Source organism: Hesperophylax consimilis, chromosome 9 (genome assembly GCF_061612785.1).
Source record: "Hesperophylax consimilis isolate HC1 chromosome 9, BYU_Hcon_1.0, whole genome shotgun sequence".
NCBI classification, from domain to species: Eukaryota; Metazoa; Arthropoda; class Insecta; order Trichoptera; family Limnephilidae; genus Hesperophylax; species Hesperophylax consimilis.
Genome location: NC_142844.1, coordinates 36,692,812 through 36,764,900, shown reverse-complemented (window position 1 = coordinate 36,764,900; position 72,089 = coordinate 36,692,812). Strand labels below are relative to the sequence as shown.

Genomic DNA, 72,089 nt, shown 5'->3' with positions numbered 1-72,089 from the left:
TAAAATTATTGATAATTCGGTTAAAAACGGGATTGCAATTTCCTGATAAGTTTTTAGTAAATTTGTAATATATCAGAACACGTGTTCATACACCTGCATTTGCCTTGATAATGAAGAAATGTTAAATATTAGAATTTTTATAAATACGTGTTCCGACATTGTGATATAACGCACATTCGTATTTTACTGAAAATTTTTTAGGAAACCCATCAATTCATTTGTTAAGGGCCTGAAATCTTGTTTTTAACCGGTGATTACGAATAATTTGAAGAGATTATTAATAAATTAGCAATGTTCCCATTCCTAGTTGAGTCCGTTACCTTGTTTTATTCTTCTGTGTCTTGTACTGTTTCATGCTTCGCTTAAATTTATTAGTATTATCTACTTCTTCAACGATTAATAAAAACGTTTGATTAACAATCAATAGCGCGTTTGTGGCAAAAAACTAGTCGGCGTTATGCCTAGGAATTCAACGTACCATACCGAAAAGCATCGCAGCAAACATTTCCTCCTCATGTGAAACCGGCTGCTGAAGGTACCTAGCTTCAGGAATCTTGGCCAAACAAAGCACTGAATAGTGGTTACAGGAAGGAAATTGTTTTTCCAACAATATACATTTCCGAAAGTCGTTAAGAAGGAGCTTCCGCCATTCTCCTTCAAATATTGTGTATAGCGTTTATTTCAAATAATTTATGGATACAGATTTTATGGCCCTTGGAACCTGCGAAATATTATTGGGTTCTTATTTTCAGTAACAGCAAAATGTTTCCAGCATTGAGAAATACAAAAAAAAATCGATCGGTGTAATTACAGTCAAAATGTACTAACTCTGTATGAACGGTGACCGGATAAATCATCACAATGATAATTCATCACATCTTTAAAAAGTTATATAAAGTAATGTTAAGTGTTGAAACAAAAACTTTATTGACTGGGTGTAGGTTAGGTTAGGTTAGGTTAGGTTAAGTTTAAAAAAATTTCATCGTTTCTAATGACTTTATATCACATTTTAAAAGTGTGCTGAATTGTCACTGTGTTGAGTTATCATGGAACCGTATGAACTTTGAAGGTTTTTCACAGTGGCGGCTCGTGACTTTTGGTGTTCTAGAGTGCTAATATTACAAAAATGGCATTATTGATGTTGTTGTAGCTGAAAACTTTATGTATATATTTTTTTTAAATTCCAATTTTTATGATGATTTTCAGAAATTTCCAGTTATTTTTTTAGATTTCCTGAAAATCTTCATACAAAAAATCGAATTTTCTAAGAAAATAATTAATCGTTTTCAGCTACAAAAACATCAATAATGCAATTTTTTGTAATATTAGCACTCTGGAACACCCAAAAGTCACGAGCCGCCACTGGATGTACATCTGTTAGGAACGCTGGTCCAGTTTCTTCACCACCTAGGATTTTTCATGCAGAGTCTCCATCTTCGATCTTCGTGTCACCTATTCCTGTACTTCATTTAACTTCACTTTATTTTTGTAGTATTTATATTTTTTGTAATACCTGCATCAACTGTAAAGCGCCCCTGAGCTATACAAATCGTCCAATAAATTAATTAATACGACTGACGATTAGACTGGCTGATTGCTAAAATTCACACCCAGATATGAAAATAAAAATGACCAATTTTAATTGCCTGGTTTTATGAAATTTGCATTCTAAATTAACTTAGCTGTCTCAAGGCTCTGTAGGAAATGTTAAAAAAGAATAAGAAAACGCTCTGAATGGTAGATTTGTAAATACAAACGTTAAGGGGAGTACGCTAATATAAAAAAACGATAATAATTGAGCGAAAATTTAGAAAATATTTAATAAAAAACAACTCGTTTAAATTGAAGCTAAAAAGCGTTCTAATAGGTACTATGCATATTGTAATTTAAAAACCAAACACCGTTTAATAGTAATTAATTATTATTGTTGATAATAATAGTTTTCCTTTACCCACGCAACTTGTGTTTATTTCAAAGATATCGTATTAAAACAATTTCATACTCTGCATGTCAAAACATTTTGATCAGATAAACACGGGTATCTCCCCTGTATTTACATTAATGCGCGTTATACGGAATTAAAATATTTGGCCCTAAAGATAAGCCTAATATCAATAGAATTTTGTTTTTTTAGATTTAAATAATCAGAAACTTCCGGCAGAGTGCGTTTATTTATGAAATGCTTGTTTCGTTTAATCGTATTAATTATTAATTTTCGCCTAAAACACGGGCTTAACTAGCGATAATTATAAGGCCCTAACCATCGTCCATGGAGAATAATAGGGTATGTTCCAAATTACCTCTATTAAGGATGTTTAGTTGGAGGTAGCCTTGTTTTATGAAGCATGAGTAAATGGAACATTAATAGTTCTTTCACTTGAAGCCTGATAAAAAAAATATTTAAGGTATCTGAGGACTACCTCCGTGGTAGATCACTAAGCTCCTTGGTTCAATTGCAGAGTCATTTATTTCACATATGTAATTCTTGCTGAGCAGAATTAAAAAAAAAAATCTTGGCATTTTCAAATTGAACCAAAACAATGTTGATTTTTTCACATTAAATCCACTCACAAGCCCCCGAGGAAAAAATCCTTTAAGTCCAATGTCATCTTTGGGGATGCTGTGTGTAGGATATTTTAGTAAGGGATGGATAGGAAGTTCTGGGGAGTTAAAAGGTTTAAGGGATCGGTAGGAATCTGGAGGTCAATCTGGTGTCCAGTAGTACTAGGACTTCCTAGGCTCCTAGTTATCAAAAACAATAAAAAATATTAATAATCAGTTGAAATAGTTTTTTACTGAAAAGGTAATATCAAATATTTATTCTAATTCACTTTATTACTGGATTACCTGAGCATCCGTTTAGTTTTTGCCTATTTTGATCCTTAAATAGATTAGTACTTTGGATTCAATTAAAAATACATTGAATCATGAAACTTTACATTTCTCTTCTTCACAACAACATTACGTTATTATAAGGTTACATTAAAAAATGCATTATAACTTGCTTCGTGTTGTATTTAAATATTTTTTTTTTTTATTTTACCCACTCGTGGGCAGGGCCTTGATGGGTTCCCTTCACATACATTTGTTTTATATTTTATAAATAAATTTTAATTATAAACGAAGCAGTTACAATCAGAAGAAGAAACAAGTGCATTACAGATAGACATTGTCGTTAAATGAAATTTAAATGATTACGATTGATTTATTAAAATCATCTTAAAAATGTGGTGGCAATTAATTTCCTGATAAAAATAAGTTCATTCAGATTATATCGGAACACGTGTTCACACAGCTGCACTTTTATTGATATATTCGACAATATTAGAATTTTTATGAACACGTGTTCCGACATCCTCATAGTTTGAAATCAAAGGAAATCTGTCGATTCATTACTTTTCAGATTTGTAATAAATTAATGGTACTTAATATCAGTAAGTTTTTTCCGTGTAAATTTACTAATAAAATGATTATTTGTTACATATATTAAATTAAAAAAAATATGGAAGCATCTGCATACAACCCGCCTTGTGGCAGTACGGCGTGACTACTTTTTTCTTCTTATTATAAAAAAAATATATAAAATTCTCGTAATCCGAGTTGCAATTTTTTTGGGGAAATGGATAATTTGAACAAATACGCAGTACGGAGTATACATGAATGAACATGTCATAATTATACAATCAGGAGATAACGCATAACGTCTGCAAGTAAACAATAATTACTTACATATTGCGTTTCAGAAAACATGTTTCCGTGAAATACATAATAATAATATCTTCATCTATAAAATTTCAAATACTAAATAATTCTTATAAAAACAGAAGTGAAAGATAACATATATTATTAATTTTAAAACAAAATCTCACACTCATTGAAACTTGGAAAAATATAATAATATTTAAATCTCATTTAGAAAGATGAATACACATAAAGCAAACTAATTAAACATCGGGCCGTTTGGTCAGACAGAAATACAAAATGTTTTCGGCTACAACAACATCAATAATGCCATTTTATTTCATATTAGCAATCTAGTACACCTACAAGTCACGAGCCGCCACCGATCGGAACAGATGTTCATGAAAATCCGAATATTTTTGCATTAATTTAGTACTAGATTCACGCGCAATGACGGGTTAATAGTTCCGAAATTTAATAATAAATACGGACAGAGAACGTTTGAATACAACATACCGAATATATTTAATTTATTACCTGACACTATAAAGCAATGTAAGTCTATGAATAAGGTTAAATATATGGTGAAAAATTGGCTATCGGAAAAAAATATTTACTTTAATATGTGTGAAAAATTGTTTGAAAAAATTTTGATGCTGTAGATATAAGATGTAAATTATAACTTATAAAAATGTATATGTAACTAAACTTTAAGCACCTGTTCACAAGCCAATTCAATTGGCTTAGCAGGACTTGTTTGTTGATATGTATTAATTATTTATTCAAAAAAAAATAATAAAAAAAAAATAAAAAAATGTATCGTCCTGATAGTATATATATGTATGACCTGATAGTATATATAGGAAAATCCTAAATGAAGCCTGTTAATTTATCCTGAGGGAAATCGATTTCTTTCCGGGTATGTGTGAGATGATGTATGAATGTGAACGAAGCAAGGAGTGTGTGCCAAAACCGGGTTGTTTGGCAGTCCATATTCTTTGCCTACCCCTGATGAAAGGACCTCACGGAAACTGCAAGATGGTTAATTTGTTAGTCGAAAGCAGCAGTTTCCTGTGGATATTTAGATACTTAAGTGAAGCCATGGCCAATAGAATTGTCAAACTTGTATATCAAATGTAAATTCAGTAAAAGATCACGTTTACCTTAAAACCATGCCTTTTAAAATAAACTAATGGAGGTGGTATATTTAATTTGATGAAAGATTTTCTCGTCTCGAATGACCAAAGTGAAGCGTAAAGACGGTAAAATCTTGCACTTTCGAAATGAAGACGCAGCATAGGTTTCACCCTGCGACCTAATCACCTGAGGTCGGGCAGATACACAGGTCTCAGGTCAGAACAGTTGATCCAGTAATGTATCGGTTCTCACGAGCCGCCAGCCGTTTTATCCAAAGTCCTTACCACAACTCACTGTTGGGGTTATTGTGCCCCGAGGAGATGCGTAACTCAAATGTATGGCCAATGAAATACAGAAACAACTATTTATATTTATGTTCGCGGATTAGTTTTACCTTAACGAAGATCACCGTGACAAATGTATCTTATCTATAAACACTCGTGAATTTTCTATAAGTGAATCGCTTGTCAATGACTCATTTGTATTATCAGGATATAGAACATTAATTTCAAAGGCGCGATGTTTACACATGTAAGAGAGTAGGAATAATTCATATTTAGAGTGGTTGGGAATTTCAATAACTCTTTTAAGAAAGAACAGATATCGAAATTTTACTTATAGATGGGCAGGAGATTTGCCTAACTAACTATCACGCCGCTTCCCGCAGGGCTAGGCAGAGAGGAGGGACCACCAAATAGCTCGGTCTTGGCACAAACTTCTTAACTCATTCACGTTCATACATCGTCTCATACATAGTCTTTTATTATTCTGAGTCCTGACATGGCCCAACTCAAGTATCTGATTTACTTGATCGTGCCATGTCTTTCTCGGGCGTCTCCAACTTCTTCTACCATTCACATTTGCGTCATATATTCTCATTACACTCCTTTTTTCGGTCTGGGGGTCCCTTTCTTAATCTTACTCATTTCGCTTACATCAGCCTTGCATCATTTGCGGATCTCCACATTCATCACACATGGTTTGACTATACATACGCCTCAGGGATCTTATTTCTTCAGCATTCAGTCTACCCTCATCCTTTCTCTGCCAGTACCATGCCTCACTGCCATACAACAGGGTGGACCAAAGATATTAGAAGAACGAGATGTGCTATGCGCAGTTCGTACTGAGTGGAATTGTTTTGCCGAGTGTCGCCGGTTTTGTTCACCAATACTACTGCACACCTTCGCTTGCGCTAAGGTATCCGCACTAATACATAGAACAGATTTCTGTGCGTACACGTCCCAATACCGTTCAAAGTACCCTAATTAGGTAGTACTCCGGCTACGGTCCGGCGGCCAACATAGCATATCTCGTTCTTCTAATATCTTTGGGGTGGACTTTGGTGAGAGTATTTCTGAGTCTACGAGAAGATATATTGAATGAGATGAGTTCTAGTAATAAAGGTGAGTCAATAAAATTGTTGATATTTTTTAAGAATTTTGTTTTTAGTTACATATGCAATTTTTTCCGTATTAACAAACCCGACCAGATAAATGTTCAGAAACCAACAAGAAAACACTGACATGACATTAGTATTTGCCCCACGTAATCATCTCAGTTTCTGGACTGACTCACTCAATAGGTGCCAGTTTAAATAATTATTTATTTCATATCTTATCGGTAATCAAATCAATGCGTTTTTATAATTAAATACATATTTCATACTTATTATCTAATCAACGTGACACCTTGTTGTGAAATATTTTCAGAATAGTAGAAAATTGTCACGTTACACATAATGTAAATGCCAAGAACTAATAATTTTTCTTCCTATACGGAGAAAAATTAATATTGCCAATTTATTAAGAATCTCTTCTAGGAACTCTTCTTTCTTCGACGGAACACGTGTCCATAAAATCCTGAAGCGGCCTGCAATGCCGTTTTTAACCGGATTACCAATAATTTGAAGAGATTCTTAATAAATTAACAATGCTCATTTTTCTCCGTGCTCGTGCATCAGGTTTTGGCAGATCGGTACAGCTCCTTGAAATGAATCAATCAAAACTGATTATCATTAAAAATGAAATTGACTGAATTGAAAATAAGCAGCGAAATGAAATTTTATTAAAATATTATAATCCGACAACTCCGTAGCGAAGTGGTAAGATATCTATTGAAATTTGAACTCAAAAATGTTGTGCAATATATATTACATATGTCTACGTCATTCCGGAGAAATTTAACGTGATATCCGAGATATACATATAAATTCTCTAAGTGGAAAATTATTCTCATAAGCACGGAGCTTCCTCACATGTTCGCTTTACATAGTTAAATATGCGGTGGGGGTACAAGGAACAATAAGCGGTTTGTTTCTCGGATAATCACGGAAGCTTCCGTCTAATGCCGCAGTGGCGCCATACTGCTAATACAAGCTTTCATTTTACCGTAGGTAGGGATCGCATTGCACATTACATACACTTATATCACTATCACATAAAAATAAATTGTTAACATTTTGTAATAAATTAAATACTATCAATCCCAACAAAAGTAAAATGGAATCGACTTACCCGCTTTGGGATTTACGACTCTAAACCGAAATATTAAAATTCTAATAATGTAGCATCAACTCGTATGACGGTTGTGGTAAAAGCAAAAACTGTGGAAACCAGGCGTCCATACATGCTGTGGATGCTCCGCATCCCTTGTAAGTAAAAATACTTGTGAGTAAAAAGATTTAGATTTATAGCCGTAAACAGCAATACTGCAATTTAAATATTTTAATATTTTTACACCGACCTTAATGTTATTTTGTTTACAAAAACGGCGCTTTAAAAAATCATACAAATATTATTATTAAAAGACATCGTCCATATTATTGTCCCGTTTCTGATTATGCACAACACACACACTATACACACAGCGCTGGCGAGTCTAAATACACATACGTTCTCAAATACTGTGAAACGCGTAAAATACACTGCGGTGTGGAAGCGATCTGTAAACCGTATCCAAGAATGCTACAACGTACGTTCTTTCTGCGCGTGCGCACTAAGGCCCGCAAGCCAATATCTTCGTCAAATTTATGACAGCATCCAACGTGCAAACACCGTCTTTAATGCTCATAATTTTTATCCTTCTGCTAGATATGGGACGATTTTGCTTATGTCGGCTTTCAGTGAAGGAAATCATTATCACTTGCCAAAGTCTGCCAATGTCGGTATAAATGGTACGTAGTATTAATATAACTTCACAGCCCATTTAGTTTGTTTTATTTTCACTTGTCGTACTTTTAATGCCAATTAGGAAATACTTAAAGTGCAATAGTTGTTATTCAATCCCCTGAGCAGTTAGCACAGGTCACACAACGCGCCCCTGGGGAATGCCGAGCGCCGTAAGCCATAAAGCACGCTAATAGCTGAGCCCGATTTACACCTGCTTTTTTGCATAATTGTGGATGGTAGCTTCTTTATTTTATGAGGTAATTGTTCAACGTGTCGTTACTTCATTATCATATTGAATAATATATCAAAGATGAACATAGTATTGTTATAATAATAATTTTCAAATATCTAATTGGTTGATTGTATATGGAAATAATCCGTAATAAACTGTTATTCTCTTTGGACACAATAATTCGTATTCAATTAAAATAGCAAATTTAAAAGAACTTTGTTCAAACTAAATTGAAGGTGTGTTATTGGGTATTATTACGACACAAACAATATTTTACAGTTACTGTGGTGGTAGTAAAATATTTTCAAATATGTTCAGGCAATTCGTAACTCGGGAATGTTTCTTTCTTTAAAAACAAAAAAAATTACATGAAGGTGCATCATGAAATTTTAATTTTGTTCCAATCGGAAAGAAAATTGACTGAATCAAAAATGTATCTATATTTTCTTCTATTTTATTTATATGTGCCCCTGCGATAGACTCAAAAGCCACACGAATGAGGTATTACGAACGTAACATTTCTTCATCGAATGAATTCTGTTTATAAATCATTAATCCATTTCCTTGATTTTTTATCACGCGACATTTGCACAACGACGATATCTGATATGGCAGGAGAGATAACTGTTGATGAGAATCAATATAATGCATATTCTGCAGCAGCCATGGAAGGACATGAGACTCTGTGCGCCAGTGTGCATATGTGCAATGCAATGCATATTGCATTGCATTGCAGGTTGAGTGTGTGGGTTGGTTGGATAACCGTGGGAAAATACAACAAAAAGCAAAACGAGGAAACAAGAGCGTTTCCTCGAAGCGGTCATAAAGTCGTTGGCATATTTTAATAAATGGTTACGACAGCTTTAATTACTCTTATATCTTATATCTAATTTACCCGAGTGTTGGGATGACAAATGGTCTTCAAGTAATGGAAAATCTAACCTAATCGTTTAACATTAACTTGATTTGACTTTTTTAGTAATGTATAAATTGGAGAGAACCTAGAAAAAGTTATAAGTTTTAACATTTATAGATCATAAATTTGTTTAACATTTATAGATACGACCATGCAAGAGATATATTTGATTGATGTTAAAAGCCGGTGGGACTATGGCAACCCTCATCCGAGATTGTTGTGTAGTGCAATGGAGCATATTATTAATAATAAAATACTAAAATAATTGCAGTATTTCCACTCTGTAACGCCAACGAAGCACTATAACTGAAGTCCTAGCTGAGTTTTTAATCCTCACCGATTTTTTATGAACATGGATAAGTAAATGGATTATTCAAATTATTGCTATGAATTTACGTACTGGTATGGTATTGTTTATTTCACAATGGATTGCAATCTTCGTAGCAATGTTTGTCAGTGAAAAAATGGCTAATTTATAACTTTGACATATTTAAAATCACAGGGAATATCGTATTCATATTTTTTCGCCGTACTGAGTATCTCATTATTTGAATTATATGTCGACTCAAACGCTCATTCTTATACAGTTACCAATAAATACCTGGCTGCGGGAACCAGTTTCACTGGGACCAGTTAACGCCTGCGATGAAATAACTACGAATATGTGCATCATTTGTCTTTAGGGAAAATGCTTCCATTGCTAGCTACTTTCTAACGAGTATTTCATATTGTTAGTAGGCGTTTTAAGCTAATGACGACAAACTTATAAGCATAAAAGTATTTTTATTTATATTTTATTTGTATTTTAGCTTAGTTTGTATCACTACTTCAAAAGTTACACTGTAGATCTGAGCAACTACGCTTTGATAATCCGAAGTTAGAGCTAACTACATTAGTTATTCTTCTTCTTTGCGACATCACACAACCCCAAGGAAATTTATTCTGTGGTCAGATAACTGTGGAGGATAGACACGGTAGTGATATTCTATAAATTAGGTTGATCTTAAAAAAATATCATTTGGCTAAAATATAAGGATGTGATTTCGTCACATTACATAGATGGTTAAGAAATGTATCAAACTTTGACACATGCACTTGATTTGTTAAGATGGCAAAAAGCTTACTCAGTATTGGAATGGTTTACCTGGATAAAAAATCGTTGTTACGTGTTGGAAAATTGGAAAGTTTATACTTATATCAGGAAAAAATATTAATTTATTTTATTAATTCAGTGGGTTAAATACAAATGTTAAACTTGTGTATATTTGAATAAATTATTTAGATCTTTTGTGTACCTTTAAATAAACACAGTCTTAATTATCTTATCAGGAACGCCTAGTTGTATTATCGCTTTTAATTTCTTAATTTTTCTCAAATTTTTAATTTCTTTCTCAATTTATTTTTATTATATTTGCCATTAATGTATTACATACAAAATTTGCTGGTCATATTATTCAACAAGATAGTGTTAATATTATGTAATTGTGTTACTATTATTATTACACGCGCTAATAGGCTTTTACACACTACAAAGTTTAATAGTAGAGTGTCACAGTTATTATAAATTCTACAAAATTAAAACAATAAAGGAAACATAATACAACGAAAAAATATTAAATGTTAAATGTTACAACAAAAGCATATAATAAAATGTAATTAATTAAGTAATTAAGCATATAATGTATGTAATTGTGTCACTCTTATGTAATTGTGTTACTGTGATGTAATTGTGTAACTATTATGTTATTGTGTTACTGTGATGTAATTGTGTTATTATTATATAATTGTGTTACTATTATGTAATTGTGTTACTACTATGTAATTGTGTTACTAGTATGTAATTGTGTAATTATTATGTAATTGTTTTACTATTATGTTATTGTGTTACTGTGATGTAATTATGTTATTATTATGTAATTGTGTTAATTTTATGTATTTTCTAATGTTACTGTTATGTAATTGTAATTGTGTACATGTATGATGGTTTGAAACCTGTTAATTTAAGTTTAGTTAACTGTCCTCAAACAGGAAACCTTCCTAGTTGGACAGTTAAAAGCTTCCATATAATGTAATGTATCTTTTCAAAATAAATAAATTTATTAATCAGGTGTGTAATATTGAATGAGTGATTTTCTTAAATAAAATTAAGAATTTATATGAAAATAATATTATGTTTTCGATTACTCGTCGTCCAAGGATAAAGACTCTGGTTTTTTTTGTTAATGTTATTTGCGATTAGCAAAAAGCAAAAAAAATCAATTAATTATGGGTTGTTTCCCTGCCTCCTCCTTTGACGTAGCTTACGAAGCCATTCTTCGGAATGTGTGAAATTAATAAAATAGTCAGTGTTCCATATCCCCCACAATTATTAGACACGCGGTTTATTCCAAGTCGATATTCTCCTTTTTATAATTTCCCAGTAATGTCGCTAGAGGAATTTATACATTTATTTTATGCAAATCCTTCCAGATAAAAACACCGCGTATCCTGCAGCGATCGGAGGGGGTAGATATTGACGTCATTACTAGGATAATATTTGTACAGTTTGTTGAGGATATATTGCACTGCCTATCCTGCGGGGTTTCAGTTACAACTTCTGCCAAGTTTCAGCTAATTGGAATATTTAATGTAAACAGTTTTTTTTATTGAACTCGGCATCGAGTTTTTCATCGGAAAGGAACTGAAAGGAAAACCATTCTCATACAAATACAGTTGTATATTATTTCACCTGCTCACACATCATTATTATTATAAACATGCTTCTAAATTTATAAATAAATAAATGTATTTTTGAAAATATCAATGGTTTTCCTCGTTATGTTATTTGTAACAACTAGAGTCAATATTTTTTTATTATAATAACCAAATGGAAATACCCTATCATATTTATATGTTCCTGGTAATTCTTGTCGGCATATTCACTTTTTACGATTATTAATATTATTTTGTATGTTTTTATGTTTAATTGCGACATCAATTAACACTGCGGAAATTAACGAAAATTGCCCTATGAAATTTCTGTGCTACTGGTATTTTGTTCCTATCGAAGGTTCACGTTGTGAAGTTTATTTTATTTATAAAATACCTAGCGAGAACTCGTGAAAAATCGCAGGATTTCATTGTTGAAAAGACAATAAAAATCATTTTCTGTTAATATTAACCTATTATAAATAAGTACCTACTTTGCGGTTAATTTGAATATTTCACACAATCAGTTCCAATTACGAAAATAACACTTATATTAAAAGCAAATCCGAGTTATAGAGTTCATTAAACTGGACATAATATTGATGAAAGTTACTTTAATGAAAAATTCTTAAGAAAGGAAGTCTTATGAAAATCACTACACTATTTTGTAAATTAATTTCACAGAATCGAATCGTAGGTGGACATTTTAATCTAAAGCAACATAGATAAATTTTATTTTGGAAATAAACAATTTGTTTCGGTGAATCACAAATTGGTTCTTGTTTGACAAACAACCTAAACCTCAGGTTTAAACCTGTAATGATGAATTGCAAGCTACATCTAAAATGAGATAATATGATGTCAAACCACAAAGTGATTGCTTTCTGTGAATACATATAATAAATCATAATTTATATCGCTAATTACATGAATATTATAAATTATATAAAAACATACCAACTACAAATCAAGACTTATATGGATGGAAAACGTAGGTGGGTATTCATATGTTAAATCAATGTATTAAATTTAGTAACTGCTCACAGATAGCTACATTGATTTCAGCTCGTTGAGAATTTCCTGCTAAGAGTAAAAAACTTGGAATTAAATGCATGGAATCATTAAATATACATGATCCATTATCCATCCAGAACAAACTGTGTTTGCCAAACTTTTTTACTTCACGGCACTCTGGTAAATTTGATTTGTTCCGCAAATGCATTAAATAAATAAATATACTTTATTCATTATTATGATTAAGGAAATCATAATGTAGTTAAGCATTTTTTTTAATTTCAACATAGGTGATTATAATTGTATTCGTGAGAAGGATATCTCGTTAATGGATTTCAAATCCACGAGCACTGAAAAACCTAATACGCAAAGATACGATAATCCGACCGGTAACCGAGATTTAATTGCTCTTGTGACCAATTGAGGATATTAACTCCAAAGCTATATCCAAAATGCTGACAACTCTATATCAGAAAATGAGGCTTTGTGCATATTGTTTATCAAACATACATTGATCGTATTGAAAATATCCAATCCAAATTTATTAAACACCTATCGTATCGCTTTAGCGATCATCGGTTTGACCCTACTGCTTTATATGAACGCAGAAAAATTTCTGATGCCCTATTTTTATACAAAATCGTGAACAGTCTTATTCATCATATCTGCTGGAAAAGATTGCATTTCGTTGCTCTGCACACAACACCAGATCGAGTGTCTGTAAAACTCACAATGCCTTACGAGATGTAGACATTTTCAAGTGTAATTTGAAAACATATAAAATGCAACTTACTAAACTGATAACTATTTTTTTTATTTTGTGAAATAATCCTATCATCTTAGTTTATTTTATTGTTTTTATTATAATCATTCAAAAACTGTATTACTACTAACTGTCTTTAATTGTTTTTATAACATTTTGTAATTCCTTATAATGTTTATTCTTTATATTTCTTTGTCACTTATAATAATATAATAATATTGTATAGGTGCAAATATTGAATCAACACTAGAATTAATGGAACATAACGAGGTCTAATATTGTAAATAATTGCTGTTTATGCTAAATATATACTGTTTGTTTCCTAAATAAAATTAAATAAATTTTAAAAAAAGGTCGTTTTTACGCGTAGGTATACAAAAGTGTCCGGACACCACGTCACTAAAACAAAGTCGAACTATCCAACTCTAGCCTCGTATCGGCACAGGGCTTCGATTCTCGACAAAGTCATTCCACTCGAACAACGAGTGGTTCGACCCATTCGTTGTTCGAGTGGAACAAATTTTGACGTTTGACGTATGTACCTTCGGCGAGACTCAGGAATAAGAATGTCGAGCAATGTATGTACATTCGACGGCGATTGCGAGTGGCCTGGATCGGAGAATGTTACTTATTTATGGCGTGCTCACTCACTCACACTCACTACGCTGCGTACTGCATACTACCAGCCAATGTATCCCTGTGTCGCATCGACCACTATATACAAACACAAAGTATTTATAACAAGTATTTATTTAAATACTCTAAAAATACACAAATTGGAAGACAGGCGTAAAATAAACGACTTATCTTTTTTTATTCAAAATTCTAAACTCTAAATTTGACTTTTGCAAGCTTCTGAAACTCATAAACTTACGAATACCTACAATAACAACACGATAAAATACACTATTCCACTGCAACACACATCAGCGCAATTACATTGCGAACTTCACCTAAGTATTGGGAAACCAATACTTAGGTGATGTCGATATATTTAATATTAACTTTGCGAATTTCGTGGATCACGTAAAAGACTTATTTCAACACTATTCCTAAATGGATGTTGTATTTTTGTAAACCTGTTAAATCGTTGTATTTTTTAATTTATGTTCTTGTTAATTTTGTTTCTTGCATATATTATTTTTTATGTAATTTTATTTTTATTATTTCAATTTCATGTTTCAAAATTGTTCGTCCTCAAAATTGTACCACCTACATGTAAAAACCCTCTGGGCGTTAAATAAATAAAAAAACGTACATGATGAATTTATCTAAAATTAAAGACATTTTAAATGAATAGGAATTATTTAAAATTAATAGTTTTAAGGTTTCTTCTTTCGCGGCACACCGTTTGGCAAACACTGCCATAGAACATACGCGGGCGTTGGTAGGTAGGTAGGTAGGTACTGTAGGTAGATACCTGTTATAAAGAAATACACGTATCTGCGATTGGACATATTATTATTATCGCTTGAATTCTAGTGAAACTATTTATTATAAAGAATAGTTTTCCATATTTTTAAATAACTAGAATGAAAATGTCGAGGCACTTTGCTAAAAACTTTATATTAAAATATTCCTGTTTCGGTAAGGGAAGGAAAACTTTTGGACATCGGGCATTATTAGAGCCAAGGTTTGGTTAATAAGCGAAATTCAAATCATAACAACATTATTTTTATTTTGGTTGTATTAAATCTTACCTTTATTATAGTGAAGAATCAAGTCCACGTTGAAGCTGTTCAGTTCATTCAGACTTTACTTTACTTTACAAATTTACAAAATAAACACCTATTTTCCTCACAGCCTATATCAAATTTGGGGATGCTGTGTGTAGGGTATTTTATGGGGTAGTAAGAGTATGTTATTAAAGAGAGGTGGGTAGGAATCCGGGATTCAGTTTGTCCAGGACTGACAGAGGTATGAATTCATATCTCCCGCTGCAGTATAAGGTTATGGTTCGAGAAAGTCCTGCTGGAGAGGTGAAAAGGTCTCCCATAACCGGTCTCAGTTGGTGGGCAGATGTATCCGCCGCCAAAACTTGAACAAACCTCACCTCCTCCCTGATGAACCCGGGAACCACTGCTAAGTCACCAAACGTAGAGAACCTCTTGGTGATTTAGCCTATATGCGTCTAAGTACATTTAATTTGAAAGTTTTGTATCTAATTGAGAGGGCTAGTAAGTATTAAGGCGTTCGCAGAGCAAAATATGTACACCCCTGCTAATATTAATAGTTGATACGATACAAGCTTTTGACCAACATGCGTGGGAAAAGAAACGGTAACCTTACTAAGTCTCGCATTTAAATGTTCTAGAATTGATATTACGTAAGCATTTAAGTGCATTTTTCAGAGCAAATTATACCATAACAACATGGCTCTATCCATTTTAGAATTATGTATAATGTAAAAATCTATTAATTAAAAAATACCTTGTTATCATTTCCTTCTTACTCTACATATGGAGCTCTGATTATATTTATGTATGAGAGATATTTAGTCATTTTAAGGATGTGTATTATTTATGATTTGATTTGTGGATTAACGTGTTCAACATCCATCTTACAAAAGTATAATTAGTATGTAGACTTGACAAGGAACATAAATATGGAAAAAATTATTTTACAAGCAATAATTATTCGCCTGAAACACTCATCCACATTGAAAAATCTTCTGATAAAAGATACATGACGCCAACGACAAAAAATGTAACAAGCAGTAATTGTTGAATGAAACACTAGTATATATATTGAATTATTTCGCGGATAAGAGATAAGCCGCCATAGCTCAGTGGTCAGAGCTGTCGACCGGAAATCAAAGGGACACGGGTTCGAGTCCCGTTGGCGTCATGTATCTTTTATCAGGATATTTTTCAATGTGGATGAGTGTTTCAGGCGAATAATTATTGCTTGTAAAATAATTGTTACCCTTTGTGCTATGCATAAAAAATCTTGTCTTAAACATTAGTTTACCAAAAAAAATAATAATAAATATGGAAGTTTGACTTTCCACAAATTTGTGGTGTAGATGATGCGAATAAAGATCACGGATTCCTCACGACAACCGTTGTCAGTGTGTAATTACTGAAGAAAATATGAGAAATTTTGTGTTTGCATTTGAAGGTCGATTTGTGTTATTTATACCGTTGATATTAAATAAATAAACAATTTATTGACAAAAATATTTGTACCTTTAATTACTGAATTTGACTGCCCTCAAATTTCAAGTGTTCTAAACATACGTGTCCCTGTTAAATCTACTCGACTCGACCATCTTAAACAGCTGATTTGGGAGGCAGGTTTGGGTACCGCCGCCCCGGGAACCATAATTTGATAACGAACCCTTCTGCCATAGGTTGCACTAAATGGTTCGCAACGCAGGGCCGGCCTTATGAGGGCGCAACCAATTGCGAATTGCTCCAAACCAATTCGGCGCCAAATCGCCAAGGCGCTAATAACACCTAAAAGTCCTAAAACGTCGCCCTTGAGATTATTTTCAGGAGATATTTTTTACTATGGGGAGAGGTTGGTTTAGGACCAACCCTTTGACTTCTCCAACAGGTCTCTCTTGACCCATTGCCTAGCGTTGCAGTGGAAGGGAATAAATCATTCGTCAATCACTCCTGAACACACTGATTCTTAGATTTTTCTTTCCCAGAACTTCCTCTCCTTTATTTCATTAAAAAAAACCCTCCACACAGCATCCATAAAGATGACATGAGATGGAAATCATTTTCCATGTGTGGGGTAAATGTAAAATAAAATGTTTTTCACTGTGACAACCATAACACTAACTTTTCATATCACACCCCACTATCGCGATTTCACCGAACTACCAATACATATTCAAACCTTTACAATATATTTAAAAACTCTTCGTCCTAGATCAAATCAATAAAATATCAAAAAATTAAATAAATGATAGATAAGAAAAGATTATTTATTTGACGTAAAAGTGTACAATATTATTTGATTAAAAGGCCGGCTAAAAATTTCATCAAACGTGTCTTGGATTCCAGCAAATATGACATCAAGCCACGTAACGCGCCACAAAAAGCTGTAGTACCAAAACGGAAGGTTTTCCTGCGATTCTCCGACGCCTCTAGAAGACTGCGGGCGATTCGCGACAAAAAGCTCCGCAGCCCGAATAAATAAGATATCGCGACGCCGACCACTTTCAAACCATTAAATCTTACTTCTCGGTTATTTAAGCTTAAATATAATGATTATACTCGTAATTTGTGGTCACGAAAACACTCCCATGTTTAGAAATAACTGTTTGTCTGAGAATATGGAAGAAACAGCATGATTGGTCGCTGTTATTTTTCTATTGACATTGTTGTTATTTTTCGATTGATATTTAAAATGGACTGTATGTAAAGGAAAATAGAAGCTCAATCGACCGTGTTATTATCACAAGGAAATACAAGGAGAGAGGAAAGGAAGCCTTTACCTGGTGATGATGTTGATTTCTTTTAAGTCCTGCCGGTTTTTTTATGATTTCATGTGTCACATATAGTTATTTATAGGTGTACACTTTATACAATCACCATTAATGTTATATTTTCACAACACAACTCTGTTTACATTCACCACAAGACAATATTGATTTTGGGGATGAAATTTTTACTATTTAATTATTATTTTTATTAATTAACGCCCTAGATGAAATAATCACAAAATTATTTAAAATTCTTTTTTTTCTTTCAAAAAAATCAATATGGCTCACATTCCTTTTTGTAACAAAAATTTCTGAAAATGAAATAAACACATATTTCATTAGCCAAATGTATTACAAAAAATTTTATTTATAAAACTTTGGTTACATGGAGTTGTAGATTTTAATTCTTCTGTGGTCAACTCCTAGATTAGAATATAAAGCATAATATTTTCTCTTTCTAACACTGTTTAAATGATGTTTCTCGCTATGACGGTAAGGAAGACAACGATTTCTAAGAAACCATATGAGTTGTATGAACAAATTAGCCTGAGGTAATTACTAAATAAATCCTGAAATATACGTAAATTAATAATCTAAAGAAACCGGAAAAAAAAATCCTGAGCAAACTCATCGACGATTCTTAGTTGTTGTTTTTTTTCTGTTTAGGTTAGCTAATATACCTACATTATTGAAATAGTACCACTGCGAAATTATTATTAGTATAATTAGCATGAATGTCAGTAGAGGAATTAATATTGAGTTCATGGTATTTCATTAAAATCCTGGTCATTTATTCATTCTGCTCTGCTGAAATTAACAAACGTAGTTAATTAAAATCGTTTTCTCTGGTCTTATGAAATACAACGCGCTTGGTGGGTAGTGGGCAACTAACTATCCAGAATGATTATTAGCAAAATATATATTTTTTAATGTACAAAAAGATAATTCGAAGTGACGGCATCCAAAACATAAAAAAAATATATTTCACTCTCCCTACGAAAAGTAAAATTTCTCTTACTTATTAACTAACTTACTAATTACTGTCAATACCTGATTCAGAAAAAAAACTGTCTAAAGCCCGGGAACTTAGGGAACTTGAATTAGTTATGATATCAACTACATATTTAGGAAAAACATCGTTCTCTACGCTGGGCGTGTGGATATAAATAATGTTAATTATTTCTTTAAAGAAACTCTTAAAATATCTAATCAATATATCAACCCACCTGAACCACTATTCCTCTTAGCAAAAGAGGAGGCATTTTCTGAGAAGTCTCCATCCAGTCGTATATAGCTGACACTCTTATCTGTGAATAAAAGAACAAAAAGAAAAAAAATCCTCATTTATTTTCAATTTTCTTTATTTGTGAAAGAAAAATTCTTCTGAAGAAATGGGCTTTACGATATACATTTTAAAACGTTTGCAAATCTTCACATCTTCAGGTATAGCCACTAACCAGGATGGTATTAATTTATTCATACTGACAAATTTGAATCGCTGGTAACATGACTAATTGATATTCAGGAATATAGCAGGTCGCCTAAGGGATGAATATTTTATTGTGCATTGTGTAATAAACAAATTTTTAATTACATGTCCACACAGTCAACGACTAATTTGATATGGTTATACAGTGCATGTTAAGCAGCCAGTAATTTGCATAACATTGTTGATACTGAAGGAATGAAATGGGAAGCTCAAATATAAAATGCCTACAATTTCGTTTTCCTTCTATACGTAGCATTTAGATTGGCAAAATATTATATTTTTCCTTGTAGAAAATACCATTATTAAGATAGTAACTAACCTTTTATGAAACTGTTGGTTGAGGAAATTAATTTAATTTAATCTAGCTGAAGTCCCAGCGTTGCCCGACCTTTACGCAGAGTTTTACGAAATCAGATGTGGCTAGTAATTTTTTTCATATTTCGAACGTCGAGAAACGTGCAAAATTTCATAAAAAACGGGCAAAATTCTACTTTAAGGGATAGGAAAAGGATATAGGATAGTTTTTCTAACACTTATGTAAACAGTGACCTTTCAATTGTTTTAGAGGTCAAGTGTGCTACTGGGAGGAGATGATCACGTGATCCGCTAAGCTAGGCGTCGTGTCTTGGAAAATACATATTTTTGTTTTTAATTTCAAAAAAATTTTATACACATTTTTTTGCAAATATGCTCATCAATCACTGGTCAAAACCTATTTAAATACGTGGATTTAATTTAAAAAAACCTTTATAACTTATTTGATGAGATCGATTTCTTCTTGCTTAGAATGTAGAGAATAAAGATGCTCGCTTTTGAAGATTTGAATCAAAGCTTCATTAGATTTTGGCGACGTCTGTGGTCGATGGATAAGGCTCTCGACTCACGATCCTAAGGTTAAAATCCTGGCGTGCGCAAGTAAATTTAATTTATTTCATTGTGTCATTTCAAGTTTATTCATTTAAAAACATATTTAAAGTACCTATATTAGTAGCACGTTCCAGAGTTGATGATACTCTCAGTATCGCACTGGTGAAAGACAACGATTTAAAATGGAAATGTAGCTTGAAATGACTTTATCCGTGTTTGGTGAACGGATATGAATATCTAGGTACTATCCCACCTTACTCCTCACCATCTCTTTTCTCTTTCTCCTACCTTCAGCCTTACAACATACCCCAATTGGGGGTGCCATATTCTCACTGGCTCCACAGGTTTGGGAGCAGTTGGAACTCTTGTGCGGTATTAATAACAGCTAAAAAACTCTAGTAGAGCTTTATTTTATTTTCTCTCACAACCTTTTGAACTTATTGTCCATTCAATCATTTTTCCAAAGAAAAGTTATGAAATTTGTTAAGGACTTTATTGCTCTATAAAAAGCGTTATCGTTGAATATCCACGATTTCATTGTTTGTTGAATTACTTTTTGTTCTCGGATTTAAGTCATCAATAGAATATTTGGAATTACAGCCGGGATGAAAGCTTGGCGAATCAGGTTGAGTGTTTTATCTCCAATTGAGAACTCACATTAATCGCTCTAGTTCCTTCAATTTAATTGCAAAAACCTGAGAAGGTACCTCGGTAATAATATATTACGTAATGTTCCATTGCGATTTGTACGGCAGAAATACGCAGAATAAAGGCGCATACAACAAAGAGCTTTCATTCCTGATAATATATTCTAACCTACCGAAAATTATTAACGTATTAAAATTAATGATCTTATCCGAAAAAATCATAATAATTCAAATAATAAAAAAATAAAATCACAGCTTTTTAACTGAAATTTGTACTCGTCAAAAACATCTATTTCCAGCACAAAAATGTAAAACTACTTTTCTTCAACATCATTGCATATATCTAGGGAAAAAATATATCAACAGACTACTCGAAAATATCGGAACAATCGAAAACGATAAACACCTACTAAAAGTGCTTAAATAGAAGTTCAATGTAAAAATACCAAAATTATGAAACTATTATCATAATTAATTATAAATTTTAATTTCTTTATGCACGTGTATTTTTTAGGTTCCATTATAAATCAACACATCGATAATTCAACACACCTTTAAAAAGTGATATAAAGTCATTAGAAACGATGAAAAAAAATAAATTTAAACCTAACCTAACCTACTTAACAAATTTTTTGTTTCATCACTTTTCATGACTTTATATAACTTTTTAAAGATGTGATGAAATATCATTTTAATGATTAATCCGGTTACCTTTTTTTTAATATCCATATTACCTTAAATCATAATTATAGACACTAAATATTCTTCATCTTGATGCTCACCACTCTTTTAAACACAAGCGCCAGCTTCTATAGAGTACGTATTGAAAACTAATTTTATGCATTATTTTAGTTAACATAAATGATTATACTTAACGAAAAAAAACAACGAAATTAATTATACACATTCATTCACCGCGCTTTATATATTTTTAACATTTCAAATAGTGAATTCAACTTATTTAACACAGCACCTTTTAAAATATAAAATTAATAATGAACATTCACTCAATATATATTACTCAAAACACACTCAATCCATTCCTTCCTATCCCTCTCAAAATTCAATCCCCATAGGCTAATGTAACTAATTTATCTTTTATATTTACGAAATTAAGATACTCCAATGAAATCTTTAATTGGTTGAATAATGACACATATCTTACTTTTCAATATGAAAACTAGTTCCAAGATGATATTGTTGATTCTGAATTTGAAATGTGACGTATATTACCTAATGAGGTCCTAATGGTCGAGTGGTTAATATGCTGTCCGTCTAAGACAAGAGATCCTGGGTTTGATTCTAAGTTGTGACCGTTATCTGTTTCATGTTTCCTTTCGATTTATTAGTATTATCTTCTTTTCCAAAATAAAATTTCTCATGAGTGTAAGTTTCCAAATTTTCCAATGATAATTATTGTCTAAGTTCAAAGCTACATCGAGTGAATGGCTGATTTGTTTAGCAGTTCTTAATTGGACTTCTCGGGATGTAACTTGAGCATTTAGTAGATAAAAGGTAAAAGGTAGTCACATTTAATAATGTGCTACGGCGCGGCGGTAGTACGTAGCATAATTCGGGCGCCAAATTGCTCTCCTTTGCTCTTGGCGCGCGTGTTCAGAGCGCACTAACTCAAACATTTCGCTGCTTTGACAGTCGCATAATCGCAATAATGCGTGTCCTGTCATCTCTTGTCCAGCGGGATCATATCGGGAGATGGGAGAGGGAGCGGGTAACGGGAGACAAGAGGATGGCCCCATACATAAACATTTGCGACGTTCTGCGCACTGCGACTGCACGCATCCTTGCTCGGCGGCAACCTAGCGATACTGATGATTCAAAAATGGAGCCGTGCAAGAACGCGGGCGCGGCAAAAAACCGCCACTTGCTAACAAGATGCTAATCAGTCCACTTTAAAGCGTCGGCGTCGATCAAAGAGCACTCGCCTCCTTGTCCCGCTAGAGTCGCATCCGTCACTCCGTCCCGCTCCCCCATTTGATGCGACTATGAGGCGGACTGGCCGCCGGTCGCTCGGTGTTGTTTTCGTCTTTGTGCGGAATTAAAATTGACCGCATTGTAGTTTGTAGTACGTAATCCACGGAGGAGCAATGCTGTCGAGGCATCTGCCGCCAGCCTTATCTCCGTCTCTTCCTGCGCTCCTGCCGTTCCTACCGTTCCTGCGCTTCTGCCGATCCTGCGCTCCAACTGATTCTACCTCTGCTGATGAACCCTCTTCAAGGGGGGGCACTAATTATGCACCGTGATTCTTCAAACTCTTTGTTTTCTAATTACATCATATTTCCAACAGAGCGTGTTTATGTTCATCAATAAAACAAGCCGTATTCATCGAAATATTTACATAGTGTAAAGAATTTCTCTGGAGAAGTAAATAATTAAAAGTCAGGGCTCGAGGAAAGTATGGGGACGATGGAGGGAACACCAGGCGATAGATTATTGGCCAAAATATGCATCCGATGGTATTACGAAGAATCACACACATGTGATGTGATAAAAAATATTGTGTCTTCGACTTTGAAAAATATTCGATTGCCATCTTTGTCGAAAAAAACCCAAGGAACAGAATAGTAAAATTTTGTAAGAATGTCATTTGTCATTTGAGTTGTCGAGTTGCAGAACACGCACTGGAAATTTCTGCTGTTTCTAATATATTCACAAAAGTGAGCTGAAAATAAATAAATTATTAGTATATCGCTGAAAAAGAAAATAATAATGACAAATCTAAGCGAAGCGTGAAACTCTAAAAAGACCCAGAAAAATAAAAATAAAAACGCTATCAACTTTCTATATCTTTCTTACCGGGAGAACGTCTTTATCCACTTGACCATTGGAACCTAATTAACATAGTCATATTTGTCGATCTCATATTTCAAATTCAGAATAAACAATAATATCTCTCAAAACTAATTTTTTCCATATTTTTGGATGCTATATTTTCGAACGATCTAATAAATATTGATATTTTTATAAAATCCTGGGTTCGATTCCCAGATGAGACCTTTATCTTTTTTTCTGAATCTTGTGCTGTGTCACGTTTTGTTTAGATATGTTAGTATTATCACTTTCTTCAATGATATAAAACATTGATGTATTTAACCTTCAAAAGTTTAAGATAAGTTGTTCCGATAAAAAAAAAATACAAACATATTGTTCGCGTTTTTTATATTCAAAGTATTCCAAATAGTTTGGCAAGTCGACAACTCATTTGGATTTTATAAAATACATATAGTTAAATAACACAATTCTGTTGTCTGTCCAGTGATGGGTGTCTATTTCTTTTAATTGTTCCTTCATGACACAGTAAATAATTACCATTTAAAAAAATGCGTCCTTTTTACGAGCCCAAATATTAGTTTTACTCAACGCCAGCCGAAGGGAAAAGTCGTGGGGAATAGGAGGAAGTATTTGCTTTAGTCCTTGTCTCTCCTTCCCTAGGTCTGTGAATTCACATAAATACATTTATCTGCTTAACGATATGCATACCTTCAGTGGTACTAACTACCACCACAGTCTCGTATGGTGAGACATTAGGGAGATTTTTTTTCAAAGAGCATTTTCACATTATTAGTTTTTGTAATACATTCACTAGAAGACTTCATTACTTCTCTATATGGCAATGATGGGGTAACAATGTGGTTTAATTAACGTCTTTTATACATGAAGCAGAATATATTGCTAGTATATGAGTAAGTTAATTGTAGCTACGTAAAACTGTACTTCAATGACATCACTATGATATCATAATATTCACCCTTTTCCCATTCATATTATGAATATGGATATTTTCAATTTGGTAGGCAGGTATGGGTACCACCGCACCGCAAACCATTAATCGGATAACCAACACCCCTGCCATAGGTCACGACAAGTGGTTCGCTACGTTTGGTGACTTAGCAGGGGTGCTCGGGTTCGTGGGGTTAGGTTTATCTATGGATTGGCGGAGGATGTGTTTGCACACTTGACATCTCTAGCTGGACTCTCTCTCGACTTGCGCCACAGTGGGAGGGATGGATTCATACTTCCGTCACTCGTGGACCCATTGATCTCCAGATTCCCACCCACCTCTCATACATTTTTCTTTCCCAGAACTTTCTCTCCTTCCTTTCCCTAAATAACCACTACACAGCATCTTCAAAGATGATTAAGCAATTGATGATTAAAAATTGAGTTTTTGATCTTAATTAATCACTTAAAATACGTCAGTTTCAACAGTTCTTAATTTTTTTGCATATGATTTTTTCTTACATAGTTTGTATATAAAATCTTCAGTTTCAAAGCTTAACAGAGGAAGTTAAATATCATAAAATCCAGCACCAATTTCCTAAGAGAATTAACGCTTACAATGAGCCGCACCCACGCTGGACTAGATTAGATAAAAAAAACTTAGTTGTCTACAATATATAATGTTTTGACTCTGCTGCATCACAGTATATTATTATATAAAATATAAATAGGTACTCCATAAATTCGACTCCATTTGATTCTCAAAAACTTAATTCATAATACTAATTAATGGATCAAGCATGATGGACAACATTTTTTTAAAAATTTTATATTATCCTCTTACAGCTATTTTTTTGCAAAGACTAGGAACTTGCAACACTACACTGCACCAGATTCCTGAATATTTTCACTAACGAAAGTAAATATAACTACTAGTTACGTATTGAGCTGAAATAACATCAAACTTATTAATTTCAAACTTAGACCGCACGTACACAAGTGAGCAGGCGCCGACCGTCATAAAACCGTCTCTGTTGTTTGAATGGCATTCCAATCTGCCTCTGCTTTGATGCATTTTAAATCTACTTATTAGCGAAGCCTGCATCTGGAGGAGTTCGCCCCGCCCTCCCCCTCCCGCCCAGAGAGCTGACTCCCGCCCAGGGCCGCCCCAGTGACCTGGGCGGAGTTTTCTGACAGGGCTCTCAACATTCGTCTGCAGGTTAATGATGCTGAAATCATATTATTTGCTTTTCCAACTGGTATTCATCTCTTCAACCCGCACGCCCTAATAATCCTCCACGCAATTCTTGAGCTTGTAAGATAGGGTTCAAATCAGGCTAAAAAGGAGCAAACTCTTGTACTTACCTTTGTAATAATAAAATTATTAATGCAAATCAATAATATCGCTGTTTTTGAGATGTATCTCCTTGATTACCCTTACAACATTTTACAAAACTAGAAAATATTTTATATCTCTCTTTAAAATTGCAATAGAAGTAGTTAATTTTAAGTTTCCATGAGATCTCGTGACTTTTAATAAAATTGAAAAAGACATTTATCGTATTTATTGTAATTCAACAGTAGGTACTTATGAATTTAATTTTAAATTGAGGAGTTGACGACTATTATAACTTTTATATATTTACTGGCTGTTGCTGTGGCTCAGTCAGTCCGTCCAGATAGAGAAACAATATCGCGTGTTGCTTTTATGTCCAACAGATGGCGCTGTTTAAAAAAAGGTGTTTTACTTGTCACATTTAACATCTATACAATATATACACTATACAGTATCTAAAAATACACATGTATTCGAATGCAAAATTGTGTCAAAATTTAAAAGCAATCGGTGAAGAACTTTAGGAGATTTAAGATTTTGAAGAAACGAACATATACATTTTTATTTATATAGATAGAATGTGTAGTAAAAAAGGGGTTATTATAAATAAAATATAGAAATTTAAGTAAAATATAAGAAAGGTCGTCAATCCAACAAAAAGTTCTCATCATCTGTTGACTATTTTTTGTTATGTAAATACCGAACTGCTCCCAACCGTCTGGAGCCAGTGAGACTATGGCTTCCACAATTTTGATATGCAGTGAGGCTCGAGGAAGTGGAGAGGGGAAGGAGACGGGTAGGAGAAAGGTGGGGGAGTACCCACCAATTCAGATCTGGTCACAAATAGTATTAATTTTTGATGGTTTTTTTGGATTTGATGGGTTGATTTTTGAAGTGAAACTTCTTTACGCGCGTTATGCATTTTCGAGGACCGGAGTAAAACCGACTCATGACCGTCACGAAAAACCGTGATCATTTCGCTATAGGAGCCTAGCTAATATTATATACTTAGTTTAGGTCACTCTCCAAACTGAGCTTCGCGTTCTAGAGGCAGAGCGCCCGACTGTCGTCGTGAAGAACCGAGGTTCGATCCCCGCTTTAACTATTTTTTTTTTCTTTTGTGATTTTTTAATACGAGGAAAAGTGATAAAATGCTCTCGTGCTGCGACTTTGTCAGGCATACATATAAGAAGATATCTACATGATTTGTAATAATGTAATAAAAAATTACATAAATTTGTTAATTTTAACCGAGAGTCTCCCGAAATGTCTAAATCCATTAAGTGAGACTCTAGACCGGCAGGTGTTCACTCGAGTAATTGGCTAGAAGTAACGGTCGGTACCTATATGATATTTTGGTCGAAATATAGCTTACAAATCGAGCCGGTAGAGTCGCTCGGTATTTTGATTAATTATTTTTATTTTGAATCATTAAAATTACTAATCAAGGCCGATAACGCGACTAATTACACTCGCACACGTGCGTGACAGGTTTTTTTTAGTAAAAAACACAGCCGTAAGTGAGTTTTTCAAAATTTAGAAATGTTTTTCAAATTCAGACTCCATACGGGTATGAGACTGTTAAAACACGATAGATCTTTTCCAAAACGGACAAATATTTTGAAAAACGACAAGTCAATTGAGGAGTACACGTTGTATACGCGGTTCTCGTCGCGCGAGATACCTCTCTTCGCGGTCTAGAGGCAGAGCGTTCGACACTCGTTATGCAGGACCCGGGTTCGAATCCCATATTTTTATAACTTTTAATTTTTTTTATCACATGCTACTTATAAATATGTCAATATTAGGAATCTAGTTAAACGTTCATTTGTTAACAACACGCCTATAAATAAATTTATGTTTTTTAAAACTATAATGTACAGCATTCTGAATAATAATAATATGAAATGAAAAGAGAGAGAGAAGAATACTAAAAGTTTCACTTCCGTCGTGCGTAGGCTTGCCACACACTGTATTTTTTTAAATTTCATGTTTCGTTAAAACTTGCTAATATCATCTTACTCTTCATTGATTCTAAGTTATATTTATTCTGAATACATCTCTGCCCCAACAAAACTAACACAGCACACCGCACATGACGGTGCGCCGTTTCCTGGACCAATATGATGTTGGGAAATGTGCATTATTATACGGGCAGGAGGCAGCGGGCAACATCGATCGTCCTATAATTAAATCACAAAGTGTACCATCAGCCATTATGTAAATCGTGGCCACGACTCGCCTGTAATTAGCCGCACGGGGAGTGGGAGGCGGGCAGCGGGGAAGCCTCATTGTTCCTGTCCCTGGCCGCTGCAGGAATATCGGGCTAAAAGCATGTCGTTACTTTTTCACCCAAATAACTTCATGCTCCATCGGCTGCTTAACTTTAAATAATTCATCTAATTATTTTTTGTACTCGTGGTTAAATTACATCAATTTTTCCCGCTTATTATTTTACGTCGCATTCTATTAATCAATCTGGCATTGCTAACTTGCCCAGGTACTATCAAAAATATACTTTATTTTTGTTAAACGTAAGAGGTTAAACGTAACGTACGTTACAATCTACGCATTCATAGATGGCGATAAGTTAATAATTTATTAAATTTAATTATTTTATTTTATCGGTGATTCAATCCAATGTTGTATTTGTATGTCTTTCTTGAAAGAATTGAGTTTTCATACGGACAAATCTTTTTATTCATGTTGATATTACGGCACAAACAAATAATACGTATTAATATTTTAAAGCATAACTTGCAAAATGAACATTAAAATAAAATAATAAAACAATCGCCATCTATGAACGCGTAGATTATAACGTAAGTTACGTTTAACCTTAACGACTTTGATTTCATTAATTGCGAAATACATATAATTGTTATTAATAAACCTTTTGAAAGAAATTAAATTTCAAAAAATTTGTAGTAATTATTCCAAACAAATTATCAAACAATTAGTTTTTGGTGTGTATGTGGTTGATTGTAACTCTTGTTTACTGAATTCGGATCCGTTTTGAATTTAAATGTCATTTTTGAAAATTGGAACCGCTTGTGTCAAGAATTCAAACGATAAGATTCATTGTTGGTCGAAGGGTAAGGCTCTCGACTAGCATCCGAAGATCGTCAGTTTAAATCCCAAAATTTTATTTCATTAATTTGTGTTTTTCACCATTTATTCATTTAAAATAATGTTACTCTTTGTATCGCCCCGGCGAAAGACTTTGGTATAAGTTTGGTGATCAGATCTGAATAGCCAGGTACCCCATCTCCTTCCCCTCCCCACTACCTTCAACCTCACAATATATCCCAAATTAGTGATGCCATAATCTCACTGATTTCAGAAGCTTGAATAAAAAAAGTAAATTTCAATATTGGAACTGATTTTTTCTAGAATTCTGACAAGCGGTACAGTATAGTAGTACATACTTGTGCCAAAATCCATCGTTAAATGTAACAATGCCAGGACAGCATTTCAAACACTCGCTTATAGGTACCTATATTACATGAGGTTAGTAATACAGGGTTTTCCAATAAGAGGTGTTATTTTTTATGGCCCGCTATTTCGGTAGATATTACTTTTGAAGCTGTTATTTTTTAACATTTGACAAGTAGAAACTACCTCATTAATAAAAATGGAACGATACACGTTTCAACAACGCATTGAAATTATTAAAATTCACTTGAGTGAATCAAATGCAAATCATCTTGAGTGATGAGGCCCATTTCCACCTCGGTGGCTTCGTTAACAAGCAAAATTGTCACATTTGGGGCTCGGAAAACCCAAGAATTATTGTTGAAAAGCTTTTTTATCCTCAACGTGTGACTGTTCGGTGCGGTTTATGGTCCGGCGGAGTCTTCGGACCTTACTTTTTCGAAAATAAGGCTGGAGCAACAGTTACGGTAAATAGATTGCGCTATCGAGAGATGATTAATGATTTTTTATGGCCGGAATTAGATGGTATTTATCTGGACAACGTTTACTTTCAACAAAACGGAGCTACGTGCCACACAAGCAACGAAACCATTGATCTTTTACGATTGAATATCAAAATAACACCTCTTATTGGAAAATCTGGCAAATAGGTTTAGAAGGCTATATTATCATTTTCTATCAATATTAATTTAACCTATATGTTTCATATGTGCTTGTATATCATCATTTTATATCGTTCAAGAGCTTATATTCATTTTATTCTATCTGATGTCATTGTGCGATCTGATGCCATATTTAATTGTTATTTTATTTAAATATTTTTAGCATTGTCTTATGATTGTTACTGTGATACGCAGTAATTGTTTATGGTCATACTGTTGATATTAAAAAAAATAAAAAAGAATATTATTTCCTGCTTTTTAAATGTGAAATTTCTCCTTTTTAAATTTCTTGGGTTAAACTTACGTCATTGAAATATAATAATAATAATCATATTTTGTTTCATAGTAATTTCACAGAAACGAAGTATTGAATTCTAAACATAATCTTAACAAGTTAAATAAGATATCGTAAATCTTCAAGAGTCTACACTGTTTATCTATCGTGCAATTAATTATCTGTGCTAGTGTATAAATAATTATCTATTTATATTTCTACAATTTATTTATTTAAGAAGAAAACACAGATACAGACAGTAAATATAAAAATAAATATAAATATCTTGTCTTTATACTGTGATTTACTTTACCATATTATTTTTTAATAACCTTATGAGTAAATTATATTTAACTATTTTATCCATGTACATATTACTCTTACGTACATATACTGTCAACTTACGATACGATTACGATACGATAGGGCGTTAATAAATAATAAATAAATAATTAAAAGATAATTTTGTAAAACAATAACTTGAGAATTCGCCTGCATCCTAACTATTTCTCACAGATTGACTTGTGATGTAAATAAGGAAAAGAACAAAAGAAAATTATTTAAATAGATAATGCTCAGTGTCAAATAAAAGTGTACAAATATTTTTTTATACAAGTTTTTTGATAAATCATAAAAAAGTACTAAAATAGTACAGTGGATAAAGTAAGTACACGTTACAATGATAATTATTGGATTATTTGTGTAGAGCTTTTTTATTCATTAACATTTATTACGAATTCCTAGGCACCATCTAATTTTATTATTTACAAACAGATACAGAAATACATACTTACCTGGCAGGTAACTTCAGATATACACACGTTAATTCAAAAGTTTACGACTTTGCACGTAGAGAATATTTTACATTGGATATTGATTTTATATTTGCTATTTTATATTGGACATTGATTTTACATTTTCTATTTTACATTGGACATTGATTTTAAATATGCTATTTTACATTGAACATTGATTTTACATTTGCTATTTTACATTGGTCATCGATTTTACATTTGCTATTTTACATTGAACATTGATTTTACATTGGACATTGATTTTACATTGGACATTGATTTTACATTAGACATTGATTTTAAATTTGCCATTATAGATTGAACATTGATTTTACTTTTGCTATTTTACATTGGACATTGATTTTACATTTGCAATTTTATATTGGGCATTGATTTTACATTGGACATTGAATTTTAATTTGCTATTTTACCCTCCATTACTATTGATATTACATTTATCAGAAGATTAATTAAAAGGGTTGATATTTATTTTAAAAAAACTGGGGGGTTCAAAACTCTTTGGGACTGAAGAAATTTTATGAAATTGCCTTAAAAAGCATTCAAATTCTTTGCATTGTTTTAAGCATTTAGTTATTTACAATGCCGCGGACTATGGAGGTGAAAGGTTATTGACTTTTTTGATATGACTGTCTAAAAAGACACAAGTTAAATATACCGAAAGGTACCTGCGTGTATGTTACGAGTGTGAGTGATAGCCAATACCGTCCAGGGGCATTGGGCATTTAGAAGAAGTACCTAATTCCGTCAAGCCGGCCAACGCCAATGCGGGCAGTGGCCAGGGCAATCTGTCCACGGAGGTTGCTTTACGAATCTCCGCGGAGGTCCATGCTTCTAAGAGTTAATGCCCGAGTTTGGGAGTTTCTGAATACCACGGGCCCCTTGTCGACGGCGTCGCTCGCAATTATTCACGTTTTGTTTGTGTTGATGTCGTATGGGAAACAATGGATTAAATGCGCAAGAAGTTGAATATAATTTGCTGCGTATAATTAAACAGGATCGGGTTTTATTAAGTGTTCCGGGCAAAAAGTCGACGGGATGCTGCAAGTATTTATTTATGAACGCGCATGATCATTTATGTTCCCGAGATATCTACCGATTCCTGCTCCCCGCGCGTTCGAACCGCAAACTGTGGAAATAATAAATTCTTCTTTGCGCAAAAAACTAGTACAAATAAATAAAGACTTTATTTGCTGGTTAGGAAATAAGAAACTTGCAGTACCTACCTGTCCTGTGGCGGCGGTATTCGGATCCACCTGTGATTCGTTTAAATTAATAATGTCGTCCCTTCAAGTTATTGCCCTATTGTTGTTTTGCAGAAATTCTTTTTGACGTCAATGAAACAGCATAATTAATAAATTCATGTACACGAAAGAAATCTTTCCGCTAAACCTATTTATATTTAGCTTTATTTGCATAATGCATTTTTGAAGTGAAACTTCTTTACGCGCGTCATGCAATTTCGAGGACCGGAGTAAAACCGACTCATGACCGAAACGAAAATGCGGGTACCCCCACCACCGATTAAAGTTCATTTGATCTAGTCAAAGTTTTGAAGTAACATATAAATGCTTCTTAGCTCATCCCGACAACTGGCGTTGGTGGTGTAATGGTCAGCATAGTTGCCTTCCAAGCAGTTGATCCGAGTTCGATTCTCGGCCATCGCACATTATTTTTTTGTTTTTAACGCCTTTTTCATTCAATATCTTATTTTTTAGTAGGTCAGAACATTTTTTAAAAGAAAATAATATTGCAAAATAATAAAAACACTTATCTCACTGTGATAAAACATTACTCCGCTAGAGCGCGCTTTGCGTTATTGTGTTGGATTAAAATTATTATCTAATCCGTATATTATGATAATTGTATTACATTTATTTAATTAATTTATTTATTTTGATAATATGTAATAATTTACAGAAAAAAAAATTAAAACTATCTCCCTCTGATAAAATATCCGTTCGCTAGAGCGCACTACGCGATCTTGTGTGGGATTCTATTTCTGTACATTGTACATTATTTTTAAAAATATATTATATTTTGGGTGTGATGTAGGTAACATTATAAAACATAACAAGCTCTCATATTTTCAGAACCTACATAATATAATCAATTTATGCGGCTTTGCTTACAGTTGGTGCTCAGCGTGGTTGGCTTTCAATCAGTTAAGCGAGGTTCGATTCTCGGCTGTGGCATTTTTGAAGTGAAACCTTGTTGAGGTGGGGGAGCCGCTCACGAACGTTCTCTCTCTTCTCTTCTTTCCTCTCTCTCAGACACCAGCGAACTGCGCCACGCCAAGCATCAGCTGAAACTAGAAGTTTCACTTCTGTCTTGCGTAGGCTTGACACACCCACTTTTTTTTTTAGTTTTTCTGGTGGCTTTACAGAATAACTTTTTTAATCAATAAAACTGGTGTTTTATTAGAGCAGATTTGTGAAGCTGAAAGTTTGTGCAAAGAACACATCAGAATGATCAAGAAAAATATTTACATCAGCAACTCTTTCGTGATTTTACACATCAGTTCCAATTTTGATTATTAGGTAGTATGTAGGGAAGTTCTTTTTTGTTGGCTGAATTCTTGACACAATTAGTTCCAATTTTGAAGTGACGCTTAAATTAAAAACAAATCCGAGTTCATTGAATCAGAGCTATAATTACCCATAACTGAAATTAGTATGTTTGATGAAAAAATGATATCCTAGAAATAGAAAAGTATAAAACAGGTTTATGCATTACCTATATGTGAGAGAATATACGTATTCTCCAATCCCGTATACATCCTTTTTCTTAACAGGAATACTCGATATCAACACCTGAGAGGCACGCTGAAAAATATTTATATGCAAAACATGCTTTAAACTGAACTCTGGAACTATACTTAATCCACTTATATTCGAAGAGGTTAACTTATACGTGCCTAACAACTGTACTTGTGTGAGATCCTAAGCCCTTTTTTATACTCCAAAAGCGAGGACTTCTGCCTATCAGAATGCGCCAATCAACGAAGCGACTCAACTCTGTATTGACCATCGAAATTTTTAACATTACTTACAGACAAATTAGCAAATAACTTTTGACGTACATCACAAAATAGTGCAACTGCCCCCTTGACCTGTTATACTTACACGTACCTCAAATTTGTAATGTTAATACATGGGAATATGTCATGGGAAGTGGTCATTTTTCACACAAAACTAATTATGTTCAACCGTCTAACAAAATTCATTCCTAACTATTTTGTATGACGAATACCACTCAGTCACAGATATCTCAGAAATTCAGAAGGCTACAAGGATTACGAAATGTTTACCGATCAGATAATATTATTGATGGATGTCAATATTTTTATAGCGTAATTTCCAACATGTTTACATTAATTACTTCAAACAGATAAATAAATAATGTTTTTCTCGATTTTTCAATGAAAAAATTACGACGCCTTGCTGTCAATGAACTTCCATTTCAGATAAGTAAGGCATTAACAGTGAAGTAGTTCACTCTCCAGCCGAACTACTTAAAGAAACATTTTTTATTAGTTATAAACGAAACATTAATCAATTAACGACATATTTGATTCCTAACCAAATGAGCCAAGATATTTTTTCGATTTTATTGAAGAACTAGTTGACGTGTACCTGGCGTTGCTAGAATTTTCTCTACTTTCAACAAATATAATATCCATGTATTATATTTGTTCATAAAACTTCCGGAAAACAATTTCCAAATGGTAGTGAAAACTCTATCAAACTCCGTTGCATTGTTTAGAAGAACTAAGCGCACAAACAGACAGATGGATAGTGACATTGTTTTATATTCTTTAGTTGGAGATACCAATGTATTTTCACGATTACAAATTAACTAAAAGTTTATCAGGAAACGGCCTGTAATTCCTTTTTTAGTTCATTATTATCTGGGATGTTCTGGGATGTCCTGGAATGTTGTGGAATGCTTTCGAATACTCTCGAATGTTCTGAACTTTTTTAGAAATTTCTAGAAGGCGAAACTTCCATCGTTTATATCTTCAAAAGCACGCCCTTCAGGTAAGAACGGCTACCGCTGGGGAATGTATGGGGGATAGAAGGCTACCACACCATACAATTCCCTTGATCGTACCGAGATTCGTTTCTGAGTTTCAGCGACACGCACATTGTACACTTACTTTTACAATATATATTGATTATTTTTATAAAAATAAACATAGTAATAATTTTTATAGCACTAACGAATTTTATTTAAAAATACTATTTTATCAAATTTTGTTCCTCAGAAAAAGATACGACGAAAGGGATAAACAAAATAGTGCTGTTTATATTATACACGTTTACAGGATTTTAACGGACGTACTTTGACTCTCATTAACCGGTAACTACTGACATTAACGGAGACCAAATTTCATAATCATTTCTTACTCCAAATAATGTCAGGATTTACTGGACAAAGCAGGTCAATTACATTCCTGTAAAACACCCTGTGTATTATTTCTTTCATCTTGAGTATAATTAATTATTGAAGAGAAGCGATCACACATCATTTTATATCTTCAAGAATGCACTATCGGTAGCATTGCACTTTGCATCAAGTTCATTACTTGAAGCATGGGCTTCACTAGACCTGAAATACCCACCTTCTTTTACAATCATTCAGAATTTTTTTAAATTTTGCTAATTACGATGTGTGCACCTGATAGGAACTTTCCATAATTAATTAAATATCGCAATGAGGTAATAGATAATAAAATTACACGGAGACCTAATTTGGCATTCTTCGCCTCAATGATTTATATTACCGAAAATAAATTCATTTTCAATATGTGTTTGTTTCTATAAACCACGTGTTCATCAAAATATTAAAATCATGCAATAATCTTTATTACAAATCTAGAGTTATATGTTGTGAAGTAAATGCTGATAACGCTATCGATATTTAATAATCATTAAAGGCGAGACTTGAATGTAAACACGTTTAGATTAACATTATTTGTCTATCCGCCAGGCTTATCGACGGGATGTTTACCTTCTTATTTTATTAAACTATTTTAATTAACCCTTTAACAACCTGTGTCAATGTGTCACAAAAAACTCTTTTCAAAACAGAAATTGAATTAATACAGAAAAGAAGAAAGAAAGCGTAAATTAAACCACTCCCCGACATTGGATCGAGGTGAAACTAGGCAGGAATACTTGTTGTCGATGACAAAGCGTTCTGTCAACTCTTAGTGGCAATCAAGCACACATGAGAACTTATACGTATTTCTCTGCAATTGGATGACATTTTAGCAGTTGATATAAAATAAATGTCGGGCCTACCCAATCGGCCTTTGGCGAGATTGGTAGATTTGTTGACTTCAGTTCCTAAGTAGGAAGTTTCAATCCTTAGTCAAACCATTTTTTTTTTAATTTTAAAATAAATTTATTGTAGTAAAAAAACCTGTTTTTTACAGGTAGATTTTTTAATTAATTATCTTACTGTATAAAAAAACCTTGTGTTAAACGTTTACATATACAACTTAATTATTTATTTACGGCATTTATTTACAAACAGGTAAGAATACATATTGAAATTTCTACAAACCTTCACTTATCTTAACTTGACTAATGGTTTTGATAAAAAACTTTGTTTTTAGGAATTAATAAAATTCAATCTGCCGACACATATTTTATCAAGAACACACAGAAAAAAAACCAATGGTCTTAACGGGGAATTGAACCCATCATCTCTGTTTTACCGAGTGGTTAGAAACGTTGTCCCTGTAAGACACAGATTATTGGTTTGATTCCAAGTTGATACCGTTAGCATTTTTTCTGTGTCTTGTTCTGATTCATGTTTCATTTATATTTATTAGTATTTACTTTTTCTTCAGTGATTAAAATATAAATTTTATTGGTATAACCTTCAAACGTTATTCCAATAAAATATTGTAAATATTTTATAATTAAAAAAAAAAATACTTTCGGTGAAATCAAATCGGTTAATGAAGGGTTAACTTTTTTTGCCTGAAAGAGTAACCTAACCAATGACTAACCTGCTTGTAGAATGTTTTAGTATAATTAACTTTATTTTAATCGCTATCTTAACATTGGTTGTAATTTTTTATGTGTTAAATAATACATTACATAATTTATTTTTTTTATTTCCATTTCAGCGACCCGGTGATAATAGTTAAGCAATATGGTGGATTTAGCTCAGCAGTTGTTTTAATATTCCGATACAACATTTTGTAAGTTTTCACAGAGAAACGAAAAGTGAAATATGCCATATATATAGTTTGTTAAGAGACGTACTTGGTTTACTTTAACCGGTGATTCCTAAGGTTACATGAAGTAAATAATTAAACATGCCTTAAAAAAATGGATCGCAACTTTAGAGCACAGGTATCAGGTTGAAATGATGTCCTTATTCTACCGGTATTGCAGTGGAACACTCATTAAAAAATACCCTCCCAGCATCCCCAAAGATGGCCTCTAGGAAATTATTTTCCTCAGATTCTTTCGTGTGAAATTAAAAATAAAATCCAATTAAAAACATAAAATCAGTAGGCATTGGGCAGTTACCGCTTGGGGGGGGTATCGGACCGAAACTTGGCTTAGTGACGAGATCGAGATGTGAAAAAAATGATAACCGGATAAATCATCATAATGATAATTCATCACATCTTTAAAAAGTTATATAAAGTCATGGAAAGTGATGAAACAAAAACTTTATTAATTGGGTTATGTAGGTTAGGTTAGATTAAAAAAAAAATCATAATTTTTAATGACTTTATATCACTTTTTAAAAGTGTTTTGAATTGTCACTGTGTTGTGTTATCATGGAACCAAAAAAAAAATTAAAAATAAAACAACAAAAAATGTATCGAGACACCAAAATTTCGATATTTTTTTACTGTCCAAATATTGTTGTACATGTACCTACGTCTCTTTATGCGCTGTATATTAAATTCAAATGAAAAAAAAAAATCAGAGCAATGATTTTAAGTCTGGCGGGTATTTGGTAAAGATCCCCTGCATTGTATTTAGAAATTAGGTTATTAGTGACTAGTTATTAGTAATTATGTCTGCTTGCGTAATGTCCAGATATTTCTATAAATTAAACAACTCGATTAAAAAGATAAAAATACATGATTCCTACTTTAAGTCTCCTTGCGCAATAACTGTAAGTAATCGTTCTTTTAATATTATTACAATTTGTTCAGCAATCAGTTAGAATATCACATTACGAATGGGTAAATACACAAAAGGACTTACGTAATACACGAGAGTAGGTGTGGAAGTGTTGATATACCTATCTAGTTTTTTTATTTATTTAAATGAAATTATATTAAGTTATATATTACCTAAATAAATACATAATGTTGCGATTGTTTGTTTAGTGTTAAAATAATTGCTCTACAATAGTTTATAATACGTTTTCTAGTGGGTAGATGATGTCAAATAAACTACCCTAACCAAACATATCCTAAATTTTGAAAATTTTCATTTATTTAGCTTATTATTTAAAAAAATGCTCATTTGTGATTTCCGCAGTGGAATCAACTACGGCGCAAAATTTTACTAATAAAAATATGCAATCCGGTTAAAAACGGAACTGCAGGCCCTTATCGAATGAATTGATAGGTTTCCTATTAAACTTTTAGTAAAAGAGAAATGTACTATCGTGATGTTGGAACATGTGTTCATAAAAATAACAATATTCTTGCATTTCGTCATTAGTCACTATACGAGTATATTATCAAGGCATGGTAGGCATAAGGTAAGGCATGCACGTGCACGAACACGTGTTTCGGTATATTAGAATTGTACTAAAAGTTTAACAAGAAACGGCCTGCAATCCCGTTTTTAACCGTATTCCGAATAATTTGAAGAGGTTTTTAATAAATCAACAATACTCATTTTTTCCGTGATAAGTAGCAAAAATTCTCGAGTTGCGAGTTCTAGAATCATAAAATATATAGAATCATAATACATAATTATAAATTTATAATTCATGGAACATTGTAAAATGGACTCTGGAACCATGGATTCACCAAAATATTATAATAAATCTTTTTTTTGTATATTGTTCGATCAAAATATCGATCGAAATGGGCGATGAAGTTATAAATGTAGTGCATTTAATAAAAGACGTAATGTAATTGCTTTTATCATGATGTTGATTTTGATAGTTTTGGTTCCACAAATGATCTCTGAACTAATCGAAGTGTAATATCAACTGGAACTCGAATCGTATTTTGTTAGTTTTGTCACGTATTTTCATAATTCTCCAAAGACACCATAATATAATAATAACATCATCTCTTTAAAAAGCGAACTAAAATCCACAGCCATAGAATTACTATAAAAGCCTTCTCCTCTCGTCTGCAGATGGACAGATTTATGTGGCCTTTCTTCTCGTCTAAAGCCTGTGGTTAAATATAATTAGAAAGCAAAATTAGTCAGAATCGGTGGGCCGATCAGTATTGATCACAGATGTGGAGCAAACAGCGTCGCTTTATTTTTATTGTTCTAAAGTTTTAATTTTTCCGAGCCACGATCCTCGAGATATTGTTATTAAATTGGTCTCCGCTCGTTGCTATCTATTGTTATTATTTTAAATTGTAGATCAAATCAAAATTAACTGCCTCCTGTTACTTTGTATTGCATGGCGGATATTGAATTATTGTTTGCTTTTCTAAATGTAGCGATCTTTGGAAGGCATTTCACGTTTAATTTAGTACGCACCCTATATCTTGTATAAAGCGATACGTAACTTTATATCACGTATTGCCAATTACACAATATATAATTATATGGATAGATTTTTATCAAAGAGATCTCTCATTTGTGTATCTACACCGGAGTAAATATTTTAAGCAGGCGTCTAACAAACTTAATCTTGTACATAAAGAACTCTGCAGAATCTTCTAATTGATAGACATTAAGATTCCATTCAATTTTAATTGATAGAGTTTATGATTCCATTTACTTTTAATTGATAAAGATTATGATTCTATTTACTTTTCATTGATAGAGATTATGATACCATTTACTTTTCATTGATATAGATTATGATTCCATTTACTTTTCATTGATAGAGATTATGATTCCATTTACTTTTAATTGGTAGAGATTATGATTCCATTTACTTTTCATAAAGCGAGATTTGTATTGAAGCGCAGCCAATTTCTGCAAGTGAAGTGGCGGCTTGAATAACGATCGCACAATCCCGGTATTTCTTCATAAAACTGAAACCCAACACAATAGTGCACATCCTCCTCTCATTCCTTGATTGGCCCGGTCTCTCCCACCCTGCCCCTTCCTTCACCCGCCTCCCCCCGCCGCCCTAGCGCTAATATAAAGGGGAGAGCGCGATATGTTTAAGCTAGACGTTAAAACTCCTCAGGTAGGAAAGCTTGGAAAGGGGAGGTGGGAGTGATATGGCGCCCGATAATAATGAGTTATATACGTGATCCAATTATTTTGGCACGCCGTGCTCATTATAACAACGCGCTAAGTGTGAATTATTACACTCCCACTACCCTCCCTACCCCCCACCACCCACCCCCGTGGAGAACCACATTTGCTCTATTATCAGGCATGTACGCGCTATAACTTTCCCTAGATAAGAGGAAAGAATCATTTTGACACACAATCCCTTATGAAGGAAATTGCTACAAAGAATAAGATAATGTCCGGCCATTTCAGTTTTCAAAATAATGATAATTTTTCAGATAAATACACAAGATTAAAAACTATTCATCTTCTTTTCGAAAATTATAAAATAAGAAACTTTAAAAATTCATATCATTTTGAAAATCCCTCTTGTAACTCCTTGCATTAACTAGAACATAAGTTAGAAACATTCACCTGACCTCATGAACACTTTTCTACGCGCAAAATAATACAAATTGAAGTTAAGAAGTCCTAAAACATAAATATCAATGTAATATTATGTTGATAATACGAGACTGGTACCATTAAATCACACCGATTCGAGAGGAAAGACAGACCCGAGTTATCCACAACCCACGGAATTCTGCACCACCACTCATGATCTTCTGTACTCCTGTTCTCTGTTCGCTGCTCGCCAACAATTACAATTGTGCTATTCTTCAAATAAATGTGTTTTAATGACTTCTTTCAGAAAAAAAGTGGATGAGCATTTTAATAATAAAGGATTGCACGTTTCTGCGAGGGCAATGTTTCAGACGTCGTGATCTTCCTTATCGTTACTATTACTTCTAAGGAAGCGAAGTATGTATTAAACATCGTGTCTCAAACCTCAGGTGCCTGAACAGTACCTACTGTTGGGAAGCTCGCATTAATAGCAGACTTCTGCCAAGGATGCTGAATCTGTACGGAAAGATTTATCTAACTTATGATTACACGAGTATATTCTTCTTGAAAATTTAGTTACTGGGATCAAAACTTATCCCTAATGAGTCTATACGGAAATGTGCCGCTAGTATACTCTCTATTATTTTTAATTAATAAATTAATAAAATGTTAAATTTATTACATTGCGGAAATTCATAAAATAAAATTTACTTGCGCACGCCGGGATTTGAACCCGCGACATTCGGATTGCTAGTCGAGAGCCCTAACCCTCGAATACGGAGGCTGACAGAGTATTATAAACTCTTCAGGGAGATTTTTTTTAAAGCAGAGTCTAAAGATAACAATTTTCTTAAAATAGACATTTACGTATAATATTTAGTCTTTTCGTGTTAATATCTTTACTATTAAGTTCGAAACTCGGAGCGTCAATTCTAAGTTAATAATTAATCAATTAAAAAAATCATGTTTATAAATTATTTTTATCATGCCTTTATACGTCTATGAATAATGCTATTAATTATTATCATACTTTATGGAATTGGAAATCGGACATATGGAATTCGATTCATACGATTATAGACTAATTAGTTGGGATCATAGACTTCCAAATTGATAGACTAGCCCATCAGGGAACGAGTAACAAACCAAGTAGCGCGGAGCTAGCTAGGGAATCTCCCTTTCTGAAATATGTCAATAAATGAATCTGACAGTTTACAGGTAACTCGCATTGCAATATCGTCATTTCATCCGCGAAAATAAAATCTGTTTGCGAATTAAGAGTCCTTTTTACAGTGCAAATTGCTGGCTGCGTAAAAAACTCCAAATAACTAAATACTTATCTATAAAACTAATAATTAACTCTGAATTCCAAATTAAAGGAATAAAAGTTCTGGTCTATTTCCTAAACTGAATATTTTGTTACACTATCTAGATAGGCACAATTACAAATGTGTTATACTTTACCCACCTCACATTATTATTAAAAGCATTCTCGAACCCTCCTAGTGTCAGAAATATGGTTACGTGATTTTCCTCCAGCTCGTCGAAATGATACCCGGATTTCATGTTCGGGCAAGTCTATCAATTTTTATGTCTATGGTTGGGACGGAAGAGTTTTACGGTATTTTTTGGCCAAATTCGCATAATTTTTTGATAAAATTTACATTTATTTTAATGATTATCGATTTATGGGAAAAGTTGTGTTATTTTTCAGAAAAAGCTGTGTTATTTTGCAAATATGTAAACCAGTGAACAACTACGTACGTCAAAAATACTAAAAATAATAAAACTCACGTTATTTGCCCGAAAACTTTCTAGTGTTATTCTCGTGGAAATAGCAAAATTCGCATTTTTTCGCTAGAAATGGCAAATATTCGCAAGCTAAAATTTCTGGTCTCTACTAATTAAAAGTCAAAAAAGGATAATAATTTCAGTAACCATAATTTTAAATATGTCCATGAAAACATGCGCGGTCCCTTGAAAATCTAGGTTCAATGCTTCGACACGAGATCACGGAGTCCAAGCATAATGCATACTTGGAGCGTGGAGCACACAATGTATGGCCGCTGAGAGTCAATTCAGACAATTCAGCGATTGCCTCTTGCATATGAATGTGTTAATAATAATAACGCAGTGCACAAGGTTAGCTAGTGCAAAAAATAAATCATGTAAGATGGCTGTCACATAGCTACGCAACATGACGATGCGTCAATACAAATGTAGTTGAAATATGTCCTGAGTCGACTTGTTAATACAAATGGCGCTGGTCGATACAGACGATTCGTAATTAAAAGCAGTCACATTGCCGTTCATAAATCAGAAGGCCGCATTTTTATGCTAAAGTGAAGCTGGCCACCGCAGAGATGGGGAATGAATCCAAGCTTTTTGCTGCAAAACCCTTCGGTGTGTTCCTCGGTCCTTGTGAACTATCAGGAGCACAAGAGATGCAGAAGCCTCTGAAACGTGACGCAAAAACCTTCGGGACAGTGAGATATTACCCGAACACGCAACCCTCCTCCTAACCCCATCCCTCTTTTCCACCCTCTGAACCACGCGGAGTTACATTTAAAAGATTCCATTTTCTACAGAAGTCATCTCCCAACTCTTTTATTTGCAACGTAGTATCAATGACAGAAAAATCTCATCTATTTTCTAAGTACGCGCTTTGATCGACCTAATGTGATTTATTCATCAGGCTACGATTATGCATCTGAAAGAGGTTGCGAAATGACCGAGAATTTATAATTTCTCACAATTTATCATGAAAATAATTTTCAATCTACAAATGGATGGCGAGATCAATATGCAGTACGGCTATTTCGATGGAATTCGTTGCCCTAATTGCTCGAAGAAAATTAATAAAGTTTTCAATGGAAGGCTATTGAGTTGGCATGCTCATTCGATGTATGAAATATGATGTTGTTATAAATGGGTTAGAATTGATGGAATTCTCGGAAAATTATATTATTTTATGCATTAAATATCACACACAGACTGTTTCGAGTACATACTTGATTTAATTAAGCGTTTTATTTTAATCAATTACAAGCGCAGAATATCAATTAAAATATTTTATTTTTAAATATGTAATTGCAAGCAACTTTGTATTAAACACATTGATGTATTACATTTAGATAATACATGAAGCGAAAAAATAGATTTCGATATTTTACCTCCAACTGACCTCCAACTCTTCCAATGCTCTAACTGAAACTACCGAATTTGGTAGACGTGTCTGTCTACGGTCATCGCTTATCGCTTTATAATATTAGAACAAGTTTCGGCGAAATATTCGTATGCAGTAGCGCCTCTAATTGTAGCTCTATGATTAAACAGTGGTTACGTAAAAAGCCTTAGGGGGCCTAAACGTTTTCCTCGTAATGCAACAAACTATCACATGTTTAATGCCTAAAATTTAAAAAGTCTTTTCTTAAATATGTGCATACATCTATAACTGCTTACGAATTACATCTTTAGAAGAACATGAAAGTGGACTGTAAATAATTTAAACGGGACAAAAAAATGGTGTTTGTTAGATTGGGTGATAGTATGTGTAGGAATGAACAAGGTATGGAAAGAAAAAGATCAATCACTTACCACTATGTCTTTGCGAAGAAGCACAAAACACAATCACAAAATAGTGAGTTCCATCGCGATAGCTTGAGGTAATTATCGCCATAACGTAGAAGCACTTTCAAGATAGTCAACTTCTTTTTTGAAGATTATGTACACGAAAAACACCAACAGCTTGTTTCCAATGTAGTCCCAATCCTTCTTCAGTTTTCAAAACAAATAAACTCGAATTTGCACCATGTTCTTGCCATGGTTCCAAATTTCAAATACATTTCCAGTAAGGTAACTAACTAACTAACTAACTAACCATCACGCCGTTTCCCCGCAGGGGTAGGCAGAGAGGACGGACCGCCAAACAACTCGGTCTTGGCACACACTCCTTGCCTCATTCACATTCATACATCGTCTCATACATACTCTTCTATTATTCTGACTCTTGAAATGGCCCGACTCGAGTATCTGATTCACTTGATCGTGCCATGTCTTCCTCGGGCGTCCCCGACTTCTGCTACCATTCACATTTGCATCATATATCCTCCTTACACTCCTATCTTCGCTCATTCGCTCTACATGCCCAAACCATCTAAGCGTCCCTTTCTTAATCTTACTCATTACGCTTACATCAGCCTTGCACTCTTTGCGGATCTCCACATTCCTCACACGATCAAACATGGTTTTACCACACATACGCCTCAGGGATCTCATTTCAACAGCATTTAATCTACTTTCATCCTTTCTTTGCCAGTTCCATGCCTCACTTCCATACATCAAGGTAGGTACCAACACTCCGTTGTGGACTGCTAACTTCGCTTCTTTGGACAATTTTTTGTTAGCGCCTACGGCGTTTAGTCCTCCATTAACGGAATTACCTGCATTTACCCTTCTTTCAATATCTCTGTCAGCCTTCCCATCTCTCGTAAACATACTTCCTAAATACACAAACTCATCCACCTGCTCCAAGTATTCCCCATTCACAATTATATTGCACACTGTTTTCGTACTCTCTCTTTCAAACACCATTACTTTAGACTTACTTACATTCATCATTAACTCATTCTTCATGCATACTTCGTTCATCCTAGACACGAGAGACTATAGATCATCTATACTATTAGCAATCAGCACTGCATCATCAGCATACAACAGGCAACATACTTTCAAATTATTCAAATTCGCGCCCAATCCCACCTCTTTCAATTCTTGCATACAATTATCCATGTATAGATTGAATAACCACGGTGACATTACGCAGCCTTGTTTAACACCTTTTGTGATATCAAGATAATTGGGGATAAGTAGGAACTGGAATAAGTAGGAACTGGATAATATTGGGGATAAGTAGGAACTGGATAATTACATCCCGGTAAGAACTAAGCATATTCTCATTTCAAAACCTAACGCATTTTATACTATGTGACATATTATCTTTGCACAGCAAAAATAAAGCTTAGAATGAGGTTACAATAAAATGCAAAGTTTTATCACCTTAATCGTCAAGGAAAATAGTTGCTCCACTGCCACCACGAGACAAAATGGAATAATATTACTACCAATGCAACACGGATATGATTTACTGAGCTGCATTGTGTTTTCTGCAAATTTCAAATTCCATCACTCAAGAAAATATGTAGATATTTCATTGAATACGCATTCAAGACCTCGTGGTTGTTACATTACATGTATTGTCTATGTAGATATTTAAACCACGATCATCAAATATATCTTACTTGCCGTCTTTGATACTAATATTCAGATATTTCAATAGAGTAACAGTACGCGAACTTATCCCTTTGCATATAATTATTACTCCTATTTTTTTACATCACTCATCTTTACACGTTTCTTATTTAGAAGCCATCTACCTGTATGTACTGATGTAATTAACTTTTACTGAAGGTACGTTGCGTTTAGAATAAGCATGTTAAGCATGTTATCGACAGCGTAATTCGGTGAAATAATGCGTATAACTATCTTGTTTACTTTTGTGTTACTTTTAAAATTTACTGTCCAAACAAATATTATTGTGAGATAAACCAGTTGTTGTAGTAAATATAATACCTTTATTATATTTTTTGGGTGATTACCGCACAAGAGTCCCAACTGTAACCAACCGCCTGGAGCCAGTGAAACTATGGCATCCCCAATTGGGGTATGTTGTGAGGATAATGGGGAGGGAAAGGAGATGGAGAAGTGGAAGGTGTGGACCTACCTGGCTATTTAGATCTGGTGCAATTCTGAATGGTGGTCTTATACCAGGGCGAAACTGAGAGTTTATTTTTCTAACAAACTTTCATAGGAAGCAATCAATCACTCTGTGATTGAACATTTTCATAATTTGAATTTAAAATTAAAATAAATTCTATGGTAAAAATGATTGGTGTAAACAATACACCACGTTTTTTTAAATGTCCAATTAAATGATACTAATTTATGACTTTCGGTTACTGTCGCTGATTTTTCAATTAGGCTAAGGCCTGCTTTGCAATACTTATCAATTTCGAGTGAACAGTCCTTATTCTAAGGACGGGTTGTTTCAGAGAATCTGAACAATTCATCAAATTTCAACGTTCGTTTTCAAGTTCTGTGAAAGATTTTTCAAGTTCTGTTTTTATTTCAGTTTTGTCAAGCAACTAGCCTACAATGATATAAAAACAGAACTTGAATAAATTTTTCATAGAACCCGGAAATGAACGTTGAAATTTGATGAATTGTTCAAATTCTCCGAAACAACCCGTCCTAAGAGTTTTCTTGCATTATTCAGAGCAAAAAATGTTCCTGTTCTTTAAAAAATGCTTGGAAATAAGAAAAACAAAAATGGATAAAAGTGTTTTTTGAACAGTTTCGGGAGCGTCTTTCAAATCAATTACTAAGGTTCAAATCACAGGAAACGTTAAATGTAGATAGAAATAATATCATAATTTATTTCGGTGAGTGCATCTATCTAACGCTTTATATGAAAAAAAGTGTATATAACACGTATGTAATGTAAGTGCATATGATCTCACGTGCTATTGGTTTTATAATCTACAAAAGCAAAGTGTACCTATACGTGGGTACTCCTATTGATAGCGTTTACAATGTGTACCTCTATCTAGGTACTCCTATTGATAGCGTTTACAATGTGTACCTCTATCTAGGTACTCCTATTGATAGCGTTTACAATGTGTACCTCTATCTAGGTACTCCTATTGATAGCGTTTACAATGTGTACCTCTATCTAGGTACTCCTATTGATAGCGTTTACAATGTGTACATCTACCTAGGTACTCCTATTGATAGCGTTTACAATGTGTACATCTACCTAGGTACTTCTATCGATAGCGTTAGCAAAATGTTCCTCTACGTAGGTACTCCTATTGATAGCGTTTACAATGTGTACCTCTACGTAGGTACTCCTATTGATAGCGTTTACAATGTGTACCTGTACGTAGGTACTTTAATTGATAGCGTTAACGATGTGTACCTCTACGTAGGTACTCCTATTGATAGCGTTAGCAAAGAGCATTGTGCACATGTTTTATATTTTGTAAGCAACATAAGCCGTTACTGTTTTTAAAAAAACGAACCTATCTATGAATATAACCTTGTTTTATTTGATTTCATTTTATACAAAACTAACACAACCAAAAATAAATAGGTAGATTTTATGTATGAATCGTATTTATTTTTAAAATGTGAAAAATAGTTTAAATTTAAATTACAAGCAAAAAATAAGCTCTAAAGAAATGCATACACAATTTTTTTTAAATTTTTCCAGCTCGATTTGCATTGCCCGTCTTACACGGAGAAAAATGACTTTTGTTGATTTATTAAAAGGTTGATTCCTGTTCAACTTTTAATAAATTCCTAGTTATATCGGAATACGTGTTCATTTACCTGCATTTGCTCTGATAATATATAATGACGAAATGTGAAAATATAATGATTTATTTAAACACGTGTTCTGAAATCACGTTAATACATTCCTTTCTTACTAAGAGTTTAACAGGAAACCTACCAATATTCCTGCAGTCCCGTTTTTAACCGGATTATGAACAATTTGGAGAAAATCGTAATACATCTGCAATATTCAGTCAGTTAGTTTGCTCCGTATACAAAAGTTTTTTACTATTTGATATTTCGGCACATTTTATTGTTATTTTCAAAATCTATATGTAGTGCTTGTTATTAAACTAAATTCTCGTAAATATTTTCTCTTATTTTATTTATTTATTTTTATTTTATTTAGGAAACAAACAGTCATTTATATATTTAGCATAAACAGCAATTATTTACAATATTAGACCAACAATGTTCCATTAATTCTAGTCGTTGATTCAATATTTGCACCTATACAATATATTTATAAATGACAAAGAAATATAAAGAATAAATATAATCATAATTTATCCCAGAAAGAATGCTTGACCATGAAATCGGTTTAGTATCCAAATCTTTAGACGTGTAATTAGATATCGTATTTTATTTTGTGAGCCAGGCTTCAGAAGTTAGTTTAGGATTCTCATATTATTTATTAGTCCCCTTAACAAGAAATAATGGATAAGATGAAAATGAGCTTATTATCCATTCTGACCGGCTGGAGTGACGTGGATAAAACGCTTCCCGGTGTCAGATGTGTATATGGCATATGGCCGGGGATTTAGGCTGTTACGTGTTATGACCAAACATAGTCATCCGTATTCGGTAGTTACTAATTTGTCATACGCCGAACGTGAACAGTGAGCAGTGACAACGCAGGTGGGACCCCACAACCAACACCTTCCGCTCATGACTCTGAGTTCCCGTACACTGACAGTTACTTAGGAATATCGTTTGATTCTGGGAGATACGTATTATGCTTACGTGCTTGAAATGAAATCATTTTCTTTACTTTTTTACTGATATAATTATTTACAATAACAATAATAATTTAATTAAGAAATCATTTCCGCAATTTTTTGGTTGAATGGATCAAGTATTATTATTTTAAGAGAATATTTGGAAAATATGGTTTTTTGGAAGAGAAATTTCACATTGTGATCGCAATAGGCGAATCAAGAGTGGACTGTAAAAATTAATTTGAACTTGGAAGATGACACAACTTTGGTTGGAGATGGTGAACATGGAGTAAGGAAGGAATCCGACTTACCCCTTTGATGTTCTTCAAAGATATTGATGGTTGGTTTCACTCACAGGAGATATGATTTATTTTACACACAAGCTTCCAAAACATCCAGGTTGGATAAGAAACACACTGAGGGAACCGAATATGTTCACTGCACAGGCCTTCTTCCCTGAGTCGATATCAATATCAGAACTGATAACAAAAAGATGTTCATCAAAAAGGCTTCATCAATAAACTGCTTTGACACTTTTGACAAGTTTTTTACTTTTATTGTTGTAAAATGTCACACAAAAACGTGGGTACGGTCGGATAATGTCAGGTACTTATAGGTAAAATAGGATGGAAAAAATTGCGAGGACAGTGTTAATGGAAGATTAATAGTTGCGTCAACAGTTATTTTGTAAGTTTTTGGCTTTGTAAACTCTTCGAAAATTGTATACCTCTAAAAACTATGAATTAAATGTGATCCAAACAATTCTTTAAACTATTAGCTCTGCCTGATGCTTCTGCCAGGGATGCCCAAAATCGTCCAGAATGGGAAAAATATATGCATTTACAAATCATATTTTTCTCACAATCTGTCAATCAAATAAAACAAAATCCTATGCTTATAGTTTTGCATTTCGCAACGTATATTATTATCTTCCTTTATTTAGGCACGCACGCAGAAGTACTCGTAGATGAAAATAAGTTGTTAGTTGCAATTATAACTTTCCAATTCAAGATTTTCTCTTAAGTTTTAGTTGGTAATCTTGGTGATTTACCTTTTATCACCTTGTCAAGGCGATAATCACATTGCGGCTTCCTGAATTGATATTTTCATTTTTTAATTAACGGAGCTCTTCTAGTCGTCTATTTCACTAGATAATTTAATTATAATGAATCACGAGTCCCCTAACCTACAAACATTAACTAGTATTCGTGTGTGTGAACATTTTGTGAAAAATCAAGTTCCACAAAAATACCTACACACTTTGCCATAATCCGCCATATTGTGCATACTGAAATGAAAACATTTTAATGACGACGAATTACTTTACCTTGAACCATTTTTTTTTTATTTGTGATTCATAAATGAAATATCAAAACCATAAAAAAACCCCAATCCATTATCTTTATATACTAAAATGAATGTTTTTGTTTGTCCCGTCGCGTACGAGATAACTATACCTGTGCCAGACGTAATGTGCGACACACAAGACTGTAAACAGGGCGGTGATCCCAATCCGTGGAGGCGTATGATGCCTTCCTTCAGTGGCGTGGAGGGGTAGAACGGGGCGTCTCTGTAGCCGTTGTAGCTGGTCCGATGCTAGTACTCGTCCTTGCTGTAGAGTCCGGGTCTTTCGTAGGGGCAGAGAGGTCCGGGGTGAGGCGAGGGTCAGAAGAAGAAGAGAAGGCGAGTAGAGTCAGAAGTCGGAGCGAGGTAGAAGGCAGAGCAGAGAGAAGTGTAGAGCTGGTGGAGGTTGCTGGATATCTAATTTTTCAAGGGACTGTTGCCCGTTTTATAGGACCCCGGCGGCCTTCGCTGGCTGAGCGACGCTCACACGGGCCCGCTTTCTCTTTGATTCCTGGAATCGAAGCCCGTGTTTGTGGCGCGCCCGCGGCTCGCCGCCGGGTTGGCTACCGCCTCTCGGCCGGTAATTTTGGGCTCGTGGTCGAACGCGACCACGGCCTCTCTTTGTTCAGACACGATCTTCAGAATCGCGCTTGGGGAACGTTCTGACGGCGAAGCACCTCGCACGCCACGACGGCGCACGGCCCCTTGCTTCGGGCCGGGGCCGAACGTTCCCTCTCGTATAAGCACGACTCTAATAATCGTGCCCGAATTAAATGATCTCATGATTGTACCAGCTCTAACAATACTTCTCTGCCCGTATACCTCTATCCAAGCTCCGACGTTTCATTTATTGATAACATTTTCATTTTACATTGCTTCATACATTTACATCTTTACATTATTACATACATTTTATACAATTTTATTTCTTTAGGACAGTTAGGATTCATTCAATTTTATTCCACAATTCTATATTTATCTTATTATCCTAATCGTGGGTGACCGCGGCCGAGCCCGGAGCAGTACGTCCGTCACACTCCCCCCGTGGAGCTCGGCTACACCCATTTTAGCGGGAGGCGTGCTGCGACTTGGTGCGGCGTGGTCCCCGGCGTCCAGTCCCCCTGAGGTGGCGAGTTCGTCGGGGCGGCGTCTGGACAGGTCCTTTGTATGTGTCCTTGGAGGCGGGATCACAGGCCGGCAGGAGGACCGCGATCTTAACTGCCGGTCTGACATAGGTCCCCGTGCTGGTTTTGACCTTCACGGTCCTGACCTGTCCGTCCGGGGCTGGAGTGGCCTCGAGGATCCGTCCCCGTGGCCAGCTGTTGCGGGGCAGCGCCGGGTCCGCAATCAGCACCAGGTCGTCCTTTTGTAGGGGCTGCACTGGCTGCTGCCACTGCTTCCTGGCGGCGAGAGTAGGCAGATACTCGCGGACCCAACGCCTCCAAAACATGTCCGCGAGCTGTTGGCCGATCCTCCACTGCTTCCTGAGGCAGACCTCTTCCTCGGCCGCCCCGTACATGGCCAGGTGGGGCCGCCTCCCCGTTGAGCCCATGAGGAAGTGATTGGGCGTCAGCGGTTCCTCGTCTCTGGGGTCGACCGATAGGTGGGTGAGCGGTCGGGAGTTAACGGTGTACTCCGCTTCAGCCAGCGCCGTTAGGAGGGTCTCCTCTCTTGGCGCTCTCGCTTTGAGCGTAGCTGAGAGCGCCCGCTTAACAGAGCGTACGAGCCGCTCCCAAGCTCCCCCCATGTGGGGACTGCGGGGCGGGATGAAGCTCCACTCCATCCCTTGGGTGGTCGCATAGTTTTGGACCCTTGGGTCCCGACAGATGTCTTCCACGGCGTCCCTCAGTTCCTTGTCCGCGCCGTGGAAGTTGGTTCCGTTGTCGGACATCAGGGTCGCCGGCTGGCCTCGCCTTGCCGACATTCTTTGAATTGCCATTATGGCAGAGTCGGCACTTAGTGCGGTGGCCAACTCCAGATGCACCGCCCTCGTCGACAGGCACGTGAAGAGGGCGACGTATCGCTTTTCCTTCCGGCGCCCGATGGTTACCTCTAGGGGCCCAAAGTAGTCCATCCCACAGTTGGTGAAGGGCCGCACATGCCGTGCAAGCCGGGATGCTGGTAGGGGTGCCATCATGGGGGGAGACGGCTTGCCCCGCCGCATTTTACAAGCGGGGCACATGTGTTTTATGCGGCGGAGAACTGAGCGCAGCTTTAAGATGTGGAAGCTGGTGCGCAGTTCGGCCATCGTCGTCTCCACACTCGCATGATCGGCTCGGGTGTGGTATTGTTGCACAAGCAGCCGGGTGTAGCTGTCACCACCGTCCAGGATTATGGGTGACTCGGGTACTCCCTTCACTCCCTTGACTCTCGAGCCCATTCTGAGCACCCCGTTGTGGATGTGGGGTGCGAGGGAGACGAGGCGACTGCTGCTGGGCACGGCCTGCCCCGAGTGGAGCTGGCGTAGCTCTGCTCCAAAGGTTGCTCCCTGGGAGTGCCTTATCCACCGCCATTCTGCGGCCCGGAGCTCCTGCAGGACTAGGGGGCCCTCGGCTGGCCTAGCGGGTCCCTGGCGGCATCGCCGAATGAACCGCAGCATCCATGCTGTGGCCCGGATCAATCAGTTCCAGGACGAGAACCGCAGGATGGAGGGCAGCCCATCCTCCACGGCGAGAGTAAGGCCCACGAAATTTGGCCGCCTTTCCAAATTCTCGTCACCCGGCTGTTGGCTCTGCCGTTCCTGGGGCCATTGGTTACTCGGCGCTGTCAGGAAGGAAGGGCCGGTGAACCACCTTCCACTCTGGGTGAGGTCCGGTTCCTCCAGGTCCCGGGTTCCGATGTCGGCTGGGTTCAGCTTGGTAGGGACCCAGCGCCAGCTGGCGATGTCGCACAGCTCGTCAATCTCCCCCAACCTGTTTGCCACAAAGGTGGAGTAGCTGCGGGGGTCCGTACGGAGCCAGCACAGCACCGTGGTGGAGTCAGTCCAGTACGAGGTGGAGGTGATAGGAGCCTGGCATTCCCTTCGAAGAGTGTCAGCCAGGCGGGCAGCCATGAGCGCAGCCTGCAGCTCGAGGCGGGGAATGGAGAGCGGTTTCAGCGGTGCCACCTTGCACTTGCTGGACAAAAATGTGGCGGTGCTGCTTCCCTCTCCCGTAGTCTCCACTAGATAGGCCACGGTACAGCAGGCTGCCTCAGACGCATCGCAGAAGAGGTGTAGAGCGAAGGAGTGGGCCTTGCTCAGCAGGCAACGCCGCGGTATGCGGATGCTCAGGCCTTGGAGCATTTTGATCCACTCGGCCCACCTTGCTGCGTGCGCCTCGTGGATGCGCTCATCCCAGCCGACGCTGGACCTCCAGACATCCTGCAGGAGAATTTTTGACCGCACCGTGAGGCAGGCCACGAAGCCCACGGGGTCAAACACCCTCATGACCGTGCTCAGCAGCTGCCTCTTGGTTGGGTGCCGGATGAGCTCGGCCTTCTCCGTCTCCTTGAACTCATACATGAATGTATCGTTGACGGGATCCCACGACAGGCCGAGCACCTTCTCGGTTTCACAGGCGCCGCTGCTGATGGCTATGGCCGCCTTGGCCCTCTTCTCTGCCGGCACGCTTTGGATTGCAGCGGGTGCGTTGGAGGCCCAGCTTGCCAGGTGGAAGCCTCCCCGGGATAGGAGGGTGCTGACGCCTTGTACCAGCGCCGCAGCCTCGCTCACGGAATCGGCGGCGTCCAGGTAGTCGTCCATGTAGAATTTAGAACGCACTGCTGCGGCGGCGGCGGGGAATTCTGCGGCGCCTTGGTCGGCCACCCTGTTGCGGACATATTGCGCGCTGCTGGGAGAGCAAGTGGCCCCAAACATCATTGAGGACAGCTTGTATGTGGTCGCTGCCTCTAGTGGACCGGCTCGCCATAAGAAGTATTGCGCTATTTGGTCCTCCGCTTTTATTTTGATGCGGAGGAACATCTCCTCTATGTCGGCGGCTATGGCGATCTTGCCCTCCCGGAACCTCAACAGGTTGCCCAACAGGGATGACAGCAGGTCGGGCCCGGTTAACAGCCGGTCGTTCAAAGAGGTTCCCCGGCAGCGGCTGGCGGCGTCAAAAACAACTCGCAATTTCCCGGGGCTGTTCGGGTTGGTGACCGCGAAGTGGGGCAGGTACCACCTCCGCCGTGACGGTACGCTAGCCTCGGCGTCGGGTACCTTTACTGCGTACCCGCGCTCTATCAGGTGCGAAATTTTGGCCGCGTACGCTGCCGCCAGTGCGGGGTCGCTTTTCAAGCGCTTCTCGAGGGCGTTGAGGCGGTTTACGGCGCACTGCCGGTTGTCGGGCAGCCACACGTCGTCCTCTCTCCACAGCAGCCCGGTCTCCCACCGACCCGAGTCCAGCGGGCGCGTTGTTTGTTCCATTATGCGCTCGGCGCGGCGTATGTCGGCGGACACCCGGCTCACTGCGGTCACGCCCAGCGAGTCAACGGAAAAGTGCCTTCGTATGAGCTCGCTGATTTCGCCCATTTCAGCCGTCTCGCCGATCACGTTTAGCGTGGTACCGCTATCCACGTCCCGCCGGGTGCCCCCATGTTGAATCCAGCCGAGCGCCGTCCGTGACGTCATGCGGCCGCCATCCTCTTCTTGGACCTCCCGTGACACGATCAAATGAACATTGTCCTGGCCGATTAATAGCCGTGGTTTCACTTGCCGGCGGCCGGCCACTGTTTGTCGCGGGAGGTCTAGGTCGGACACTGTGTGAGCCACCATCGCGTATTCACAGCCGTCACCGCGCACTGACAACTTGACCCGCTGCGACTTGGCATCCGACGAACACATGCCGTTGGCGCCGTGAATGCGCAGGCCGCGGATCGGCCCCGCGGCCCCAACAATGTCTGCCACTTCGGCGTCAACGAGGGTCACCGTCGAGCCCTCGTCGAGCAGCGCGTGCACGGTCACTTGGCCCCCGGGGCCGCACAATGTCACAGGTAACACTTTAAGCAGCACCTTTCCCGATTGGTCCCAGGTGTTTGTCACTGTCTGCGCCTCGGGGCCGCGAGCGTAAGCGGCGTCGTGCAGTAGGCGATGGTGGGGAACCCGGCACGTTCCCACCCCGCAGTTGACACGGTATTTACACGTTTTAGTTTGGTGCACACCGTCCAAGCACTTAAAACATATCCGGGCCCCTTTCACCAACTCCCATCGCGCACCCACTGTTTCACTCGCGAACTTGGGGCACCGGAATAACTTGTGCGTAGCGTCTTTGCACAGTGTGCACTTCACTTCACTGCGGGGTTCCGGCCGCTCGTCGGTAACGAAAACGTTGTCGCGGTGCGGGCGGGCGGCCCGCGGATGCTCGGCCATGCTCGGACGCGCTGCTCGGCCGCTATCGGTGAGGCCCGACCGCGGCACCGCGTTGGTCAGCCGCTTCAGGAACCCGGCGAGCTGCACCACGGTGGCGGCCTGGGCCTGGTCGGCCACCCTGTCCAACCATGAGAGGCGGAGGGCGAGAGGCATCTTCGACGCGATCTCGCTGAGTAGGGCGGGGTTGGAGAGGTAGTCGCTCCTCAGATTTCCCAGTGAGGCGACCACGTTCTGTACCGCTCCGGAAAACTCTACCAGAGCTTCGGTAGATGCATCCTCCGGCAGCCGAGTGAGCCGCCTTATTTTGTCAAACATGACAGTGGCGATGGAGTGCGCGCCCCCAAATCGGTGCTCCAGGACGTCCATGATTTCCGGCACCTGCGCCGGGTCCAGGAGGAGAGGGCTGACGGCTTCGCGCGCCTTTCCCTTCAAGGCACGCTGCAGCCGCATCAAATTCTCGGCCGCCGTCATCCCGCAGGTAGCCGTCGACTGCAGGAACTGTGCCTTCCAGGCCTGCCACTCTATGGCGTCGCCCGCGTAAGGCGGCAGGTCCTTGGCGCTGGACTGCCGGGCGATGAGCGACGCCATCCGCTCATCCTCGGGGTGGGAGCGGGGTGTACCGCTGGCCTGGGACTGCCGGAGGGCGTCGGCAAACATGGCCGTCACCTGGGCGAGAGGGACACTCCCCTGGTTCACCCAGTCCCGCGTCTGCCTTGCTGCCTCGTCTGCGCGGTTGAACGCCCCGTATCCGTCCATGTGGGGCTGCGGTGGCGAGTCCGTCACACCGGGATAGCCATACTGCGGCTCCGGTCCACCTCGCAGCGTCGCGACGCCTGGGGAAGCGCCGTCCGTGAGTGGATGCGTCGCCTGGTTGTCCGTCCCGGTTTGAGCCCTCACTGCATGGCCAGTGGTTTGCGCCTCCGCTGCGTAGGTCCGAGGCGCGCCCGGGGGCGTCGGTCCGTAACCCAGCTGCGGCGCAGTGGTGTGCGTCTCCGCTGAGTAGCCAGGACGCGGCGCAGTGGTGTGCGTCTCCGCTGAGTAGCCAGGACGCGGCGCAGTGGTGTGCGTCTCCGCTGAGTAGCCAGGACGCGGCGCAGTGGTGTGTGTCTCCGCTGAGTAGCCAGGACGCGGCGCGGCGGTGTGTGTCTCCGCTGAGTAGCCAGGGCGCGGCGCAGCGGTGTGTGTCTCCGCTGAGTAGCCAGGGCGCGGCGCAGTGGTGTGCGCCTCCGCTGAGTAGCCAGGACGCGGCGCAGTGGTGTGCGCCTCCGCTGAGTAGCCAGGACGCGGCGCAGCGGTGTGCGTCTCCGCTGAGTAGCCAGGGCGCGGCGCAGTGGTGTGCGCCTCCGCTGAGTAGCCAGGGCGCGGCGCAGTGGTGTGCGCCTCCGCTGAGTAGCCAGGACGCGGCGCAGCGGTGTGTGTCTCCGCTGAGTAGCCCAGGTTCCGCCCGAGGCCGCTAGATGGCGCCGCCGTCGGTGGGTACTCTGCCCGTGGAGCTGTGGCGCGCGTCTCCGCTGCGTGGTCCGGGTCTCGCCCGAAGCCGCTAGATGGCGCCGCCGTCGTCCGGTACTCCGCCCGTGGAGCTGGGGCGCGCGTCTCCGCTGCGTAGTCCGGATCTCGCCCGAAGCCGCTAGATGGCGCCGCCGTCATCGGGTACTCCGCCCGTGGAGCTGGGGCGTGCGTCTCCGGTTGCCAGGCTGCAGGGGAAGCGGTCCGCGGGAGGCCCTTCAGCGTGGCGATCAATTCGGCAATCTGTCGGGCGCTGTCCTCCTGCAGCTTCTGGTTGCGCCGCCTCTCAGCTCGTAGCTCGAGCTGCACCTGCCGGAGCGTGTCCTCGCTCGAAGCTTCGCTTCTCGACGAGGCGTCGGCCATGGCAGGGGGCGTCTGTGGTGGTGACGCGTCGGAGGGGCCAGCCAGAAGTTCCGCTTGGGGGTCAGAGGGGGCCAGGGGGGCGGTAGGCCGGAGTCCGGGGGGCGCGGCTGCGGCCGCCCCGGTTGGTGTGGGATCATCGCTTCCTTGCGATGAGTCCCCGTCAGCGCTGTTCTTCCCAGAGCGCAGTGAAGGTGACATCTTCCACGGAGAGATCCGGCTCGAAGGACCACTTATGTGCCAGACGTAATGTGCGACACACAAGACTGTAAACAGGGCGGTGATCCCAATCCGTGGAGGCGTATGATGCCTTCCTTCAGTGGCGTGGAGGGGTAGAACGGGGCGTCTCTGTAGCCGTTGTAGCTGGTCCGATGCTAGTACTCGTCCTTGCTGTAGAGTCCGGGTCTTTCGTAGGGGCAGAGAGGTCCGGGGTGAGGCGAGGGTCAGAAGAAGAAGAGAAGGCGAGTAGAGTCAGAAGTCGGAGCGAGGTAGAAGGCAGAGCAGAGAGAAGTGTAGAGCTGGTGGAGGTTGCTGGATATCTAATTTTTCAAGGGACTGTTGCCCGTTTTATAGGACCCCGGCGGCCTTCGCTGGCTGAGCGACGCTCACACGGGCCCGCTTTCTCTTTGATTCCTGGAATCGAAGCCCGTGTTTGTGGCGCGCCCGCGGCTCGCCGCCGGGTTGGCTACCGCCTCTCGGCCGGTAATTTTGGGCTCGTGGTCGAACGCGACCACGGCCTCTCTTTGTTCAGACACGATCTTCAGAATCGCGCTTGGGGAACGTTCTGACGGCGAAGCACCTCGCACGCCACGACGGCGCACGGCCCCTTGCTTCGGGCCGGGGCCGAACGTTCCCTCTCGTATAAGCACGACTCTAATAATCGTGCCCGAATTAAATGATCTCATGATTGTACCAGCTCTAACAATACTTCTCTGCCCGTATACCTCTATCCAAGCTCCGACGTTTCATTTATTGATAACATTTTCATTTTACATTGCTTGAATAAATGTATGTTACATCTTTACATTATTACATACATTTTATACAATTTTATTTCTTTAGGACAGTTAGGATTCATTCAATTTTATTCCACAATTCTATATTTATCTTATTATCCTAATCGTGGGTGACCGCGGCCGAGCCCGGAGCAGTACGTCCGTCACAATACCATTCTTTGGACTTCGCTATAAATTTCAAACTAGTGGAAAGAGTGCTTAGAAAATTGTTTGAATGGTAGAAGAAGCTCGGGAAAGACTAAACGCAATATCTCTGCACTGAAATGAGATACTGAGTTGAATTAAAGTCGACATAATGTATTTCCACTGGATTTCGTGATACTACATGAAGCTAATGATATAAAAAGTAGAGGAAACCCTAGAAATACAAACATATCAAATTTTTATTTATGGTATAATGAGACGTAAGTGATGAACAAAGAAAGAGGTGTGAGAAGAATGGATGACTCGGAAGTTAATACAATACAATAATATTATTTCCAGCTTAAAAACGCACCCCCAGTTGTCAGTTACTCTTGAATTCACAACCTAACAACTTTTTTTTAAACCCCTTTTTTTTTTTTTTTAAATAAATTTAAAATAAATCAAATTTAATAATGTTATAATAATTATTAAGTTCTGCGAGTATTTTTGTTATTTTTACAGTTTTTAATGTGACAGCTGTTTCGGCTTTTGAGGCCATTATCAAACTGTGGATATGATTTGATTTATTTTAAATTTATTTAAAAAATTAAATGGAGTTCTACGAATTAAACACCAAAACAATAAATAACTTTACCCCTAACTATTTGAAAGTCCTCAAACAACGCCTAGTAAACTAATAAGTTATATATTATAATTTGTAAAATTCTACAACTCCTTAGTCAGAAGCAAATTGGATTAAAATAATTAAATTGAAATTTACAACCATTAAATTGGAATGTACAAATAGTTTCACATTTAAAAAAAGTATTATTTAAAAAAAGCAATTTATCAATCCACTAACAAGTCATGGAAAATAGTGGCGTCATTAGAAATCCATATTTTTCATCTTTTTCTTTTTTTTCGTTAATATTTAATACTGTATGTTTATGTTTCATTTTTCTTATTTCTCTTTATTGTTTAGCAACTAGTGATAGCTTAACAATAAAATGTGCAGCCTGTAAACTTCCAAAACAATAGATCTATTCTAGCATTTTTTTAATAAAAATCTACAGTTTTATTTCTCACCTTTAAAGCAGAATTTTGATATCTACTCAATGAAATTTTGCGAACTTGACACACACAATAAGAGCAAAATGACTGGTTACTTCTGATTTCGGAGCAACGTAAAGTATGCCTGGTACAACTCGACGCAATAAATAGTATACCCAGTGGGTACCAAATTTTTTTCTACTCATCTAACATTTAAAGATACGTCTTTCGAAACAAACTGGAGAAAACTTACCAATATAAAATACTGTTGATTTATTAAAAATCTGGTCAAATTATTCGTTTTCCTGTTAAAAATGGGACGGACTTTGACGAATGAATTGACATAGTTCCTAACAAACTATCAGTTAAAAGCGAATGTTTTACGAGGACGTCGGAACACGCGTTCATACAAATACAAGATAAAGAACACGTGTTATCGATATATTCTGAATGACTAATATTTAATCAAGAAATTGGCATGCTATCGCTTTTTTAACAAGATCATTTTTCTCCGTGCAATCCAACCCTGCCACTGAAGGTATTCTGCATGAGGTGGATGGCGTAGAGATTTTTTTCCCGGCAACTTGGCAGGCGAGGCGGGAAACAAGCGCGTTCGTCCCTCGTTCTTGTTCGCTGTTGGCTGCTGTTTGTTCGTTGCCCGGATTGTTTGTTATGCGAAAATTCCAAATATGAGTTGCAATGATATTTAAATGATCGACTGCCGCGGTCCTCATTTGAATTCTAGCCCCTTTGAGTAGCGGCCGCGGGGTATTCTAACATACCTAATACCGTTCTGTATTCTGCTCTTGGACTAGTTCTTTGTAGCAGTTTCATTCGCCGGACGCACGTTATTGACTTTGCACCAAAAACTGAATGAATACGAAATATTTACCGCATAAAGTCAAAGTGTGATTTTTATTTTGCCATTCTTACTGATATTTTACAAAAAAAATAGTAAAATAATTAATCAGGTTTTGAAGGTATAAGTAGTGTGGTTGTGCAGCTGTCGTCTTTCATCCGAGTATATACATATTCCCTGATGTCTAGGTCTTACGCTTCATGTTGAGGACAGTTCGGATAACTTAAAAACGTTTAAGATACAGGGTTTTCCAATAAGAGGTGTTATTTTGATATTCAATCGTAAAAGATCAATAGTTTCGTTTCTTGTGTGGCACGTAACGCCGTCTTGTTGAAAGTAAACGTTGTCCAAATCAATACCATCTAATTTCGACCATAAAATATCTTGAATTATCTCTTGATAGCGCAATCCATTCACCGTAACTGTTGCTCCAGCCTCATTTTCGAAAAAGTAAGGTCCAATGACTCTGCCGGACCATAAACTGCACCAAAGAGTCACACGTTGAGAATAAAGAGGCTTTGCAACAATAACTCTTGGGTTTTGCGAGCCCCAGATTCGACAATTTCGCTTGTTGACGAAGCCACCGAGGTGGAAATGGGCCTCATCACTAGAGATGATTTGCATGTGATTCACTCAAGTGAATTTTAATAGTTTCAATGCGTTGTTGAAGCGTGCATTGTTCCATTTTTATTAATGACGTAGTTTTTACTTGTCAAATGTCAAAGAATGACAGCTTCAAAAGTAACATCTACCGAAATAGCGGGCTATTCAAAATAACACCTCTTATTGGAAAACCCTGTACATTCTTTTCAAAAATTCGTTCAACCCGTAGGACCATAAAAGCTCAAACATTTAAACAAATGACTTTGAATATTTTAAAAAAAATATTTATTATTTAGCATTTTAACTAAGGTAATTGGATTACACATACTTTACACGAGCGTACATTTTTTTAAACACCATAAATACATGATATGGAAAGCAATCCAGCAACTAGGAGGGCAATTTAAAAAACATCTCTTTGAATTTCACTTCAAACTTTCGTTTCCGGTAATGAATGAATGCAAATCTTGGAAACGGAAATCAATGCACTTTCCGACATCCGATCCAGCTGAAACTCTGTAGCCAGACTCGCTGTCAATGAAAACGTTATTAAAAAAGAAAAATCTAGGTTTATTTAAAATAAAATTAATTAATTAAAAATACATTTGTTCTGAAATGTATAGTATTGTAAATAAGGGAAAACGTAATTTTACTTAATATTTATTTTTAAATGTACCTAAGCTTCCAAAAATCTTTAGGTAAGTTTTAATAGGAATGTAGGTAAGTTTACTAATATCAGAACAGAAATATTTTTTAATACGGTAGCAATTTAATTAATTTTTAATATAATATATTAATTTTTAATTTAATATAATACCTACCCGTGAAAATTCACGGGATAGTTTGAATTGTCAACAAATCAGTTCCAGTTTTGAAAATGACACTTACATTGAAACTGATGTTAGAACATATGTTTGATGGAAACATTTTTTCGTTGAATATTAATTAAATATTTATTAAATGTCTTTTGAAAATATTCAACTTCAAAAATTGAAATGCTAACACTTTGCTAAACAAAAAAGTAAGCAAAATATAAAATCTCTGAAAAGTATTCCTTTTTGATTACAAGATGATGACTGCGGTCAGTGGCGTTTATGTTAATTACAAATAATTGGAATAGTACTCCGTGCATATATATTCAAGTACCTAGGTACTCGTTAAATTAAGGCAGTTTATTCATGTATTCAGAATACTTTTCAATAATCTCGCATACATTCTACCAAAATGTATTTTCTATCTAAAATTATTCCATTGAAGATTTTAAGTGGACGTTTGTTTTTTGTCCCTCTCCGACCAATGTCGTTGCTCGTGCCGGCGATTTAAATATATTTTTTCTCACATTCCGAATTTAAAAATCCCGCGTCGCAACATGCAAATTTCTCCTTCGCGGAAAAATTTGAGCAAAACAAAAGTGACATTCCGATTTCAAAATTTTAAAAGCTAGACCGCTGCGTGGTCAGGGCGGACTGGGCAGCGGGCAGAGTGGCCACTCTGGTCACTCAGTACGGGGCAGAGTAGGCACTCTGCAAGGGCAGCCCTGGTTCGGCCCTTCCGCTGGTCGGCTCGCCGCTCAAGGAGCTTGTCACCAATCAATCAATGGATGAAACCACTTTTTGCCGCCAAACCTTCCCCCCGCCTTCGCCTACCCGCACCCCCTTCTCCCGGTCCGCAGAGTATGACTTAACAAGCACCGACCCTACAACGGACAAATCTACACACAGTCCAAAGAAACTGCTTTATAAATTTATTTTTTGCGCTCCCGCATTTTTAGGTGTCAGTTTGTGATTTTTTTAGGCCTTTGCTATAAAAGAAAAGTGCCTCTTCTTGCGGATCGGAAGGACGTAATTGCAGAATCAGGCGACAAAAAATGGTCTAACCGAAGAAATGCAACTGCGAGCGGATTTTGAGCCAAAGAATTTCAAATACATTTGTTGGCTTCTGTATAGTAATTCCGCTTTTTCATACGAACAAAACCCCTATTAAAAAAGACAATAAGACGGTTTCATTTTGAGTTTAAAAAAAGTTTTAAGTTCTTTTGTGTAATTTCTGATGCTCTCTTTTCGTGTTTCAGATACACGTCATTTGATTTCTATTTGTGTACAATTTCTAACCACGTTGAACATACAGCGCAAATAAATAAAATACACTGCTCAAAATATTCTTTCTGAATTCAAATTTCACACTTAAAACGTTTAAAAAACGAGGAGTTTAAAATTAGAGTGTTATTTAAATGAGCCATTTGAATGGAGAAGTGTAAGGTGGGTGTTGCCATATTGTTATACGATCGCGACTTACAAATTATATTCGGTTCTAACTTTTTGTGGTCGACAACCGTAAAAATCTTTGAATGATTTCCAATTGACCGTGACTAAACGGAGACAAAGATGAAAAACGAACAAGACTTTTTGAGAAATATTATTTTCCTATTGTGTAAAATTAATTAATACCGATTTTAGATTGATCGTGCGTTTGCAAACCATGAAGGATTGCAGACACCAACAGACAGCAAATCAAAACAACCATATTATTATTGTTATTTCCTGTGCATTTGCCAGTGACGTGCAGCGTGCAGTGACTTTCAAACAGTTCATAAGTTTCGATTTATATTTTTATATTCAGAAAAAATGTGACTAATATTTTGATATTTTGAACGCTGATATTTTTTAATATTTTGAACGCTGCATGTTGATGTTTTAATTTTAATTTTATTTAATTTAATTTTTTTTTTTAATCGATTTTTTTAAATAAACATAACATATATATTGTTACAAAATATTGAGAATTCTCGAAATACCATGTAAATACATGGTACTTAACATGTATATGATAAACTCGTCTATGATATGTAATATACTCTTCCGTTTTGTTAGCCTAGCCAAGTACGTTGTTTCATTTCCGAATGTCATATTATTAACAAAAACATTTATGATATTGTTAAAAATACATAGTGAAAGTTTGTTAGTATTTCTACAGCAATGAAGAGAACTAGCTCTTGAGTTTGATGTAGGAGTAAAAAGTAATATCATAGAGTGTATGATAGTACAGTATGTGATTTATGTTATTAGTATGTTATTTATTTAACATTATGAAATATAAATATGGTTCGAAATGATGTTACTGCATTTTGTTAATGTTACGCATGATCAGTTTTTAAAATATAATTAACTAAAATATAATAACTTTTTTCTTGAATAATTCATATTCTTTTCAGTAGCCTACCTAATAGAAATAAACATGTTTTAAACAAGAGAAATTACGAATATATTTTTGGCTTATTTATATTACTTAAAAAAAAAATGCTTCAAAAATGTCAAAATAAATATTACATAGATAAACTAATATACATAGAAAATACAAGTTTGTACAAAAAAGGTGGCACAGCATAGCTGCTACATGGCTGCTTGTCTGCAGGTTTTTCCTCAATGTTTTGTCTTAATAAAGAATAAAAAGCATAATATACATGTTACATTCATGGAAAAATTAAAAATATTATAGGTGCTGTGTCTATACCACGGAATCAATGGTCTGCGAAGTAAACAGTTATAGACCAACATCTTTTATATTATTAACTGAAAGTTTTCTTTAAATATATATGTATGCACTTGAATGATGCTATGAAGCTTGAGGCAAGCGAAACCGATTGATGAATAAATTCAAATAAATTTGTGGTTATATCTTATACATAACGATTAGTTTCTTTAAGGATTTTCAATATCGTAATGGTTCAAAATATGAGAAAATGTTTAAAATTCTAATATTAATTTTGACTACATATGGAAAGTAATTAAATGGGTATGGCTGATTTATTGAAATCCTGTTAAAAACGTGAGGTCAATCTATTTCCTGATAAAATATTCGTTCACTCAGAATATATCAGAATACATGATTATGCAGGTGTTTTTTTTCCTGATAAATATAATGACGAAATGCGACAATATTAGTATTTTTATTGTAACACTTTTTACTGATATCTTGTTAGGAAATCTAACAGGAATACGAATAATTTGACCAGATTTTAAATAAATTTGCAAAATTTTATATCAGTTAGTTTTCTCCGTATACCAATCTCTTTCACAATACAAAACCTTGTAGAATACCAGAAAAAATATATTTAACAAATAATAAATGGGTACCTACATTGAACTTTGAAACCTGCGCCCATTTCTCTCTCCTCGTTTCAGTTATCTGTTGAAGCATTTAAATTATTGTTCTAGTGGCTCCAAAGTTGCCCCATTATTACACTCGATTACCTGTAATAATCGATTAATTATGGATAAAGCGAATACAGAGAATTACCTATAACAAAAGATATTTTCGCCGAGAGCACGAGCCGCTTAAGGTAAACTACACTTTTATGGACTCGACAACAACAGAAATATTTAAAGTAATGACTTTTTATGCACTCGACAACAGCAGTAATATTTACACGATAAAATTTTAAATAATTGTTTAAATATTTTCACAGCTTAGTTTTCGAGGGAAAATAACCTCAAGGACCCTTTACAACTTAATTTATTTAACCTGTAACTTACCACCCTATAAACTTATAAGTTCTTACTGACTTGACTTAAAACTAAGATTTTTAGCTAGTGACTTCCAAATAAGGCTTATAAGTAGACTGACATCCAAGACTTATAGTTAGTGACTCAAAACTATGACATATTTATAACTTGTGACTTGAAACTAAAGTTTATGGCAAAGTAGGTCTTATTTAATACGGTCATCAAATAATATTTTTAAATAAAGTTGGTGTATCAAGTGAACAAAATAAAGTTCATAATTCTGCAGTATTACTTACAAGTATGGCCTAAAACTAGAAACTTTGAGCTAACATATATATTTATATTTACATATGATACGTGTTAGTTAATTCTTAACACTTTCAAGTTGAGAATGTAGTGTATTATAAAATACATATTTGTAATAACATTTTTAAAATATGTTTATAAATTTATTTATTTGTTCGGCCCGGCGTAATGGACGGACCCATGGTCGACTTTGCCCTGGCAGGCCTAGAAAATCGATCTTTCCATAAGGTTTATTTAAATTATTTTTGACGAACATATTACTAAAACCTCAAACGTTTATAGAGGGAAACCTTCTAATGCATGGGACGTTACAAATACGTCGTCTAAAAAAATTAAATCTGGTGCTTACCGGTAATTTTATAATTGAAAAACGTTTTTAAAAAAATATCAACCGTTTTACATAAAATATATTAATGCTAAGGACCTGTTTTTATAAATCTATACAAATAAAAACATAAATGTTCGTTAAAATTTTTTACACAATGTTACATTCGAATACGTGTGTGTTTTTATATACCTGTATTATAAAGATGTCACCTGTGACAGGTTAAAAGAGAATTTTTTTCGAACAGCGCCATCTGTTGGACAAACGTTTTAAAAAAAATCTGTAACGTAAAAGCAACAAGCGCTATTGTTTCTCTATCTGCACAGACAGACTGAGCCACAGCAAGGCGTGGCGGGGTACAGCTAGTCTTAAATATAAATAACTTAGATCCGTGGGGATCCCTCTAGAAAAAATTGAGATTTTAGTAATACGTTCATCAGAAATAATTAAAATGTGAGCTTCGAACAAACCCCCGTTATAAGAGCCTTAACAAAAAGAACATTCTTAACCGACGCAAAGCCAGTAAATACTATTGCCAATGTGATTAACTACACGACTTAAATAATATCAAAATTAATAAAATAATTTAGTGTTCAAAATCAGAGTCTTCTCCCTTTAGTCGAGCAATGGCGATCTCCGGTCTCTGGACTCCGGATTGCGGACTGCGGACTGCAGACTCCGGTCTTCTTGCCACGGTCTCCGGCTGTGAGCGCCGCGAAGAGGATGCAATGGGAACGGAAATCGTGAATATTTAATCGTGCCCCGTAAATTTGTAAGAGGTGAAAAATGCTTTAGACTGGGTTACCAAACAAGTACTACAACTTATCCTCCAGGTGTAAAGAACATTTTTGGTAATTGATGCTTTAAAAATCAGCCAAATATAAGCACTAGAAATCGTTAAGTTTTGTATCGTGTTCCTTCCGCATATATTACTTTTCTGTAGATACAAGTACAACTTATATTATTTTTACAAATGATAATCTAGTCTCCTTCAACGGAAGCAATCTTCCGAACAGGCCTTCCATTGATATGCTTGGTGTAACTATAAGTGACCAGCTCAGGTACGGGGGCTCCATCGAAGCCAGAGTAAAGTTGGCCTCTCAGAAGCTGGGCGTACTGTACAGGGCCCGCAGATACTTTAATAGTACACAACTGCTCACCCTGTACAAATCGCAAGTGCGCCCTACTGTCGAATTTGGCAGCCATCTCTGGTCTGGAGCCCCAAAATACTTGAAAAAAACCCTTGACTCTGTGCAGAAACGGGCGGTCCGTTTGATAGATTCCCCAATCTTAACAAACGGACTGCAATCTTTAGAGCACAGGCGTCAGGTAGGTATGCTGTCCTTGTTCTATCGGTATTACAATGGGAGATGCTCTGAGGAACTAGCGTCATTGATCCCTTCGGCACCGGTGCGTAGTCGGGATACACGCCAAACGCGGGCCCAACATTTGTACACAGTTGACACTTGTCACATGAGAACGGGTCGCTTCTACGATTCGTTCTTAAGTTCAACAGCTCGGCTGTGGAACGAACTGCCGGCCTCTGTGTTTCCTCCTTCCTACAACATGGGACTCTTCAAGACCCATGTTCACTCCTTCCTCTCCACAAAAAGACCCTCCACACAGCATCCCCAAAGATGACATAGGCCCTGAGGGAAATTATTTTCTTCAGGGCCTTCTGTGTGGAGTAAATATTAAAAAAAAGTACAACTTATATTACTTTTCTATATGTACAAGTACAACTTACATTATTTTTACTCTTCCTAAAATCTCCCCTCTTATAATATTAGTCTCTGCCTTACGGTTTTAATTATTTTCTTGTTTTTTTTTGTTTAACTGATTTGTAACACACATTAATAGTTCTATGCATATTTTTATTCATTTATTAAAAAAATAGTTTTTTTACAATTAAATCATAAACCACTCATCTCACTAGGAAATTCCTGTGTCGAGATGGGCAGCCTTACAATTATAGTAAATATTGTTGTTTTAAATACTTGTGAACTTAATTCGATATTATAAATCTACAAAATGATTCTACACTGCAGTTATTCTAACTAAAATTAGAGCTGGACTGTACTTTAGCGATAATAACATTCTACCGATTACATAATAGGGTGACTATACTGACAAGTATACGTACAGTAGTTATAAGTACAGTTATTCTAGCAAAAAATAGAGCTGGGCAGTACTTTAGCAATAATAACATTCTTCTGAATACATCATAGGGTGACTGTACTGACAAGTATACATTATGTTATAAGTTATAAGTACAGTTATTCTAACTAAAATTAGAGCTAGGCAGTACTTTAGCAATAATAACATTCTTCTGACTACATCATAGAGTGACTGTACTGACAAGTATACATTCTGTTATAAGTACAGTTATTCTAACTAAAATTAGAGCTGGGCAGTACTTTAGCAATAATAACATTCTTCTGACTACATCATAGAGTGACTGTACTGAAAAGTATACATTCTGTTATAAGTACAGTTATTCTAACTAAAATTAGAGCTGGGCACTACTTTAGCAATAATAACATTCTTCTGACTACATCATAGAGTGACTGTACTGAAAAGTATACATTCTGTTATAAGTACAGTTATTCTAACTAAAATTAGAGCTGGGCACTACTTTAGTAATAATAACATTCTTCTGACTACATCATAGGGTGACTATACGAGGAGGGATAGCTATTAATAAATGAAAATAAAAAAGGTAAGTAGAGTCACGTGGGGTAACCGTACGCGGAGTGTAAGTGTTCGCAGTGATGTTTCCGACAACATTGTGCATGTTAAGCGCCCGCGCGTTCCTTAATTCAGTAGCGTTCTGGATCGCGCCGAAGAGGGAAATGTGTACAGTGGATGCTGATTTGTCAATAAAAACTGGTAGGTAAATTACTTTTTTTCGTGCTTTTTTTAAATTTTTCATCTCCGTTACCGATGTGTGCTATTGTGTAACCAGCTGTGTCAAAGCGACGTGGTCTATGATAATTTTTAGTGAAATATTGTTAGTTAGACGGGTGCAAAGTGATAATTCTAATAAAGATAACCACTAATCTGATTTTCAAAGTTTTTTTTTATTTTGGTGTGATGGGGTAAGTGTGCTGGGGTAAGCGTTCGCAGTTGGATGAGTGCGAACACTTACCCCGATAGATAAAATTGATTTTATAGCATAATATTTCAACTCTCGTTATATTTTTAGAGTGAAATATGCCGCGTGTGTACGTGAGAAAGCATTCAGAGAGGTCAGTTGGGCTTGTCAAAAGGCTTGTAAAAGAGGGGAAGAGTCAGCGGGCTGCTGCAGATATTGTTGAGATGAGTGAAGCCACTCTGCGTAAACGCCTAAAACTAAAATTAATAGCAACTTCGATGAGGAGATATCGTCCGACTTTTACACCAGATAAAGAGGTAAATTTTTAGATAAATAGGTACTTAATTTATCGTGCAAATGTCATTTTTTTGTGAAACTATTGATTTATTCATTTATTTTCAGGCTGAAATCGTTGATCATTGTAAAAAAACTGACGAAATGTTCTACGGCCTGACTATGCAGACAATGGGAAAAATTGTTTACGAGTATGCTGAAATCAACAAGATCGAGAACAGATTTGACAACATTACAAAAACGGCTGGCAAGGATTGGGTGTATAGATTCCTAAAACGTAACCCTGTTTTAGATTTAAGACAGACTACTCCCACAAGTATTGCGAGAGCTATTGGGTTTAACGTTGTTCAAGTTCGGCTGTTTTACGCAAATTGAAAAATCAAGTCTTTGTAAAAAAAAACTTCAGCAGAAGCAGAGAGATGCAGATGCAAAAATTGTCCAAAAACCAATAGTTAAAACCATGGAAATCGGACGACCACCTCTTTTCAAGAAAGTCACACCACAAAGAATCACCACAAAGCGTAAAGCGGGAGATTCCAGCGTGCATAACTGTTTAAAAAGAGCACAAAAACAGGCTTCTAAGGACTATTTTTGCCCACAAATGCAAGGAGAAATATCGAGATCCACCAACAGAAGATTGGATAGAATGTATTGTGTGTAAAGCATGGTGGCATGAGAACTGCACAGACTACGATAAGGGGCAATTTAAGTGTGATAATTGCAATGGGGGGTAACTCTTCACGGTGCGAACACTTACCCTACGGTATGCGTATACTTACCCCGCACACGGGGTAAGTGTACGCAATCGACATGCATGTAAACTTTTTTATATAACTGTTTGATTTATGAACCATATGAGGTTTTTATGGTTGTTTGAGATGCCTTAATAATCGATCATATTAATAAACAACAAAAATGAGTAAAATACCTAAAGCTTTTTAATACAAAAATCCCAATGTAAAAATTGCGCACGGTTACCCCACGTGACTCTACTAACGGGTGTGTAATAACAAGTAAATGATAATTATTAAATAATAGTAAATAAAAAAAATACGCAAATAAAGTAAATAATAATATATACATAAATTAAGTAGACAATAACAGGTAAATGAAGTAGATAATAACATGTAAATAAAGAAGACAATAACAGGTAAATTAAGTAGATAATAACAGGTAAATTAAGCAGATAATATGCGTACATACTTGCTTTTATTTTATTTACTATATCAGGTGTTATTATTTTGAATCGATGTTAATCATAGTATGGGTATTTGTATTAATTTTTGTATGGTTATCCTATGTGTAGTACAAACATCAATAAATACTGTTATACTTGCATACTGTAAGCAACTGTCAAATTCCTTGTAAAAGTCCAATAATGAGTTACTAAATTATAAATTAATTAAAAACTTCTACCAGTGACAAAACACGAGAAAACTTTCACGCTTATCAATTAATATGGGAATAAGTTGCTGTGAAACTTTTGTTTCAACTTTTATTTATAATTTTGAGGAAAAATAGAAGAAATTAACAATAAGTAGTCAATTTAGTCACTAATATATAAGCAGCTAGCAGTTTTAACAACGCGGGAGCATTTTTTCTAGAAGAAAAACAAAGTTTTTATTTTTTTAATTTTTTCAGGATTCTAGTAAAAAAGTCGTTTAATAATTATTTCCAACATTTATATGAGTGTCATATTCCCTTCTATTCCAAATATAGTTTTTTTGTTCGCCTACCAATGCTAACATCTCCTGCCTCTTGACTAAGTACTGAGGAGAGAATGCTACAGATTTATCGCTGGACCGAAAAACGAAGAACTTTGTTTCATTTGCTTCTACAATTGAACTAATAAATTGGAT

The 72,089-nt window shown here is 36.6% G+C and overlaps 2 protein-coding genes across 2 annotated transcripts; both read right to left on the bottom strand.

The window, feature by feature from the left end:
* Positions 1-51,911: 51,911 nt before the first annotated feature.
* Positions 51,912-53,444, bottom strand: LOC149421297 (uncharacterized). The gene has a single exon (XM_089635488.1). It carries the CDS (start codon positions 53,442-53,444, stop codon positions 51,912-51,914), a length of 1,533 nt encoding a protein of 510 aa, XP_089491614.1.
* A 21-nt stretch (positions 53,445-53,465) lies between these two features.
* On the bottom strand, positions 53,466-58,259 carry LOC149421296 (uncharacterized). Its single transcript, XM_089635487.1, has 2 exons — positions 57,587-58,259; positions 53,466-57,187 (listed from the first exon to the last, which is right to left on the bottom strand). The coding sequence occupies exons 1-2, from the start codon at positions 58,257-58,259 to the stop codon at positions 53,466-53,468; spliced, it is 4,395 nt and encodes a 1,464-aa protein (XP_089491613.1).
* Positions 58,260-72,089: the final 13,830 nt, after the last annotated feature.

Excerpts from the sequence above, each read along its gene's own strand:
- LOC149421296 (XM_089635487.1), bottom strand. The coding sequence starts at position 58,259 with ATGTCACCTTCACTGCGCTCTGGGAAGAACAGCGCTGACGGGGACTCA. Across the intron at positions 57,188-57,586 it reads CACCGCTGCGCCGCGTCCTG|CGGAGACGCACACCACTGCG; the intron begins GCTACTCAGCGG and ends CTGGCTACTCAG.
- LOC149421297 (XM_089635488.1), bottom strand. The coding sequence starts at position 53,444 with ATGCTGCGGTTCATTCGGCGATGCCGCCAGGGACCCGCTAGGCCAGCC.